Raw genomic sequence first — 72,089 nt, 5'->3', positions numbered from 1 at the left:
TCGACTTTGACCACTCTAACTTTAACGTGTTCAAAAAATTTACTTTGAAAATAATAGTATAGATAGAATCTAGCTTCTATGATTGTAGATTTAAATTCAGCGATTTGTACTTCTCTTTTGATAAATTAGAATTAGATATACATGATTTAAAATACTATCTTTTTTTTGTCGATTGTATTATTAAGTCTTTTAAGAAAAGAATTCTAAACAATGAGAACTAGCAAAACAAATATAGAAAAGGGATACACCAATAGTGATCCAAAGTAAACTAACACAATTCTATCTTGCGTGTGGATGACCAAAGATTTTCTATATAGAAACTCCATATTTGCTTTTGGAATAGTTGAATCTCAAAGGAGATAATCTTCATATTAATCCAAAAATACCACGTTTTAAACTGAATTGGGAAGGATATCCACACACTTTTTAATACTCCAGTAGTAGTCACCGAGACGAGACAACTCTTTATATTGCTCTATTGAAAATTATAAAATCAAATAGATTACCATTCCATAGAATTTCACGTTCCCTTTCGAAGTAACCATAGTTTGCAATAAGAACTCCATCACCATCAAATGAAGAACCATCAACGATTGAAGCCGGTAAGATCCGTCGCCACCATCCGCATTAGATATGTCAATTACCTTTTCTAAACAGTTCAATTGAACCGGAATTTTTGTCTTACCAAATCTATTGGAAAAAAACATACAAAAGAACAATAAAAAAACACTGCCAGATTTAAGATAAATTGACAATCAAACAAACCAAGTGTTAGAAAGTAAAGCAAATCAAGGAAAAAGAAGCAAAGGAAATCAAACAAGCCGATATCGGAGCTACTGAAGCCTCTGACCATCGGCTTGAAACTAAAAAAAATCTTTCTCTTTTTCTCTCGACGGCTAGGGTTTTTCCAAGGTTAGCTTATAAGTTTTTAACGACAGAGGAAGTTAAATATTTACTCAAAATACTATCCATACACACTTGTTTCATGTATATTAATTATTACTGGTTAGTTCAATCTCTTTTGTTAAAACAAAAACATTATGCCTTTTCTAGGTGGATTTAAGGTGGACCTCCTATTAGATTTGTTATATTTAGATTTGTTATATTTTCTAATCTTAATAAATTTTTATGTTATTAAATTAATTATGATAACAATTTATTAGATATGTTCATAATTTTAGAAAGAATCTCACCTTCATTTTGAGAAAACAAATAAAAAATATCTTATCATTTTTTTTGACGTCAATATCTTATCATTAAAATTGTATTTTTTTTGAAAAATATTAAATGTACCAGATTTTATAACAATATTTGGAGATGTACTTTATATTTAAACATAAAATACATTAACTTTAAAGGTATTTTCAGTTACTTAATCTTAATTATAGATATTCTATATTTTTGTAAACAGATTTATATAATTTTAGCATCTAAATATATACCGAGGACACTATAAAATATATGAACATAATTGCACTTAACTTACGTGATCTAAAATCCCCCAACTCAAAATTTTAAATTTTTCTTATAATCATCTGATAAAATTTAGAAATATTATATTCTGCGCAAATGCGCTGGTTCAAATATAGTGATATTTAATCAATACACACTTATTTCATATAGACGTCAAAGGCATTATATTTAATCAATACGCACTTATTTCATATATACGTCACAGGCATTGGCTTTAAGCCTTTAACCAATCGACGACGCCAATAATATCAAAATATTTATAACATAATTCTCCACAGTACCCATTATAACAATACAACCACATAACACAAATCTTACAAGAAGACATGATCTCCACAGTGAGAGATGTCAATCCAAGTCCCACATTGGATAATTAGACAAGGAGTGTCTAATATATAAAGAGATGTCCAACTCTAATAGTACGAGGCCTTTTGGGATGGAAACCAAAAGTAAATCCATGCGGGCCAGCTTCCTAAGGCCCAAAGTGGACAATATCGTACTAATAAGATAAGATAGAGTTGGACACGGGATTTCGCAATCCCAACAATTGGTATCAGAGCGGTTTGACGAATATCTGCAAGAAGACCAAAATACCCTTCGAGTAGGAATGGGACCCTTCAAGGTGGAAAGGGAGGTTCGGCAGAGATTAGTCAAGAAGATCCTGGAATTGTGGGAAGAGCATCCTCAAAGCAACTCAAAGTAACCTTGCGACTAAGGGTGTCGAATGTCGAAGATGCGACAAGGCACCGAGATGATTCGCTAGAGGAAAGGGCACAAGGTGTGTGGTCCTTAGCTTGAGGGGGAGAATGAGAGATGTCAATCCAAGTCCCACATTGGATAATTAGACAAGAAGTGTCTAATATATAAAGAGATGTCCAACTCTAATAGTACGAGGCCTTTTGGGATGGAAACCAAAAGTAAATCCATGCGGGCCAGCCTCCTAAGGCCCAAAGTGGACAATATCGTACTAATAAGATAAAATAGAATTGGACACGGGATTTCACAATCCCAACACACAGTACCCATTAATCTCTAGGCTTTATTTATTTGGAAATTTATAAATTATGTAGAACATAGCCAACATAAAATCCATTCAAGACAACGGAGCATCCCCAAGGTTTTTGTGAAGAATTTGGGTGTAATCTTCTACTCCCTTTCCTTGATGATTCTTATTTATTTCAATGATTTCTTTGATAGTCTCCATGAATTTCGGCATGTGTAGCTGTTTCCACTCCTACCAAAATGAATCAGACACATGAATGGGACCATATTTCTCATTTATTATGAGTTAACAAAATAAAAGCTATTCAGTACAAACCTCGAAGTCCCATTCTCCATACATATCAGGATCATTTTTGTTAATCCATATATATGTTTTCACTATCATCTTCGCAGAATTTTCCTGTACAAATAGAAAATATATATACTTTTTGGTCAAGTGCAAATAGAAAATATTAAGAATCTAATCTCACCATTAGCACCAAAATGTTCAAATAATCAAATCCTCAAACTTACCTTCCTTACAACTTCAACTGTCACTTTCTCGTATTCATTGCCCTCAACAGCATCTAAATTTGATAGTTCTTTATCCGTCAATCCCATTAGCACCTACATCACCAAAATTTATCAAAATCTAAACTCTAAAAATCTTCAGTTACGATCCAAAAACAGAAAAAGAGAATAAAGTAACTGAGATTTACAAAAATATCAAAAACCAAACCTTTCCATGGACTTCTCCTGCCTCAGACGGCACAATACATGGATACAAACGTCCTTTGAGCCTAAACCTCTTACTGAAAAAACCACCATCACCATCAACTCTTACATAGTTACATCTACAAAGAAAGACTAATAAATCGAGATATCGAGAGAACGTACAAGCCAGGGAGTGTTACAGAGATGATTTCCGGAGTACGTTCAAGCATTATGTTGACGATATCAGGCTCCTGAAAGCTACCATAGACGAAGACATCGTGAAGCTGAGCATCGGACCTACTCATTTTTCCTCACTTCTTTGTTTTAACTTTTTTTGCTTGTATGTTATCTCATTACGAGGGCTTGACTTTATAAAGTGAAAATGAGAATCCCGAAGGAACACAAACCGGTCTCTTTTTGAACACCGAACACGAACCGGTTATTGGTTAGCAGGTAAAACTGATTTTTTAGTTTATCCATAGTTTTGTTGTGCGAAAAATTAAAGGCCAGGAAAAATAGAAAAATATAAGATAATATAGGAAAAAAAGAAAGTATGTGTAATTAGCTCAACGGCCACGTGCCTTTGTGATTTTCGATAGGTCCAACCAAAATGTGCGTTTTTAATAATGGAGTTTAGGATTCTATGTATACATACGTATCTATATTGTTATCTATATTGTTATCTATACGTTAATACGTATCTAGGAGCTTATAAACATTACAACTTTTTTTTTGTATCCAGGTAGGTATTATCATTATGATGATTTTTAAAATTATTAGATAAATATGTTGGTCCATCTAATTATATAATATTTTTTTATTAAACTAACCATAAATTCATTATTAATGTTCTTTATTATTTTTTTTTCACAAAATTTATGGAATTGCTTAATGTGGCTAAAGTATACATGACTATTAATGATTTTGAATAATAAATATTTGATAAAAATTAGTGTATCTTCTATCATATTTGTTTAATTTTAAAATATTAAAATAAATTAAACAACCACACTAACCATATAATAAAACAATAATTTTTCACTATATCTTATATTTTGAATTTTAAAAACAGCTATAAATTACTAAAACTGTTAAAAGTCTCAAATTCAAATTTTATGATCCACAATTTAAATTTTTTGTTATAACAAAATACAAATGATTACAAAATCATATAAGTAAAAAATCTAATTTAATTAATTATTAAGATTAAAAGAATATATATATATATATATATATCATTTTAAATTAAAACATACCATATAAAATACATAAATATTTTAATTTCAAAATCTACTTCTTTTTTTTGATAAAAGCTTTGAACAAACATCGACAACTTTATTTTTTTTTAAAATATAAATTACCAAAATGATTAATTCCACAGTGAAAAATTTGTTATCAGCAATTTAAAGTTATTGTTATAAAAGATACAAATGATCAAAAAACCATATAAGTAGAAAAAATCATTTAATAGAAATTAATATTAAAAATATACTATGTATTTTAATATCATTTAAACTTAATTATATATCCTATCAAATAAAAAAATTATTGTTTGGATTAATAAAATTGATTTATATGTTCGCACCAACTTAATTATATATGTAATAGTTATTGACTTTTATTTATTATATATATTTCTTATTTCATAATATGCATAAACATATAATACAACAATAATTTTCATATATAATATTCATTCCGCGCAAGATGTGGATCTTAATTTAGTTAATATTAGATTTTCATCGTTATTATTTCGTAATTATTCCTCATATTAACATTCAAAGAAAGTAAACCAAGTCCAAAGTCCAAAATGTGTGTATTAATAAAGAGTTGTATACACTGATTCGTAACACTACGCAATCACATAATTAGAAAAAATTAATTAAACTAAAAAAAGTTAATTAACCTGATATTTTTTAAAGTTTTGTTAAATAGAAAATCAAGATTATAATAATTAAAAAATAGTAAATATAAAATTCAAAGTAATTAAAAGTTTATTTTTCTATTGTTTATTTTAATACACTAATAATAATAAATAAATATCTTATACTATTAGAAAATAAGTTATAGGTTAATTATTCATTCTGTAACTATTTATCATTTTTAAAGTAGTTAGGATTTATTTAATAAATTTTGTTATCATATAATTAAATAATATGGAAATTGATTCCATAAGTAGTCTAACAAAAAAGTTACTTTTTGCTTAATCAAAGTTTCTTTGTATTTTTGTCAGCAAAGGCGTTTTTCACAACTATCTTTGAAGAATCACATTTTAAATAAAAATACGCCATTCCACAATCAAGACCCTAATAAGAAATGTGTCCAAAATCTAAAATACATGTTTTTTATTTATATAACGGTATGGACTTGCACAATTCACTAGTTTTAGTACTGGCCTAGTTGACTGATCCGCATCTTCTACATCTGTAAAGAAATCCACAAAATATAATGCTGGTAGTTGGAGCATGATTTATCACATAAACCAGTCCATAAAAGCCATAGTCGAAACGAGCTAAATTGGCAATGGAGACATGAATCATCGGCAAAATCTAACTTTTCCGGCCCAAAAGGCTACCTCGTAGTTTGAGGTAGCGAGCTCCGAATCTACGTATAATAACCAAATCCAGTCATCTCGCGGTCAATCAGTTACGTAACATGCTGAGATATCTGGAGCAAGGCACGTCACTTGCGCTCTAAATACACAGTGGTTACAGCGAGCTGATCAGTATAACAGACAAGCCAAGACCATTATTTGATATACACATTTTGACTTACTCACTTAAAACTTAAAATACTCTATTCGAATATTATATTGTGTTTTGTTTTGTATTCATCATATTCATTGCCAATAATATTAGACCAGTTCCACCAATCTATATTAAGGATCCACTCACAAAGATCTTTTATCATCATTTCTCTAAACTTTATTCCATTCACATTAAAATTCTAATTAAAGGTTGATAGACCATATATTTTACCCATTTTTAATCATGGTCTATAAGTGTTTAAAATGTTTTAAGATACAATTATTATGTTTTGGAGTCTATTTAGAGTATTTACAGGTTCAGGGACGTTTAGGAGAAATACGGTGATTTTGGAGTCTTTTGGAGCCTTTGGAGGTGCAGAGTTGCACAGACGCGTCAGATGTTTAGCTATGGATGAAGACCTTCCGACCGTTATATTGATCCCATATTTCGACACAAAATAGAGCTTTGAGTTATCTTTCCAATGCCACCGGTCTCAGGTCAATCAGCATCTTGTAGCAGAAGTTATGCCCGTTTTACTGAAGAGTGGTCAGTCTGCCTCGCGAGAGGAAGCTGCCGAGAAGAGGAAGCCGCATCGATCGATGCAGCACTCTGCACGTCGATCGATGGAGATCCCAGATCGTGGGCCTTGTATATTTTATGACCAGAAGTGACCACAAATTACCAGAATACCCTTGGACGACCAGAAACCCTATTTATGTTATTTCTAAGCCATTGTTGACGGCTACGCTTTCTACACGCTTTCATTTCCATTGTTTTTCTTAGGAGAGAAGGGAGAAACTCCTATCAGAGTCCTCCTGGAACTCCATTGGTTTTATTGATCTGTTTCATTTCAGTTTATATCTATTCATCTATGATTTCTGTTTTCATTTCTGAGTAGATCCACCTGTTAGGTTTAGGGTTCAGATAGGTTTGTGGGATTAGCCCCAAACTATAGATCTGCCTTGTTGTGATATTCATGATAGATCTATATTCATTGCTTGTTTTAGAGTAATTAACTAGAACTTGATCATAGGATTGCATACTCAAGCACCCTTGTTATCCCATCCTGACATCTATCTATCATATTAGGACTGCTTGAGAGGGCTAACCGCCAATTTAATATCTTAATAGAGCATTTCATACTCGCGCATAGGCCTGGCTAGAACCCGTCGATCAATGTCCTCAACTGACTATCGGTCGACGTAGGCAAAGGTGTATCGGTCGATGTCCCAATAGGACCATCGATCGACACTCTTTCGTGGTCAACATACTAACCGTTGAGACACGAGATCTAGCTTGTTAACCAGTGAAACATGCGACAGCTGATCACTGAGTTAAGCGGTTGAGCTCTAACATATCTTGCATGCAACAAATAGGTACCTATAGGAATTATAATCTCCAACACCTGAATAGAAACCCTAGATCTATCAACCATCCCTCCATCAAACTACTCCTTGCCAAGCTGAACAATTACCTTGTTCATCTTGTTTATTACTTTATTTATTACTTGCTTTATTTACTGCTTTAAAACCTATTAGCCTAGCTTAATCATATAACTATTAGATCTAATCGGTTCCCTAGCTTCTTGTGGATTCGATCCCTAAGTACTATAACTCGACCTCTTTTGATAAGAGTAACATCTTTAGGGTAATTTGAGTGATATCAAAGGTGTAGCTCACACAATTTAGCGCCATCTGTGGGAAGACAATAAATTTTTATCTCTGATTCAAGAGCCAGATTAAAGATCAGCCTGATCGAAATGGATCACATAACCAGTGAAACTAACTGCAACAACGCACCAATCCAAGCCGATGAGTTTATTATGACTTAGAAGAGCACCATCGCCGGGGAACCTAGCAATGCCCCTATCAATGACGAAACCTAGACATCCGCTCTGGAGATCTCTACAGCCTTGAGTGAGAAGACTCCCCCTATGGAACCTATGGTAAGTGTTCCCACTGATCGACCTGACCCATGGGTATGGAAGCGGAGAAACAGTTCATCTATTGCCGGAGCTAGGTCCAGTCAGTGACCGAACTGTCCATTCATGCCAACGGTGAATGATTTAACAAAAATTCGAAGGATGCTCACCTCAAGAGGCATGAGCTCGTTTAAACGATTCCCAGCATGACACAGTCAACATAACTAGTCAAGTGGCAGATCTCAATCTGCCTTTCCGAAAACACCTTAGCTTCTCCTCTCCAACGTGACAACCGAGAGGTAGCATCACCACAGCTAATGCAGGATCATGAACTACACAGCTTGATGTCGCAGATCTCCCTCTATTTGTACCTGCACCTCGGACACATGGTGTTTGGAGTCACCAATCGCCATAACGAGCGATCTCCACCTCCACCGTCGGGCTGCAAGCTGACGAGACAACAACGGTTTTGAGCGACAAAATCCACGTCGAACTATTGCGTTCCAAGACAGACCCCTCGATAATTTGATAATCAAGATGATGAACCTTGAATAAATTTAGACGATCTGACTCATGGATTAAAACCCGAAACCGGTGATCCAATGAACCGGCCAAACCCGGGTTCGTATGAAAGCCAACATTTTATTGATAAAATAATGAAATTTTTTCCTTTTAAATTAAAAATAAATTTTGTAAAAATTAATAAAGCAAGGCCATAACTCGTTTTTTTTTCTTTGACGTCTTTTCTATTCACAAATCATGAGATTCACAATCATAAATATTCACAGCAGCGTATTGTTTATGTCTAGTTCTCACTTTGTTTAAATATTATTCCAGGATCACTTGTGTTGAAAACTTTAATTATTCAAACATTAACACTCATGAAATTCCCAAATTTGTATTTAAAAAAAACATCTATACTATTAAACCAGAATCTCCACTAGGATTATATCCTTGATTTTAAACTTATTTATAATGGCATACCATTGCCTTTTCTAATTTTTTATAAATAAATTCAGCCAGGTTATATACAACCAATCAAATTAAGTCGTTTTATAACAAACCAATCAAATTGCATCGCCAATTAAACTAAACCAGAGGCTATTTAAAAACGGCTCTGTATCGTAACAAACTTGCCCAACAATCCAAGTCATTCGGCTGTTTGTTTGTAATATTTTCAAGGATTTTTAATGTTAAAATCTCTCAACTAAGTTTGTTTTGGTAAAAACCTCTAAACTAAGCATTTAACGAAAAAACCTCCAAATTAACTTTATTTAATGAATTAAACTCTCGACGGTTTACTAACGGTAAATTTTTAGTTTAGGAGTTTTTACATTAAGTAAACATAGTTGAGGGGTTCTACCATTAGAAATTAAAAAAAGCCAAAAGATAATAACATTATCTAAAAATTAGTAGCTTTAATTTTTAAAAAATTAGCATTTTGAAAAATTTCTGTAAATATATGAGTCTGATTTGTTTTAAAATCAACATTCTATATGTATAAATTAAAAATGTAAAATTCATAACATATAGTAAAACTTATCTAAAGATTTAATAAAAAATATCTAAAAGTTAAAAATGTAAAAAAAACAAGAAAATATAATACAAAATTATATCTTATCTAATAAAAATGTAATAATAAATTTTTAGATAATTTTTATTATATAAAATTTTGTATTTTTTTATTTTTAATGGTAAAGCCGCTCAACTATGTTTACTTAAATTTTGACATTCAATGCCCAATTATTAACTTACTACCTTTTTATTTTAGGTCAAAATATTCAATAGGCTTTTTGTTTAAGATATAAGAATTGTGTTTATCAAAGAGAAACATATCTTGGTTGTTATTTAAATATAATATTAAAACACAAAGAGGAGAACATATTAATGTTTTTTCAAAAAATAATATTTAGTTAAATTTAATTTTTAAAGCTTTAAGCATTATGAAAAATTTTAATTTAAAAAATATAATAGGATAAATATGTAACATTTTAAATCATTTTCAACATCTATAAATATTTTTAAAACATAAACCATCAACAAAATTATAATTATAGTATTAGCTAGTAAAATATTTAAAACACATCTTATAACTAATAGATATTTTTCAGTTTAAAATAAGTTTTAAATTGAAGAAATTCCTCGCTTTGAATGCGCGGGTCAAAATCTAATTTTACTTATTCTTCCTTCTCATTATGCGAGTAAATAAGAACTTAGTTTACATGATTTGTTTTTATGACATAAAAAACTACTTTATTACTCAAACTAGAGGTGGTCTGGGATTTCAGACCAGAATAGAACAACCAACCAATGTTAACACGCGTTGAAAATTCCGAGCTATCCTAGCTAAACCATCTTCTGTTCAGTTATGCTCTCTTGGTAAATGAGAAATTTTGAAATCCGGTTATCGTGTCTTTAGTACTGCTTCCTACCCAAGCTCCATGGAGACACTTGGCCATGCTTTCGGGTTCTGAATCATCGCTAAAACATCTTTGCAGTCCGCCTCAAAGTGTTGGTAATTCGTGTGCTGAGGCATTACGTCCATTGCCCAAATTAACACCTCCAGTTCTGAGTGCAATGAAAACATACGATTTTATTTGTTCCTAAATCCCAACAGTTCTCGTTTCCTGATCTAACCATCCATACCCAATCATAACCACTGTACGATCCGTTGTTTGGTGACATGTTTGAGTATCCTACAGTATCTTTGAATTGCATTAAACTATGCATGGCATTCACTCTCAGTGTGTCGAATCAACTCAAGTGGGTCACATGTGATTCCTCTGAAAAGTTTATCGTTACGAGATTTTCATAAATACCACATAATTCAAGGATAATGGTCTTTATCTAGTTCCGGATCTTCAATTTCGTTCTTTATCCAGAACAAATAATCCATGTTGGTATATATGCTCATTGTTGGGAAAGAACCCGTACACGATGGTGTCAAAGCAAGGGCCCAAGTCTGCAAGGCAGGTGTTCATTCAAAAATTTCATTGTTGACTGATTCATTGGTTCTCCAAAAATCTAGGACAATGACTATCGCAACGCATATAACATCGCGTTAAATTCCCTGTAACTACTACATATCCAGACACCAACTGCCATATAAAATGATATATTTTATGTGGAGCATTGATTTTCCAGGCAAAGACTTTTAACTTAGAGGTTGATTGTTTGTAGTTTTTGAAGTGGTTTTTGGCCTTTTTTTCTAATGACCATTTCTTAGACAGTCAAGATTTTAGAGAAATAGATTCCTTATAATCTAGGGGAACTAGTTTTTTTCAAATAACTATCTTTTACAAAGAAAAACCAAAATTCAAATTTTAATGGTTTCTTTGAAATCCAATGCAGTTATTCAATTGTTTGCTCAACATCCCAAATATTTGGAGTCCCATGAATTATTTCGCTCACTGTCACCCGAGAATCTAGCACCAGGTGGATTGATTTAGCAGGTATAGCAGGGATAGAGAGAATCCAAGGATCTTCCCAAACATTTATCTGGTATTCTGAGTGCACTTTATGATTGATCCATAATCGTAATAGAGGTCTAGGAGCCATCAAACTTGTCCAAACATAAGATGGAGAATTTGTAACTACCTGTCGGAAAGACGAGCTTGGGCGATAATACATTCCTCACAAAACTCTCGCAAGGATAGAATACAGAAATTGGATTAATCTCCACGGTTATTTTGCCAATAATGCCCCCATTAAACTCGTGACTAAGTCTGAAAACCGATAGTTTCTTCATTTTTTGGACTACATAGTTTGGTGGATTGGAATTCCTGCGCTTGTCATTTTTTTTACAAATCTCCAAAGGGAAAAGAAAGGTAGACATTACATACGAAAGAATTGCTAATGCTATAGCTTTTATCATGATATTCCACCTTGTGACAGCCATTAGGCCGACCAACCATTGATTCTATGATCAAGTCTATCTTTATAGAGAATAAAGTTTAAATGTGTTTTTTTGTATAAATTTCAGATTTAAAGTATTAAATTATTTTATATATTAATTACATTTTCAGTTTGTTATTTTTAAGGTTGTATAAAATTTTGGTTATTGAAACATTTTATTTGTTGTTTTTTTTTGTAAAGAATACGTATATTATTTATAAAATATTTCGAAATTCAATTTGGTTAAACCTGGTGAAATCATATTGACCCATGACCTAAATTCTTTACAGTTTGGTTACCGGTCCGATTTTAAAAACATTGCAAATCTTCCATTGACTTGTCTGATTCAGTTGATTTTGAAGTTGTATAAAGATCTTGACTTGGCAAATCTTCCATCAACTTCTTCTCCACAATTCCGACGAAGAAAACAAAACTTTAATAATTATTTTTAGCGAACCAACAAAAGCGTTAGAGATACAAAAGCCATAGACCAGAATACTGACAAAGGAAGAAATAGACAAGGCTTAATACTGCCATGAGAACTGGGTCATGTCGTGAAGAAAAATTTCCAAACGCAATTGTAAGAACTGTTAAGGTATCAGACTAGGTTCGATTACGATCTTGATCCGGTTCACTTAGTCAATTATAAGCCTAATCTTGATCTTAACTAGTGATGGATCTTCAAAAAAAAGTAACGCGATCAACACAAGCTTTTGTTTACCCAATCTTCGTTTCCTACTGACTGGAGAGAGAACAAAACTCTCATGCACTTCACTATCGATCAATGTGATACGATAGCTCAAGATCTCACCCGATCTATCTTCTTTGTACAGGTATTACAAGGAGATTTACCGAGAACTGTTCGGAGAAGAGTACCAAAGTGACTGCGAAGAAGACGACTCACTATCAGCCTCCGATTTCTCTGATAACGAAGAGGACACGCAGAATGATCCGGAGAAAGCTCCTTGACCTCAAGAGCTGCGATCAGCTACCGGATCTCTCTATCTCGATCAAGCTTTCTCCTGCGCCTTGATACTTTCCCTCAATCTCTGTATCTCTTTCTCTCTGTAACTCTGTTGTACGATACTCTCTCTCTCTCTTCTCTGTTTCGAGGAAGAAGAGATAGACCGTTAGAGCATGGGTCCCGCTTTTTAACCGTAACCTTATCCTCTAGCTGGAGCTGGGCCTTTTATCTCCTTAGCTCGGCCCGCGTCTTCTATCATATCTCAGAAGCCCAACACACAGCCCAAACCCCTTAAACGACAACACCTCACAATTCTCCACCTTTGTCGAATTAGGTCAAAACCAAAAAACTTCTGCCGAAATCGTATCTCAGCTCCTCCGTCTCACCGTAATGCCTCAGTCTCCGCAAACCAGTCAATCCGGTTCAAACGGTTACCCCAAAGCCGATGAAGGCTCTTATCTCATTCCCGTGGAACCTGTAAACCGTCCTGACCCTCTGTTTTACAACCCTGAACTCGTAAGCTCTCCCACTCTTACTCTCCCAGCTGACTTCAAAATCCCAGACTCTGTTCCGGTTCCAGTACCACAAGACCCTGAGCCTGAACCAACCTCAAATCCAACTGAACCAACTGACGTTCAACCACGAAGACTGTCAAACCTTGAATACTGTAAGTATCTGACACTCCAAGTACACATCTCTTGTAGTCAACTCAGATTCACTAAAAAAAAAAATTTCTTCAGTTAACCAGCATCTGAACATCTTCGGCGATAAACCTGCAACTCCTGCGTAAGAACCTCAGTAGCTTTTTAAACTTTCCGTTAGTTAACTTCGTTGTTTGACCGAGAACAAATCACTAACTCAACTTGCTCTCTGTTGTAACATGTACCCCTTCTTATTGAGATGACCAAACAATAGTGCCATCTCAGAGTACATCTCAAGTCGCTCAGGCAATGACCCCCAGCGTTTCGAGGCACTTCTCGAACGCACTTCCAGGTAATGTCTTTGTCAACATATCTGCCGGATTTAGACTCGTATGAATCTTTAAGACCTTTACTAGACCCATTTCAATGATGTCTCTAATGAAATGAATCTTTTGAGCAATGTGTTTAGTACGGTCATGATGAACTGGATTCTTAGCTAGGCAAATAGCACTTTGAGAATCACAATGTAGCTTAAAGAACTCTGAGTCAAATCCTAATTCATTGCAGAATTCCCTTAACCACAAACCCTCCTTTGTAGCCTCTGACAAAGCCATATACTCAGCCTCTGTAGTTGACAAAGCCACTACATGCTGTAGTGTAGATCTCCAACTCACTGTATTACCATCCACTTTAAACACATATCCAGTGACTGATCTTCGCTTATCGAGGTCAGTAGAGTAATCCGAATCACAAAAGCCTTCAACATCAAAACTTTCTGACTTTGTGAACGTTAGACACACATCTTTAGCTCCTTGTAGATACCTTAGTATCCACTTCACAGCTTCCCAGTTTTCTCTACTTGGTTTAGACATGAACCTGCTAACTAACCCAACCGCGAAAGCAAGATCAGACCTCGAACCAACCATAGCAAACATTAGGCTCCCAACTGCACTCGCATACGGAACAGAGTCCATAACCTTCGACTCAAATAGCCACTCCTTATCTGTCAAGCTCTTTAGTTTAAACTGAGAATTTGTAGGAGTTATTACCGGTTTACAGATTTCCATTCCGAATGTCTTAAGCACTTGACCAATGTATCTATTTTGTGTCAGTTTCAACACTCCCTTCTCCCTGTCCCTCAAAATATCCATTCCAAGAATTCTAGAAGCTGCTCCAAGATCTTTCATTTCAAATTCAGTTCACAAACTCTTCTTCAAAACTTGAATGTATTTTTTACTTTTAGCAGCAATCAACATATCATCCACGTATAGTAGTAGATAAACACAATCTCCTGTCTTTATCTTCTTCATGTACACGCAGTGATCTTTAATACACCTTATAAACCCAAGCGTCTTGATGAATGAATCAAAACTCAAGTTCCACTGTCTAGGAGATTGTTTCAGCCCGTAAAGAGACTTCTTGAGAAGACAAACTTTCCCTTCATCTCCTTTCTTAACAAACCCTTCTGGTTGTTCCATGTAGATGGTCTCATCTAGGTTCCCATGTAGAAATGCTGTTTTCACATCCATTTGTTCTAGCTCAGCATCAACGTTTACAACATAGGACAAGATGATCCTTATAGACACATGCTTTACCACTGGCGCAAAAATCTCATTGTAGTCAACCCCTTCCACTTGAGTGAAACCTTTCGCAACCAATCTAGACTTGTATCTAGGATCTTCAACCCCTGGAATTCCTTCTTTAAGCTTATGAATCCACTTGCACCCAATGACTCTTTGTCTAAGAGGTCTGTCAACAATATCCCAAGTGTGATTCTTATCCAAAAAAGTCTTTTCTTCTTTCATAGAAGCATTCCACTTATCCCAGTCTTTGCTTCGTTTAGCTTCAGCTAATGACTTAGGCTCATTAGTTACTATATCATCAGCGCATGTTAAAGCATAAGCCACAAAGTCTCCACTCTCGAACATAGCCGAAGGCTTAGTCTGTCTCCTTACATGATCTCTGGCAAGTAGATAACCATCTAAGGATTCTTCCTGACCTTCAGATTCTTCTTCACTTTCTTCTGAATCAGAGTTTCTTCTCTGACTTGAAGTAACTCCACCTTCACTGGTGTTCCCTGATTCTGAAGATGAACCAACTTCAAAGATATAATTTTTCCGAGTAGGACCCTGAATTAAATCAGCTTTGAATGTCACCTTTTTAGCCTTGGCATCACTTGCCACTCCTTTTCCTTTATATTCCTTATACAACATTTTCTCGTTAAACACAACGTTCCTGCTGATTGTCGACTTTCCTTCCTCGATCAACCACACTCGATATCCTTTCGTGCCTTGAGGATAACCCATGAAAATGCCTTTCAACGCTCTTGGACTCATTTTATCTTGAACAGAATGAACGTAGGCCACACAACCAAACCTCTTAAGATGACTATACTCCACCTTAACTCCAGACCACACTTCTTCAGGAATCTTAAACTCGATAGAAGCACTAGGAGTACGATTTATCAAGTAAACTGCTGTAGCAGCTGCTTCTGCCCAAAACTTCTTCTCAAAGTCCTGACTCTGCTAGCATACAACGATTCTTATCTGCTATCGTCCTGTTCATTCTTTCTGCTACTCCATTTTGCTGTGGAGTATAAGCATGCGTTCAATGTCTCTTAATCCCAGCTTCCTTACACATAGTATCCATCAGGTTGTTACATAATTCAAGACCATTATCCGTGCGTAAGCACTTAATTTTCTTTCCTGTCTGAGTTTCAACCAGCTTCTTCCATTCGGAAATGTTCTCATACGTTTCATCCTTAGTCCTTAAGAACATGATCCAAACTTTCTTTGAGAAGTCATCTATCAACGTTAGGAAGTACTTGCAACCTGATAAGCTTTCTGTGTTCGACACTGAACCCCACAGATCACTATGAACATATGCAAGAGTTTCCGTTGTAGCGTGTTTAGCAGTAGGAAATGGCAACTTATGAGTTTTTCCAAGAACACAGTTCTCACAGAAGTCCAACGTGTGAACCTCCTTCTCTTTCAGATAACCATTCTTCACCAGAAAGTTCATATTCTTCAAACTCATATGTCCCAATCTTGAGTGCCAAAGATTTGTCAGATTTTCTACAATTCTTGCCACGTTCGCTTTTGCTTTATCCACTGTACCATCAAGATAATAGAGCTCATCTTTGTAGCTCCCTGAAAGAACTCTCTTTCCATCCTTAAAGAACACAACTTTGAAGCCTTCTCCTCTGTATGTACAGCCACACTTCTCAAGTTGACCATACGATATGAGGTTTCTTCCCATGGTAGGCATGTATCTCACTTCAGTTAGAATCATAGTAGACTTGTCTGGGTTAACAATCTTCAGTTTTCCATACCCATGAACTTCACTGAACGTATTGTTGCCCATTAATACTCTGCCTCCATTTTCTTCTACAAAATCAAATAACACTTCTCGATTTGGTGTGATGTGAAAAGTACATCCTGAGTCAAGAATCCACTCAGACTTAGTGTCATGAACACTTGCAGTTAGTATCATAGCATACTCTTTGTCCTGAGCCACATTTGCCGCATTATGAGGTCTCTGATCTTTTCTCTCAGGACATTCTCTTTTGAAATGTCCTTCTTTACCACAGATCCAACACTCCCTAGTCTTCAGTTGACATTTGCCTTTTGACTTCGACCGGAAATCTTTGCTTTTTGATCTAAACCTTCCACCTTTTCCTGGTCTCTTGTCACTTCTTCCTCTGGTAACGACAAGTCCCTCTGCATCAGACTTGGAGCGTTTTAACAGGCCTTTTTCCTTTAGTTCAGCTTCCTTTGCATACGCAGATGTGGTAACTTCTTTAATCGTTAACGTTTCTTTGTCATTCCCAAATTTTAGGGTGTGAACAAGAGAGTCATACTGTGGTGGTAGACTTGTTAGAATCTGTATAGCTTGGTCTTCATCCGAGACTTGAATGTTCAAGCTCGCAAAATCATCCACCAGTTTTAAGAAAACATTGAGATTCTCTTCAATGCTTTTACTTTCAACCATTCTGTAGCTTGCAAAACTTTGCTTCAGATAGATCGTATTAGGCAATGTCTTAGTCTGATAGTCTTCTTCAAGCGCTTTCCAAACTCCCATGGCGGTAGTTTCTCTCATTACTTTCCTTAGTACCATGTTGGTGAGGCATGAGCAGATAAGGTTTCTTGCTTGAGTATCCTTTTCTTTAGCCAATGGATCTATCTTAACTTCCTTATCAGTGACGTCGTCACTATCATCTGTCGCTTCTACTTTCGTAGAGCTAGCTGCTTCAGTCAAGATGTGTCCCAGCCCTTTGCAGATCCAGCTGCATTTGCATCTTGAACTTCCACAAATCACCAGATCCATCGAACTTCTCTATTTCAAACTTCCCGTGGACCGACTCCATCTTAGCCTCTGCAGTCAATCACACTTACTTCACACCAAATCACACAACAAACAAACTCCACTTGAACCACAGCTTCACCGCTGCGCGAACCTAGTTCTCTTAACCGAGAACCTGGCTCTGATACCACTTGTTAAGGTATCAGACTAGGTTCGATTACGATCTTGATCCGGTTCACTTAGTCAATTATAAGCCTAATCTTGATCTTAACTAGTGATGGATCTTCAAAACAAAGTAATGCGATCAACACAAGGTTTTGTTTACCCAGTCTTCGTTTTCTACTGACTGGGGAGAGAACAAAACTCTCTTGCACTTCACTATCGATCAATATGATACAATAGTTCAAGATCTCACCCGATCTATCTTCTTTGTACAGGTATTACAAGGAGATTTACCGAGAACTGTTCGGAGAAGAGTACCAAAGTGACTGCGAAGAAGACGACTCACTATCAGCCTCCGATTCCTCTGATAATGAAGAGGACACGCAGAATGATCCGTAGAAAGCTCCTTGACCTCAAGAGCTGCGATCAGCTACCGGATATCTCTATCTCGATCAAGCTTTCTCCTCCGCTTTGATACTTTCTCTCAATCTCTGTATCTCTTTCTCTTTGTAACTCTGTTGTATGATACTCTCTCTCTCTTCTCTGTTTCGAGAAAGAAGAGATAAACCGTTAGAACATGGATCCCGCTTTTTAACCGTAACCTTATCCTCTAGCTGGAGCTGGGCCTTTTATCTCTTTAGCTCGGCCTGCATCTTCTATCATATCCCAGAAGCCCAACACACAGTCCAAACCCCTAAAACGACAACACCTCACAAGAACCATCAAGCCGAATCATTTCCTTCTTGATGTTTTTCATTTCTTGAAACACAAAAAAAAAAAACAACATCAAGCCGAAATATTTTTTTTTCGTCACCAGTAGTCAAGAGTTATGGTTCTTAATGGGATGAGAGTAACAGTGAAAATGACGTCGAATCCTTCCGTCGCCCTTACTGTCATTCACATCCCTTCTCTGCAGTGAAAAGAACGAGTGAATCATTTCCTTCTTGATGTTTTTCTTAGAACACTTCTCTTGTGAACTCTTTTCTGCAGAGTTACTATGGAACTCGTAAGAGTCTTTAGAGAAGAATAAAAGCGAATTTTCACAACTGTGAATTTTCGTTGAATATTTGATATCCGAGTCTGGCCAATTTCCAGACTTTATACTGTATCACATGTGGGAAGACAACATATTCTAGTTTAGTTTTTACTGTTATTTGTTGTGATTTGTTTTACTCATGAAGCCACATGTAGATTCATGTATAGTTGTGGTTAGGTAAAGATGTGTAATATACTCATGAAGCCACATGTAGATTCATGTATAGTTGTTAAGATACCGTTCTTATGTTTAGGTAAAGATGTGTAATATACTCAAGAAAGGTCTTTCAAAAGCTTAACATAATGCTTGCTGAAAAAAAAATGAAAACCAACCTATCAGTACACATGACTTTTCAAATCTATCACTTGTGGACTGGACAGTGCTACTAATTCATATTTATTCTTTTATCAGATTCGTTCAATGATATACTACTCTCTTTAATTAGTTACTTATAAGAGAAGCCATAAGCATTAGCATCAACCAAACCATACACAAGATGAATGCCAAAATCTCTAGAAGAAATGTGATACATAGAACATACAAAATAACATATAGCATTACTATTAATTTAACTGATCGCCACAATACCTATCAGTTTTCTAGGTTTTATTATACTCGGAATCTGGAGAAAAATGAAACATAGAACATACTCTTAACACAGATTCAATTCAAGCCGATGGAGCATCGCGCAGGACATGGTTGAAGTCGTCCCTTCCCTTTCCATGAGGATTCCTCTTCCATTCCATGATTTCTTTGAACGTCTCTATGAATTTCTTCATGTGTAGTTGTTTCCATTCCTAAACCAAAATTACAAAAATCCAAAACTCACCATGATAACGTGATTTCTTACCGATTATGAGAAGAACAAAAAAAGGTTTCAAACCTCGAAATCCCATTCTCCATCGATATCAGGATCATCTTTATTGATCCATATATATGTTTTCACAGTCATCTTCTCAGAATTGTCCTGTACATGCAAACAAAACAAAACGTCAAGAATCAATCACATCGAAAATGTTGTTTCATGGAGATGATAATCTTCAGACTCACCTCTCTTACAACACCAACTGTCACTCTCTCATATTCATTACCCTCAACAGCATCTACATTCTCAAGTTCTTCATCCGTTAATCCCATTAGTAACTGCACCACAATATCACCAAGTAATTTCTCAAAATCTAAACCCTTAAACATCATCAATTACGATCTAAACAAACACAAAAAGAAAAATCCACAAGAATATAGCAGCTGAATTTCACAAAAATGATTTTTAAAAATCAAACCTTTCCATGAACTTCTCCATCTTCAGACGGTATAACACATGGATACAAACGTCCTTTAAGCCTAAACCTCTTACTGAATTTTAAAAAAATCCAAAATCACCATCAAGTCTTAGAACTATACAGAGAGAAAAATCAATCGAGAGATTAAGACAATACGTACAAGCCAGGGAGTGTTACAGAGATGATTTCAGGAGTGCGATCAAGCATGACCTTGGCGACCTCAGGCTCCTGAAAGCTACCATAGACGAAAACATTGTGAAGCTGCGTACCGGATCCACTCATTTTTTCCTTTTCCGCAGTTTTTTCTTCTTCTTTTTTTTGCTTCTGTTGTTTCTTTATCCGAGAGGTTTTAACGTTACATATAAAGAATCTTGACAAGGACCACACCTACCACGAAGCCCGGAAACACGTGTTAGGATTCTCTGCCGACAACCTAATCAGTTACCATTTATCAGTAGCCCTTTTTATTTGATTTTTTTCCTATTTTTTGTCGGCAATTATTTGATACGTATCTTAATTAATATTGTTATTCTATTTTTTTATCATTAATTTATACAGATTCATACCGATTCTGTAAACTAAACCAAAAAATTTTAATTTATGTGAACGATGAAAGATGGTTGCTTACTAACTGTTTGCTTTTGAATTATGCATCTTTGGTACATAGATGATCTCTGATTGGATGAAATTTTCTTTCAGAACGTTAATATCTTTCAAATAACTTGCAAAAATTGGTCATTCTTCTATTTTTGGAATCAGCTTCAACAATTGAGAATAATCCGTTGCAAATATAACTTGAAATTAACGTAGGTTTCTCATATATTTCATTGTCCATAATAGCGCTTCCATCTCCACATGAAGAAGAGAGAGACTAGCCTGAACATTCCTTACCCCTATCAGCCCATCAAATCTTTCTAAAGTGCTGAACCAATCCTGTCCGGAGAAAATATCATTGTCTTTCCAGGAAATAAGAAGAGAGAGACTAGCCTGAACATTCCTTACATTGTCTAACCATATCTTCCATGTCCACATTAGTATGAGGGGCATTTTTAAGTCCAAAAAATAACAACAATATAAGCTAAAGTACACCTCAAATTCAAAGTAACCCATTTTGTTAAAAGACTCGTCCAAAGTACTTAAATGTGCTAACCACTCTTTGTATATTGAATAAAACACAAATGTATATAAATTTTGTTGATATAATTTAATTTTGTGGTTAGTTTCAAGAAGGAAACAACATAATTGAAAAAAAAACTCAGCAATGGGAATTGATCAACGTATCGAAAGATCAAGACAACTGGTTACCCAGTAACGGATTCTAGAGAAACCAAATGGTGGTATTCGGTTTTTTATATGTCTTATCGATTGATCATGTCAATCCCGGTAAACATGTATTTAGTGCTATAAAGTGACTTCTTAATTCTGAAAGGCTACCACACTGATTACATCTGAGGGGATTGTCGAATCACCTTTAACCATACTACAAAGTAAACTAATTGGACCAAAATCTAAGTTGAAACTTCCCAAACTGATATTTGTTTAAACGGAGACTCGAATCACCTTTAGCACATTTCCAGGTTTTGGCAAAACTGTTTTGTTTATCAATTGACCATAGTCATACAAGCAATGGTGGTATTCTGCCTTCCTCGACTATGGCCATTGTGAAAGCTTCTGCTCTTGGTTTTCCCTTCGCCATTTCACAACTTAGATGGTACATATTTTAGTTACAAATCCCCGTTCTCCTATTTTTTGCATATTTCTTTCAATTGTTCCGGTGTTAGTATGTTATGTTTAAACTTTGGTATGAACACGTCCTTGTTAATAGGGGCAATGCTTTCATCATGGGTGATGACATTTTACACATTGTGGCAACTTGTGTAGATCCATGAGGCCGTGCTGGAAAGACAGTTTAAACGTTACTGGAGCTTGGTGTGTACGGATTTGGCCAAACCTAGGTTGTTGGTTGGTAGTGCCAGAAAATATATTATGTACTTGTAATGCTAATTTTAGATAGATTTTGTAGCGAGTGATCTCTTATAAGAACATCCCAATCCCTATGATTTCTCTTAATATTAATATTTCCATATTTTCTTAATCCTTATTATTTCTCGTAATGCTAATATTTTAATAATTTTTGTAGTTACGTAGAATTATATATATACATATATATATGTGTGTGTGTGTTCCCTTTGTATATTGAATTATAAGACATAAGAGTGTTTATATATACTTTAAATGTTTGTTTTTTTTTCTAAAAGAAAAACAAGATAACTCAACAATTAATGGAAACTGATCAACAAACGAAAGATCTAAACAATCAGTTACCGGTAATAGTTTCTCGAGAGGCCAAATAGTGTGCATTTGAAAATGTCTGCCATGGTCTGCGCTGGTGTTCTTGGTTTGCCCTTCGCCATTCCAGAATTTGTATGGTTAGTTACAGATCACTATACTATACTAATTTAAAGAGGCAGCTACAATGGCAGCCAAGCCAAATACTAATCCCGCAAGACCTTGTTTAGAACTTTCTCTCATGTTATCATATTCAGTTATCTTGTTTTTTTTTTGCTAAGAATGTGAATATCATTAATGATGATACTAATGATATTTACATTCTTAGCAACAAAAAAAACAAGATAATTGAATGTGTTAACATGAGAGAATGTTCAGTTATCTTGTTCATGAGAATGTTATTTAGGCTGCCACTGCAGCTGTCTCTTTCAAACTCTTTCAATAAAATCAACTGATTTTTAAGCTCTCGGTGACAACACATAGTTTTTTTTTCCTTTTTTCGTAAATGGACCAGGCCCAGTAAACGGCTGAAGCCCGATTATAGCAAAAAAACAGCTACAAGCCTAAAAGACTACGGGCAAAATGAAAAGGCTAAACGGGCCCTCGGCCCAAACTCAGAAGCCGCACGACCCAGTTAGATAGCGTGTCGAGGAGGCTGGCTCGACACGTGGAGAGATCTGCTCCATTAACGCGTCACACGTCATAACCGCCTCAACTTGACCGCCTCCACCTCTACGCCGCCGGAACAACACCATCGAAATCCTCATTCGTCGGAGCTCAGTAACCGACAAGCCTCCAACGAACCCATAGACGTTCTTCACCGCACTGTCATCACGCCAGAGAGTTCCGTCGAACCTCGAGATCTCCTCCGACTTTAAAACACTTCAAACCCTAGATACGCGAACCGAGAACCATCGCTTTCTTTTTTTGAAAGTCGTCACCTCGCCGTAGAGCTTCATCGTCTATCGAGATCTCATCCGCAATGACCCAACCCCACCTTGACGACAACCACACCGAACTTGACACACATCGAACCTAGTAACCTTACCCAACGAGCACCGGGTTCCTAAGCGGCAGCGCGGAGATTTGCTAGCCTCCGCTCTCAAAAGCCGGCGAAGGCGAATCTGAAGGAGATTCCCTTCCCGGAATCTAGAGCCGGCGACGGTGAATCTGAGCAAGCCTCCACCTCCCGGAAAACACCACATCTGAACATGCAAGCCGCTCCCTCTCCACCGGAGACCTCCAGACGAACGCGTCGTTACTCCAAAACCGAGCCACCGTTAGGGATGGTAGCGGTACCAGAGCTCGGACAAGGTGGTCGTTGACAAGACGGTGAAGAAGGAGCGAAGGGGAACCACTACGACGGACCAGAAAGGACTCCAGCGCTGGCACAGATGCTCACGCGCCGGCCGAACGGCGCTCCCCAAAGTAGATCTAACTTCTCTATCTTCTCTCTCTTCTCTCGTATAGATAGATAGATGGGTTTTATCATAGTTTCTTCTTTTCTTTTACTTTTTTTTGCGCGCACACATATATATATATATATATAAAGTTGTCATGAGCTATTTGGTTTTCTAGCTACTTTTATCTACACAAAGCTCTTTAGAGCATAATTTTTATTCTTATTGAATCTGCTACCATGATAAAGAATTTCAACTTCACTCCTTCAACATTTCTTCATATTGTGCACTTTCTCAGAAAAAAAATAAATACATTTCTTGGTATTGTATTGGGTAGATCATACGTCGGTATGTAACTAACTATTCACAATCCTTTTTTTATTATTTGAAGAGCATTGATAAAAAATAGCCTTTGCTTCATGTGTTTATTACATGTATGTCATTTCCTAGATGTCATCACCACATGCTTTCTCACCTCATTTTTTTAAAAGCCCTTTTTCAACTAGACTAATTACAAACAAATACCACTGGTCATTACATTATAATATAAGATTTTCGATCAACATTACATTACATTCGGATTTAAAAAAATAAAGATTTAAATAATGCAACATTTAATTACCATTCAAAGAGAGAGTTTATTGTTTGTTCGAAAACTTGAAATTGGTTCATTTAAATAAGGCAATAAAATATATGCGTGTTTATAATCCTTTACGCTTGAGTAAATAATTGGTTCTTTAAACTTCTTTATAATTTGTTCTTTACGGTTTGAATTGGTTCTTTTAGATTGATACGCCGATTTGTAAGAAAATATCATAACCAGTATTGCAGTTCATATCTAATCCTGCAACAAGTTAACCATGTTTATCATAATGTTTTGAAAAACTAATATGAGCTTCAAATCGTTTTATGATCTTTTAGATTCAAGTCAACGAAAATAATGGATTATTCCCAAAACTTAATGCTTCAAATTTTAAAGGAAACACAATTGATTTGATCACGAGATCGAATATATTATACAAAAAAAATTTGAGAATGTTAGTGTATTCAAGGAAACAAAATTCTTAGAATTGAAATATTTTTTATATCACGGATTTAACGAATTCCAAGTTGTCCATCTTTCATTTACACTTACCTTAATCGACCGGAGAATATTTGTGAAATTAAGTTTGCGTGACAAGAACTTCATTTTGTTACCTATTTGATCATATGTATATCTTGCTAATATTTTTCATCCTCCATAATAAGGCCGACTTAAGAAAGTTACTAACATTGATGGGTTTTTCAAAATTGTCTTCGACCCCACTGGTGTTCCAGAAATTGATGTTTTACGATTGAGGTAATACATGCATTCACATATTTTGTTAAATAATGTTTTTAATTTCTCAAGATGATCTCTTTGCTATTGCTCATAATAGGATTGCAAACGAAGACTTCTGAAGATATTATTGACAGCAGTTATTTTGTCTCTATTTTTCATTTTCTTTTGTTTTCTGATACATTGTTCCTTTATATTTTATTAGACTATTGCTTATGTTTCATTTAATCTTATATTTATAATTTACCTTTATGCAAACAAATATATAATTTAATTTTAAAGTCCATCGCATATAAATTTATATTGACATACTAAAATTCTTAGCTATAACCCGTACTTTCTTACATATATATTTTTTTACTATGACTTTAATTTTTATTATGTCTACATATTAAAAGTTATAATACTTTTAAATCTACTCGTCCCGCGCAGAGCGCAGATTATCACCTAGTTACAATTAATTAATCAAAAACGTTAATATACGATCATTCTACTTTTGTGACAATTTTCCTTTTTATACTTCAGCGTCGGTGGAATTTATAGCAATATGTGTTCCATTTTTTGGAGCGCTACAAGGGTTTATTGAAAGTCTATACCCAAAATGGATCTCTTCAATATTCTTAATTTCACATGTTATGCATTTTTATTGCTAAAAATCATGGATTTGATTGGTTATCCTTTGTTCCTTTTTTTTGCACTTGTCATCATTGTATGATTGGTCAAGCTGCCCCCCCAAGAATTTTATAAATTGGTGCATTTATGTACTGATTTTTTTCAATGTCCTTGTTGATAGATCAAAATTATAAAAGTATTACACCATATTGTATAATTCTGTCCCGGGTAAATATTATTTTTAGATCCTCCACTGGGTACAAAGACTACTTCTTCTTCCATACATATATACAATACTTTTATAAGGAAATGTAATCATAATGAATATATTAATTAGATATGGAGTTTGATTTATTTACTAATGTGTATAATTATATATGGAATGTTGATTTGCAGATATCAAGAATAGTTGGAGTCCTTATCAGAGATTATGTAACCATAATTGGCTTTGACTAGTATATGTCAAGTTCTAAAAATAATCATTTATTTGCCAAAACATTAAAAATATCTAAATGTACAGATAATTATAAATTAATTCTAAACTAGTGAAATATATATATATACATGCTAACATGGGTGTATACATAAAAATATAGGACTTTGACATAAAAGAAGAAAGGACGATGAAGAGAGGAAGCGAAGAGAAGAACCATGAAACCTCACTTTCACCCTTGCCACTTTGTCACCGAAATATCAACCTCCCTCTCGATCTAACGGTGGAAATACTAAAAAAACTACCCGCGAAATCTTTAGTGCGGTTCAAATGCGTCTCAAAGTGTTGGTCATCAATTATCAGCAGCCGTAAAGACTTCATAGAATCGATCGTGACTCGGTCCTTGACTCAGCCTCCGCGTGATGCCCATCTTATCGAGGATCTCTACAACAAGACTGATGAATGTTTGTTAGTCATCTCATCTCCTTGCCATCAAATGACTCACAAAGAATCGGTATCGATCCTTGGAACAGATCATGAATATGCCCGCGGTTTGTTCTTTTGTTGGTCATATGACCATCAAGAGGGAGCTATATATAACCCTACTACGAGGCAGTCCTTCAACTTACCAAAGATGAAACATTCACATCCTGGGATTTGCTTCTTCGGATATGAACCTCTCGAGAATCACTACAAAGTATTGTTCATACCGAACCCTGTCCACAGGGTGGAGCAGGCTTGTCAAGTTTTCACATTAGGAGATACCACGGCGGAGGAGCAGTGGAGAAATATCCAAAACATTGAATATCTCTACCCATTCTTAAGTTATCGCAGTATAGTTTCCATCAACGGGGCTATTTATTTCCTATCAAGGTTTAAAGTAAACGATACTACTACTGAATATAAAATTTTGAGGTTTGATATTCGGTCCGAAAAGTTTTATAATGTAGACCTTCCAAAAACTGTGACACTGATGGATCTGTGTTGGTATTATCTGATAAACTACCAAGGAAAGTTTGGACTTATATGTTGCCATCAGCGCATGGAAATTTGGATTATGGAAGAAGATGCTGAGAAGAAGACACAAAGATGGTCCAAGATTTTCTTTTATGAGATGGAGGGTTTCGGTAACTGGTTCATCTCGAATGTTACTCGTGCTGGTGAGATTGTTTTTATCAATACGCCTCTTGACACGTCACGTATATGTTATTATGATCCCAAGCGCAACAGTGTCAGATATGTTGACCTTAAAGACAGCTATCCTAAGGAAAGAGATTGGGATAAGGGTCTTCTAATCAGGACTTTTCCAGATTACGCCGAGAACACAATGAGTTTGTACTAGTAAGGATCTTTCAATGCAACATGTGCTTCTTTATTGATAGGTATAAATGTAATGATGGAAACATAGGTTACATATATAACCTATTACAACGAAGGTCTCGTTGGGTTTGTCTTTTCTTTTGTTTGATTATTGCTGTAGTCCTTAATTGTCAGAGATTATATAATATGTATGGAATGTTGTTTTACAGATATTGATAACAACTGTAGTTTTACCTGAGGTTTTTTTTTTTGATAAGTATGTGAATTTTCATTAGCAAGTAATGACACAAAGAGATACAATTTGATGAAATCAAATCCTAATGCATCTAAACACGCTGAACACAGCAAATTAGTCTGAGAGGACCACAAAAAAAGATCCTCACAAACACTAGAAGTTTAATCAATATCTGATGGATATGATTAAAGCTTAGCTATAACTATGGATTCATCAACAGCCATTTGAGTTTCAGTTGATCAGAGTAGAGACTTGATAACGGAACCTGCACCAAGAACAAAGATCAATAGAGATAACAGCCGGAGAAGGCACCGCAGACCATCCCACGAAGGCGCCTCCGAAAAGGGGACCTTAAAAGAAGCCAGCAATATAAGGAGTGGTGAACGTACAAACGGATGGAAGCAGAGGTTTATCGGCTCAGCTCTGGTCCCATTCACGCAAGCAGAGCACTCGAAGATGCGGTTTCAGAGCGTCGTGAAAGGCAATTCTGAAACTTTGAGCATAGAACTTCCCTTCTTGCACAGATTATACGCTTTGGTACATCTTCGCTTCTGCAATGACCATGGATTATCACGTTATACTTTTTTCTCAAGATTGGAGTCAAAGACTCTATCAGCTTCATTCATCATTTCTTTCACACAGAATCCTTTCAAAAGAGACACCACACTTTTGAAGTCCATATTGATATATATATTACCCAAGTTTTAAATGAGTGTTTGATACGTGACCTCCGTAGGGACGGATTCATCGTAAAACATCTTGAGCAAGAGTCTCTTCGCTTCTCTTGTGAACTGTGCGACTGTGAAGTAAACCTAGTTTAAAGCATTTATGTGTCTAGACAGTCCAACATAAGCTATATTAATACAACCCACACGAAAACCTTGATTCTAGGACTCTCAATATATTTTTCATTATCTATACTAAAAAAAATCAAAAGGATACACATTTTATCATTCAAACAATAGTACAAGAATAGAGAAGTGGGTAGTACTAGGTTTATTAAGAAGGGTGAAACCAGTAGGATTGATGAATTACGAAAGGGAAACATTAATAAAGTTCGGGTTGAAGTTTATTCAAATGTAACTGCACTTAGTGTAGTTGTTTCTATTCTTGTATTAGAGTCCAAAATTACAATAGACAACATAATAAGGAACCAATCACACTAGATTAAATACAGTTGATGAATCTGTCACCAATTCAATAAGAGAGGGTGAACCAGAAGTAGCATTAAATCGAGCAGAAAGGAAAAAAAGATCCTCCACTTTAAATGACTATATTGTTTACACTATAATCGAATGTGATTTAAGCATTGATAAAGACCCGATTTCATTCAAAAATATTTAAAATTCTAAATAATAGTTTGATGCCGCAAAAAAGAGACATTATGTGGGTGATAACAAAATATGGGACTTTGTATAGTTGTCTGATGGTTTCATAATCGTTTGTTTTAACTTTTAAAACATGAACATGACTGGAAACGTAATATTTAGAGATGCAAGGCTCACCTTGTTACTAAAGGGTTTTACCAAAAAGCATGAAATTGACTAGATTATGATTCGAGCGTACAAATATTTTTTGACAAAATCTAATTTACAATATCAATAGATTTTTTAAAAAAATTGATAAGTAATTTTTTTAAACATTTTTACTTTAGTTTATTTGAAAACTATATAATTATATTATTTTCTATTTATATCAAATAGGAAAATTATCTAAAATATATATTTTTTTAAATTATTTCAACCCGTTCATTACAAATTTTTAATAAAATATCTGTAATTTGTTTGATTAAATTTGTGATATATACTTATCTGATGAATGTTTAATTGTAAAACTTATTTGGTGTTAATTTATTGACTCTAACATTTTATTTGTATACAAACTATTTGATGTTAATTGATTTTATGATTTTTTTGTAGTATATAAACCCGCAAAATAGTTATACTTATTTTCAACTTTTTATAAATTATTTGAGTGGTTTTAAATCAAATAATTTAAAAGGAAGATAAATAAAAATTTATTAAAAAGGTATGATCTAATGTTTTATATTGTTGGACACAAGATTACCTATTATGTTTTTTGGAAACACTTAATAGTATGATGTTGTTTTCTATAATTATAAGATTGAATTTAACTATATAATAGAAAGTGTATTTAATTAAAAATCTTACAAAAAAAAATTAGGTCGATGAGAATGATCATATTTTAATAAGAGAGATTATGATTCGAAGTTTCACCAAATGGATGTGAAAACCATCTTCTAAATGGAGAGCAGGAGGAAGAAGTATATATGGACCAACCTTAGGGGGTTTGTAGCGAAATATGAAAAGAAAATAAGGTATACAAGCTGAGAAAATAATTTTATGGACAAAACAAGCTTGTAAATAGTGGTAATTAAAGTTTAATGATAGCATCATGTCATTTGGTTTTGTAGAAATGATCGTTCATCGATGTAACTACTACATTAAGGTTAGTGATAGCATAATTGTTATGTTAGTCTAATATGTTGACAGAGATACATCATAATGATTGTTGAGTTTGTCTTATAAATGATATATTAGTTAGATCTTAGAAAGATATGAATACCATGTAAAAATAGCTCCAATTCAAAAAGGGGACACATTCAGCAAAAAAACGGTGAAAAACTTTATGAATCACTGGTTGGGAATTTGAACTATGTTTAGGACATATATACTCGACCATAGGTCGTGTACAAATTAAGAAAACGGTGAAAAACTGTGTGCCCAAACTCCAAGAAGTTGAAAAACGTTTCATTAAACGTTTACAAATAAAAAGTCTTTGCCAAGATTGATAATCGTGCCACACTAGTCAAGCTCTGTCTCGTCAACTGCTGCAACTTGAATCAAGAAACTTTTCTTCAGCAAGAATCACATCATTTTGCCAGGTGTACAAGTGCCTTCCTATTTCATTCACCGGACCACTGGTAACTTTCAGGTTTAAGGCTTGTGCTGTTTTCGTTCAGGTAAGTTGTCGGTTGGGAGGTAGATTGGAGAACGACTTTGATTCAAGATGGGCGTCATATGGTTATATTTGACTATATTTTGCCTTTACACGACGAAAATTCTCCTCTCCTCATCCAAAACAAAACTACAATCATGTGGATATACAGTTTCATCTCATCACTGATGACAGCTCAAAGTTCAGTTTAGTAGGATGTGGCACGAGACTTCACAATGACAATACTCCATCTATGGATAGCAGAGCTAGAAATTTAAATATAGTTCAAGATAGCAACTATGAGACTGAAGAGAATGGAGACAGCGAGATAGTGACAAAGAGAAACAGGAAGCTGCCCACGGCCAGGTAATGAACTGAACATTCTCTGTCTCTTTTTCTTGACATCCCATATATATCTTTGATTTTTCATAGCCTTGCAAGACTAGCCTGTGCTTAATGAAGCCGTCCCTGAAAACAAGATGAAACTTAACTCTTCTGAAACAATTTGTTACCCCCTTGTGTGTAAACCAGAGCTTGTTTTGAAAAGTGTATGATCTATCAAGATATGTATGTACTTTGACCAAAAAAAAAAAAATCAAGATATGTATGTAGAACTTGTTATCGACTATGAATGCACATCCTCATTATTTTAACATGATAGAATCAAGAGAGCATCAGTTTCATCATACCTAAAACATCGTTTACATCAACAAAACTCACTATTGCCTTCTTGTATTGGGAAGAAAACCATCTTTAGCCATTTCAGCAAGCACATCAAGAACCACATCCATATTCCCTTCTCTATGATTGATTTCCACAAGCACTTTAGCTTGCTCTGCTTCACTCAACTCACAGCTTCTCAATACATTGTCAATAACACTACTCAATTCATCTACCATACCTTCCTTGTGAAACGCCTTAACAAGAGCAATAGCAGTCACAGTATGCACAAGAAATCCACAACTTACCATCTCCTTGTATAACCTATATGCTTTCCTTACATCTCCACCTCTGCAATGACCATGGATCATAACATTATACGCTGTTCCATCGGGTTTATGGTTTTTCTCAATCATAGAATCAAAGACTCTATCAGCTTCATTCATCATCCCTTTCATACAGAACCCTTTGATGAGAGACACCACGCTTTTGAACTCTATGTTACCACAGTTCTCGATGAGTGTCTGATACGTGACATCACTAGGAACTGATTCATCATAAAACAGCTTGAGAAGAAGTCTCTTCGCTTCTCTTGTCCTAGCTTGCTTGTTAAGCCCGTTGATAAGCACGCTATAAGTCACAACATCAGGCAACAAGCCTTTCTCGACCATTTCGTTGTGCAAGTTTAACGCTTTCTCCAAACCCCCTTCTGCGCAGTGAGCATTGATCAAGGCTGTGTAAGTAAACTCATCAGGTGTAAGGCCAACTCTCAGCATCTCATCGAAAAGATCACAAGCTTCCTTTGTCCTTCTCTGCTCACAAAACCCTTGAATTAGCGACGAGTAAGTGATCGTATCAGGCTGAATCCCTTTCCCAACCATTTCCTTCTTGACTCTCACCGCTTCATGTACATCGTAGCTCCTACAAAACCCGGACAACAATGTGCTGTAACTCACTACATCAGGAGCCAAACCTTTCTCCTTCATATCTTCAAGAACAGCTCTCGCGTCTTCCATCTTCCCAGCAACACAATGTCCGTTAATCAGAGCATTATAAGTCACGATCGAAGGCCTAAACCCGTGATCAACCATCTCTTTCAAGACTCGATAAGCTTCATTCATACACCCCTTTTGGGAGAACCCATCAACCAACGTGGTGTAAGTACGCTCATTAGGACAAAGCCCTCTCACACGCATCTGATCAAGAAACTCCACAGCACTGTTCATGTTCCCGGCCTTGCACATGCTATGTATCAGCGAAGTATAAGTGATGACACTAGGAGACAACCCATGCCTCAGCATCTCCGCGTGCATCACAAGAGCTTGGTGAAAGTTGCCTTCTTTACAGTACCCTTTAATAAGAGTATTGTAAGTGACTTCATCTAGAGAGAAGCCTCTCCTGTTCATCTCCGTAAGAACCAAGCTCGTCTCCTTCATCCTCCCCTCTCTACACAGCCCGTTAATAACCACATTGTAAGAAATCAAATTAGGCTCCAAACCCTTTAAAGCCATTGCTCTCAAAAGCTCAAACCCATCATCAATCCTATGCAACTTACAATACCCATCGATCAAAGTGTTGTAAGTAACAACATTAGGCAGACAACCTTTCTTCTCCATTTTATCGAAAAACTGAAGAGCAGCGTCTAGATTCCCAGCAGAGCAAAACCCTCTAATCAAGATGTTGTAAGTGAAGACATTCGGAGAGACCTGCGTCTCCAACATCTCCTTGAAGACATCCTCAGCGAAGCTAATGCCTCTCTTGGTTCTAATCGTAGCGTCTAAGACAGCGTTGTAAGACAACACTCCAGGCATAAAGCCATGGCCTTTAGCGAGGTGAATGATACTCAAAGCCTTATCGATGAGATTCAAACGGGAGTAAGACTTCACTACCAGATCGAAAACAGAGGAAGTTGAATCGCACGAAGCGTAGGTCTCTTGCAGCGAACGGAAGACGAGAGAAGCGTCTTGGGTTTTGGCGGCGACGTCCTCGGCGAGGGTCTGAGCGGTTTTGTAGAGCTTGAAGTTGGTGAGGATGTGGAGAGTGATGCATTTGCAACGGAGGGTGAAGAAGTGGTGTGGGTTGGCCCAGTTTAGGAACTTGAGGATGAGTGCTTGGTCGTTCTGGGATTTGAGGAGGAGGATAGAGGCTGCTTCTGGGGTGAAGTCTGCGGAGATGTGTTGGAGTTGGTAAGGGTGGCGTCTGAGAAAGGTTAAAGCTTTGTCGACGAGAAGGGAGTTTGGAGGAGGAGAAGCGAGGCTCGAGAGAGATCGTCGGATTAGGGTTTTGGAGATAAGCATTGGTTTTTGGGGTTTAGGGAAGAGAGAGAGAGAGGGATCAAAGAAATGAAGAAGACCATGGGGGATTTGATTTGATCTCAGCCGTCCGATTATTCATCTGTTTTCTACTTTTCTGCTTTAGATTCCCGTCAGCTACTAGAATCTTGACTGCACGGATATTTATTTTTGTTTTTAATTTTTTTTGGTCGACCATTCACTCATTGTAGTTACTGGAACAATTGGCAAATAATTCAAAAATAATTTTAACTAGGTGACCGGTCCGCACCCTGTGTAGGCATAAGAACATGACCGGTCCGCACTCTGTGTTTCTTCTCGATCCGCACTTCACGAGAGGGAACACAGTAACGTTAGTATGAAGAGGCATATATTGTGTGTATGTATAATTGCAACGTCACAAAATATTTTGTGTGTTTACGAAGATACTTTCATTCAAAAAATAGAATAAAGAGTGTATAATTTTAGAAATAACAGATTTTATATTATCATTAATTAAAATTGTATTGTATATGTGTCGTAATTCTTTATTTTCGGTGAATAATATTATTTTTCTATAAATAATAAACAAACATTTATGTAGATATATTAAAAGAAAATATAATAAAAATCAAAATATTATCCATAAATAATATAAATTATGAAGTACATTTCTCGATAAAGAAAGCAAATTCAATTAGAAACCTGCAAAAAAATATATCTACCAAGCTCTTCTGCTTACATGTATTTTGTCTACCACGTTCCTCAATCGAGGTATTTTTTTGGATGTTATTGTTACTAAAATTACATTTTAAATATAAAAAAGAGAATATCTCGGGAGTAGTTTACACTAATGATTTAATTAACAAATCTTGTCCTTAAAGTTTAAATATTAAAGCATGAGATTAGGAAATAAGATAGTATTTCAGTAGAGAAAATACCATCCTACTATAGATATTTTAAAAATATAATTGATTAAATTAATTTTGATGTACAGTAGAGAAAATACCATTCTAAGTGCACATCTTTTGCAGGATCGGAATGGTGAACTCTTAGAGGTCTGAAATATGACCACTTCTCTCAAATCATCTCTGAAAAAATATAAAACAAAATCACAATCAGCAAACCAAAAAACAAATATGTGTATATATAAGCTTATAATTCTAAACAATAATATAAATCTACAAATCAAAAAAAAATATATTCGCAGCACAAAAAGATGCTATTGAAATGATTTAGCTGAGAGATGTTATCAAATTGAGTAAAATTTTTTTACCAGATTGAGGAACAAAGATATTATCGAAATGATATATCAAAGAGGTATACAATCAAATCATATATAGCTTCAGTGGAGAAATCGTCATAATAGGGTATCTGCATATAAACCAAAAGAAAAATCAGCTCTCATGAAATATAAAAGCTTAATGTTCTAAAATAAGAAGAAAAAAAAGTTCAGAACATTATTAACATTAAAAGTTTAGAATACAAAGTTCAATTATTTCGTTTCTTATACTGTGAATGTCTTATTTATAGTAAATTGGTAGACGTTTCTCATTGATTTAGCTTGCATGATAAGCTAAGAAATAGAATATTCTTTAATAAATTCTCAATAAATCTTATACTTATAAAGTAATATTATTTTTGAAATATCTTGTTAATAAAGCTAAAGGAGAACATCTCGTGAATAGATTGCACCAGAATTTTGGTTGACAAGTCTCACCATAAATATTAAGTTTTAAATGCATGATTTTAGGAGAGAAAATATCTTGTCAATTAATTACGTTTCTCTAACATCTAAAATATTTAGTGAGTATTTAAAGAATTAAACAGAGAAATGATCGCAAAAAGATGTTCTTTGAATCGAGAAAACACAAAAGTTAAGTATTAAAGTGATTTCATTTTTAGTAGTGTCGATGATTAAAATAAATCGAAAAAGAAATTCTAAAAAATCAATCAACAAAATCAAGAGAATTCTTTCCATTTGTAATAAGGAAACTAATTATTACATGTATTAACTAATATTGTTGCGCAAGTAATGTTAATAGAGGGATTAAATTATTTTTTCCTTTTTAATCAGTATTCAATGTTACTTTCCTTTTATAGGGGATCGATGAATTAAAATAAATTATTTGATTTGATAAAATGACTTTATATTCTAATATATCTATAGACTACATAAAATAATAAACCAAAATATTTACTTGAATTGATAAAATGACTTTATATACCATACTTTCGACAATTAGTTACCATAAATAGTTATTAATAATATTATGTAAGCCATTTGGAATCCAAAATATTTATTTGAATTAATAAAATGGATTTATATACCATACTTTCGACAATTAGTTACCATTAATAGTTATTAATAATATTATGTAAGTCATTTGGAAAGTAATCTAAGATTTAGCTTGCATGATAAGCTAAGAAATAGAATATTATTTAATAAATTCTCAATAAATCTTATACTTATAAGGTAATATTATTTTTGGAATATCTTGTTAATAAAGCTAAAGGAGAACATCTCGTGAATAGATTGTACCAGAATTTTGGTTGACAAGTCTCACCATAAATATTAAGTTTTAAATGCATGATTTTAGGAGAGAAAATATCTTGTCAATTAATTTCGTTTCTCTAACATCTAAAATATTTAGTGAGTATTTAATGAATTAAACAGAGAAATGATCGCAAAAAGATGTTCTTTGAATCGAGAAAACACAAAAGTTAAGTATTAAAGTGATTTCATTTTTACTAGTGTCGATAATTAAAATAAATCGAAAAAGAAATTCTAAAAAATCAATCAACAAAATCAAGAGAATTCTTTCCATTTGTAATAAGGAAACTAATTATTACATGTATTCACTAATATTGTTGGGCAAGTAATGTTAATAGAGGGATTAAATTATTTTTACCTTTTCAATCAGTATTCAATGTTACTTTCCTTTTATAGGGGATCGATGAATTAAAATAAATTATTTGATTTGATAAAATGACTTTATAATATATCTATAGACTACATAAAATAATAAACCAAAATATTTACTTGAATTGATAAAATGACTTTATATACCATACTTTCGACAATTAGTTACCATAAATAGTTATTAATAATATTATGTAAGTCATTTGGAATCCAAAATATTTATTTGAATTAATAAAATGGATTTATATACCATACTTTCGACAATTAGTTACCATAAATAGTTATTAATAATATTATGTAAGTCATTTGGAAAGTGATGTTAATTGGTCATTAAATTATGTTTTCTCTTGCAATTAGTATTCAACGGTACTTTCCTATTATAGTGGGATCGATGAATTAAATGATATATCGCAATTACAAAATAAGGTAAGTATTTAGAGGACTTTCCTTTTTAGTAGTGTCGATGGAAAATATCAATCAAAAATAAATTCAAAAAAATATTTAACAATAAACAAATATTCAATATAAAGTAAATTTAATTTTATTAATAATTTATAACATTCTGTAAATTATTTTAAAATTATGATAAATTTATTCTTTAAACAACGATAAATAATTTAAAAATAATATTAATAAACATGTTTGAATTTTTTAATATTTAAAATATTCAAAAATACCTTCTTCACTGACTGAAAGTTATATTTTTAAATATAAGAAACTTGAGAAATGAAAATTTTAATTTTTTTTTTTTCAAAATCTAAATATCCGAACCAGATCCGAAATAACCGAATCTGAACTAAAAATACCCGAATCCGACCCGAAGTACAGAAATACCCGAACGGATTCTACACTTCTATACCGAAATACCCGAAAATCTGAAATACCCGACCCGAACCCGAACGGTTACCCAAGGCTAAACTAAATCGATAATTATTATCCTCTAGCTATATATGGGCTTAACGAAATCGACAATAGTTTTGGGCTTGTCTACATAAGTGATTGATTAAAATAAATGAAAAAGAAAAATTCAAAAAAACCAGCCAATAGAATTATAACGTTTTTCCTGAGAAGCTCTATATGAGTGCCACCTCAGCAGAAATCACTACAGTGACTTCTCTTTTAATGTATATGAGGATATTTTTACGAAGTGATTTTTTCGCTTCTCACGTTAAAGGTTAAAGCGTTTTAAATCTTTACTACCATTAATGAATCATTAGATTAGATTTGTTAATATATAATTACCCATATATGAAAAATGAATTTCATTGATTTGATAATCATCATTATATAAAAAAGATTCTATATTATGTTGTCAAAAAATATTTTATGTCATAATATTTTAAAAATAAATAAAAATCAATGTATATAATTTTATGTATATCAATGTTTCAAGTTTATTTCACATAATAAAATATATTTTATTAAAATATAAAATTTTATTGTATATACAATTTTCAATATTTAATTAATGATAAATATTTCCAAAGAATTACAATAACATATTTAACTGGTTTTTGAATTGATAATATATCTGTTTATAATTTTTGTAAAATTATTATGTCCGCAAGTGCGGACAAAACACCTAATATATATAATTACCCATAAATTTAAAATGAATTTCATTAATTTGATAATCATCATTACCTAAAAAGATTATATATTATATTATCCAAAAATATTTTAAAATATTTTAAAAAATAAATATAAATCCTTGTATGAATGTTTTCAAGTTTAATTTACGTAATAAAATATATTTTATTAAAATAAATAAATATCTTGTATAAAAATTTAATATTTTATTAATTATAAAATATTTCAAAATCAGGAAAATAATTTATTCTAATAGTTTTTAATTGGTAATATATCTATTTACAATTTTTGGAAAATTATTAAGCCCGCTAGTGCGGATAAAACACCTAGTACACAATTAAACACTGCACATTAGTATAAATCATTATATTAGAAGTCTAGTTTACTAATTTTTGGAATGTAGAAGATATATGGGAAAGTTTACTGATGTGGAGAAAATTATTGAAATACCGAAAATACAGCCAAAGAGTTTAATAAGATCCAAACTGAAAATGATGAATTTACTTGTTTATGGTTTAATAATCGGTCCTCTCTTTGGCAGATTGTATGACATAACGGGAACAAAATAATAATATAAATCTTGGAATAGCAGCTCGTAAAGTGTGGCAACAATAGTTTGCTACCACAAACCAACACATCGGCTCAACATCTTAAACCTAATCGAGGATGAAACAGATAGAATAAGAAGAGAACAATGCAGTTGATACACACCTATGGAGATCGGTCGAGAGTAAATAGAAAAAAATTACTACAAAAGGATTCGCATAACAAAGGAACAAATGAGTGGAAGAAGTGCACATAATTTAAAGCTGCAATGCCTAAATATTTTTTTTTAGAACACAACTTTCTTCATTAGAAATTTTAAGCTTTGTGATTACAAAAACAAGAGGAGTTATCAATCCTCTTGGACCAAGAACATAAACTGAAATAATGACGTGAATTCGAGCTAAAGCTTAGATGCATCGATGGAGTCTTTCGCGACAAAATCACACAGCTGAAACATAATCACCTAAAGATGTGGTCATGACCACCAGTTAAAGCTCTTATTGGGCCCTTGGACAAATTTTTTTTAATGAATTATAGATATATAAAAAAATTAAGAAGCCCCTATTAGAAAAAAAAAACAAAAATTAGGGTTTTTTTGTCATTAAATTTATTTGATTGTAAGGTGGACCTCAGACGAGTGTACTGTTCGCCCTTACCCTTGAGCCGGCGCTGGATGTGGTGCAGGATGTCAGTCCTCATCTACAAGAAGAACAAAGGTATTCTCAACTGCATTTTTAGATACCATAGAGACTGCTACGCAAGATGATAAAATAGTGAGTAAACTGAAACAAGAGTTTAGTATTGATACCGAGAGAATATCTTCTTTCATAAAAATTATGAATGGTGGTGATAAACTCTTCTCAATAGAAGAGGATGATGAAATCTAACTCGGTGAATCCATTTGTATATTCTTCTCAAAAGAGAAACAAGACTTCCCATTAAATATGGATTAAAGACTTCGTTGAACTTACCAAAAATCTATAATAGCCTAGCGAATCAAAACGAAAATCCAACTAAAATTTTAAATTTCTTTTTTGTAGCAGTGGGTTTTGAAATCCTAATTAGTGGACTTGACTTCAAAGCACATAATGGGCCCAACTCTAAATAGTGAAAAAGTTTGTTTGTCGCTCACGGGATTTTTGGTTCACTGTGTTGTGCTAAAATTCGGTCTTTTTTACAAGTTAGGAAGATTTATGACAAGATGTTGGTTCATGGGTCTTTTTTACAAGTTAGGAAGATTTATGACAAGTTAGGAAGGTTTTTGGTTCACCTGATTTTCCGCTTGGCTCCCATTTACTTCTGAAGACAAGTCCAATAAGTATGACTCCCGGTGTTTTTGGGACTAGCCAGATGGCGCCACAAAGGGTTTGTAAGGGCAAGTGCAATTGGATGCTCTTTGTGCTTTGTGTTTCTTCCTACCGGTGGTGGGACTGACACTTGAACTCCAATGACTAGGTTTGACGAAGCTGCGTGGGAATGAGTCCAATCATTTCGAGTAGCGTTGCAGGCAAGCCAATATATATCTACCAAAATGTGGTCTTATGGTTTATCAGATGTTTCTTTCTCAACCCAGCTTGCTCTTTGCTATAACAAGTGTCAGTGTCGCACTGTCGCTAGATCATTAGGAGTTGTTTTTTCTGTCTCATCTCCATTGTTGCATTGGATTTAAATTTCAGCTGTTGCTAGTTCTTTATGTATCTTTTGTCACAAAGAAAATTTGGTATAAAACTTAATATTTACACCTAAAAAACATTTATGCTTGTTTAAATTGATCTACATCATCTTGGGATCGACTCATTCTACTCTTCCAATACTAGTTTTTATCAACTTACAACTTCATATTTCGTTAATATTTCAACTTACTCTACGTCACATATGTCACAAGCACATTGGTAGAAGACATAGTAAAAGAACTCTGGCGCATGTGCACCTCATTAAACTCATCATCAAGAATACAAGTAATCTCCTCAACTCAATTTGATCAATAGTATACCAAGTAGGGGTGTTCAATCCGGATATCGGTTCGGTTTCGGTTTGGTTTTTTTCGGTTAGTAAAATATAACTACCATTCTAAATCCATATTTACATCGGTTCGGTTCGGTTTATATACCGTCGGTTTTCGGTTTATTCGGTTTTATACCAAAAACATAATTATTTTGTTTGAGATCATATTATATAAATTTTAGAGTCATATTGTCAATACAATCATTTATTAAAAATATATTACATGTTCAAATAGATGAACAAAAAAAATAAAAATGCTTCTACCATCAAATAAAATAATCAATTCTATAACTAAAATCAAAGCTTGAAATTTTGAAAATAAAAATATGAAACAAAACAGAAACATAAAAGAAAAGTTTTTCCACTCTTCCATATTTAGTGTTCATTAAAGTCATGCTTTTTCAATTGAAAATTTTCCATTAATTATTGTCCATCAAATTTATAATCTTCATATTAATTAAGTGAAGACTAAAATAAATCAAAAAGATCAAAAAAAAAACTTAGAAAATAAGATGTATGAATTGCGATTTATTGTTATTTAGTTATAGTTCAAGTGTTTTACAAATTAAAGTTTTTTATTACTATAAAATTATGGTAATAGTTATTAACACAAATTTAACTTATGTAACAAATAGATTTTCATGTATTGTTTTAAAATAGATACATATTTACATGTTTCTACTTTTAATCGGTTTTGTTCGGTTTATTCGGTTTAATCGGTTATATACCAAACCATATCCAAATCCTACGGTTTTTATAAAATTATATCCATTCGGTTTATATGGTATATACCAAAACCAAACCATATTGTCTATTTCGGTTCGGTACGGTTCGGTTTTACCATATTGAAGAGCCCTAATACCAAGCAATTGAATAACGTCCACATATGTGGTTTTACTTGAAAACTACTAAAACGCCAAGATAGCCTTTTTCACTCAAAACGCTCAAGTTTCTTATTCTTTTAAACATTCATATAAACTAGTATTTTAAAACAGTTTTATGTTTGAATATAGTTTAATATTCATTCAAAACTGTAATGCTAGTTCAAATTTTGTATTTTAGATAACTGATATTGTTTGTTTGCATTGCCGTTACATAGCATGATTAGGTTGATGATTTTCTCAAAGTTAAATACTAAAATAAATCATTAAATATTGTAAAAATAAAAATCATACATAATTAGAGGAAATAGCCATTAAAATCCTAAATTTTAAAATTAAAGCCAAAAAACCTCCAACTCATGTTTGAGCCAAAATAGTTCTCAATTTTTAGATATTTGCCGTTTTAAATTTCATTTTTTGTTGACTCGGCCATTTAAAAAACTCGAATAAGTCAAGACTTAAACTCGAGTAACATTCCTTATACCCAATACAACGCCATTTTTTGAAAAAAACATTTCATTTAAGAAAAATTCCAAATCGAGTTTATCTTCCTCACTCGAAACATAATTTCAAATCGAGTTTAACCTAAGCAAACTAAAAACATTAACAATAAATTATATTAAATAATAATTTAATACATGAGTATATACTGCATTTAACAAATATGGGATATATAAATAAAAATTATTAAAATAAAGAAGACATAAAACTTCAAAGAGAAAAATTGAAAATATATTGTAAGCAAAACACTTCATTTATAATGTCATGCATAACATCATACAATCAATTAATGGTAACAAAATTATATTGATGTTTCAACTAAAATGGTAGATAGAATGACAACTAGATGCTTAATTACTTATGAATTTTCATATATATATATTTTTATATATATATATATATATATAATTACTACAGTGAAAATAAATTTAGATAAATCTAATTTTATAAATAAAGATAAAATAGAAGATATTGCACAATAAATATTAATATATACATTATAATACAAAATTTTAAAGATTTTATTATAAGATATTCACATAAACTAAAATAGTAATATTTTTAACTTTACAATAAATCTACTTTACCATATAGATAAATTAACAAAAAAAAACAATCATGATCCATATGATAGTAACCAAGAATGACCATAATTAAAATATTACATTATTTATTAGTTTAAAATATTTTAAAAAACTATAGTGAAAATAGATTTTAATTTTGATCCATACTTTCAAAACGCAGAATATTTTGTGGTGAAAAATTGTATTAACAATTTTACAGATGTTTTATTAATTTGAAAGAATTTTTATGTTTAAAAAAATATTTGCATTTAAATCAGTGCTTTTATTTACTGGATCAGCGGTCGAACCGATAAACTCTGTGATCCAATATGTAATCCGGATGTGGTTTTTAAAGTATAATTTACCAAACGATTAGCCAAGTATCTAAAACCAAATATTTTGCCATTGGATTGAATGAAATGTCATTTACATATCTAAAGCTTGGGTCAAGTTGAGTTATCTTCGGCCATTGGTTTGAATGCAAACGACGATGGTAAAAGATAAATGCGTATTGGAATCAGAAACAGTAAAGTGGATGCATATTATGTTTTTTTCCGGAGCTAAGAGGTCATCTATTCTTTGTTTGTGTTTTTATTGCAGGACTATGGGGTCACCTAACCCTCAGCCATTTTAAATCTATTACAACGTCATGTGATCAACTCATTCAATCTCTCCACAACCATAACCAGTTTTTTTTATCAACCCACTACATTCATGATTCATATTCTGTTAGTATTCTAATTAACTCTGTATCAGATATGGCATGGGCTCAGTGGTAGAATCAAAATCCTCGGGCACCTTTGCCCCTTGCCAAACGCAACGATAAGAATACAAGTAATCGCCTCACATTAAGTTGATCAATGGGCGACCAAGCAAATGAATCAAGCCTATGGTTGCAGTTTAACGTCAAACTACTTAAAAGCCAAGACAACACCTCACTAGAAACGCTTTCTTTCTTATCTTCTTTAAGAGTCCATTTAGTAGTATTGTAAAACCGTTTTTTTTTGTTTGAATATAATTTAATTCCACTTCGAAAAAGTTATAACGCTAATTTGAATTTTGGATTGTAGTTGACGAAATGTTTAAATTTGCATTGCCGTTACATATAATAATTGGGTTCGTGAGTTTATGTAAAGACAAGTTAACTTTTCTACCAAAAAAAATGTAAAGTTAATTTTCTTAAAAAATCATAAATATTGTATAAAAAACAATTTTCTAAACTTAAATGAATTTGAGATTTTATAAACTAAAAAGGCATTTCTAGTTTCTTATAAAGATTTAGTTTTCATTCTTAGGATAGTGAGGACAAGTACACATATCTCTAAGACAATTACAATTCATATTTTCATTATACATTTTCTTTAGAAGTGTCTGTTTACATAGATTTCTCCTCTTTATCATTCAGACGACAAGGTTTAAGAAAAAAAATCGACATTGATTCGTAACAAAACTCATATATTCAAATGATTGGAAATTGGAAACTAATATTCGAAAAAACGATAGGCAATAACAAAAGATAAGAATGTTAAAAAAAAAAAAAGTGCACTACAAAAAATTCTCTTCATTGATCTATAACATTTTTTTTTCCTTTTTTTGTCCAACAATCTGTAAGATACTTAGGAGGTGTTTCTATTTACCAAATACTCAATCCAATAACACTAGATTTAGGTGTGAATTTAAATTCCACTCAATTCTATTAAATTACCCAATTCAATAACACCACCTTAGATTTCAATGTTCACTAGAAAATAAATCAGCCAAACACACAATGCACTACATTATCTATTATTTTTCTTCATGGTCAGCTTTTTCTTAGAAAACATGTAACAAGAAATATTAAAATATATATAACATGATTAAAAAGTTGAAAAAGAAAACAATATACAATATACATAGATGTGGTAAAGCGTGGGGGAATATATAGAGAATTAATGTTGGAACAAGTCAAAAAACTTTGTCAGAGAACTGAAACTGTTCTGAAGAGAGCAACCATGAAAGATGTGTGTGCGTGTGTGGCTTTTCTTCCTCTTCTTCTTCTCTCTCCTCAGGTTTCCATTTTTAGATATAGCCATCACCGAATAATACCACAACAAAACATATATGTATGTATTCATGTGTCTGTCTATGTATATTATGGTTTATGTACATGGTTTTAAGGAAAACAACTTGAAGAAGACTCGGATGGAATTCCCTAAATACCCTTGTGACGTCTCCCATTGCAGAGTACCATTTAATGGGCTTGGAGACAACAATGCATCATCATTAAGAGAGCTCTGTAATAAAAGAAAGATGATGCATCAAGAGAACAAGAAGAAGCAACTGTCTAAGGTTTGTACTAGAGGTCATTGGAAACCTTCTGAGGATTTCAAGCTCAAAGAGCTTGTGGGTGTGTTTGGTCCTAAGAAGTGGAACCACATTGCAAGGAAGATGCAAGGAAGAACAGGTAAACAAAAACCAGTTACATTCCTCTTCTCTCTTGTATACTCTTCAGGTTTCTGAAAGTTAAAACCTTCCTCTCTTTTTTTCTTTGGTCTGTGTGTATGAAGGAAAGAGTTGCAGACTGAGGTGGTTTAACCAGCTGGATCCAAGGATTATCAAGAGTGCCTTCAGTGAAGAGGAAGAAGAGAAGCTACTTGCAGTTCATAGAACATTTGGTAACAAATGGTCTTTGATTGCTAAGCTATTCCCTGGAAGAACAGACAATGCAGTGAAGAATCACTGGCACATTCTCATGGCAAGAAAGTTGAGGAAACAATCAATTTCTTACTCAAAGTCAAGGAAGAGACAGACTCCTTCTCCAGATGAAATCACTCCCCTGCATCTACTACCATCCTTCAACCTGTTTCCTGGTTTGTGTCTCCTAACAAATTTCTGATAATCTCATGCATTTCTTTATATCTTCAACAGTGAAGATTTTTTATCTCTGTTGATTGTGTGGATTTAGTTGTTGTGATGCATAAAATTCATGGGTTTGATTATGTGGTTTACAGGAAGTGTAGGTGATGAAAGTACAGAGTTCAATAACTACAGCTGGAAGATGCCAAAAGAGGAAAGTGCTAACCTCAGAGATCAGTTTCTACTAGAAGAGTATTGTTCTATGCGCATGTCAATGCAGTACTTGGGCCATCATCATCATCATCAACATGGCTTCTCTACCTTCCCTGCAGATTCAGTGGAACTACTCACACGGTATCTCTCCAACTCTCAACCATCATCATCACCACCAACCTCAGCACTGTCAACATCAGGAGCAGAAAATACAATGACCACTACACCCCCAAGGTTTATAGACTTTCTCGGGGTTGGAGCTTCTTGAAGAAACTAATTAAGAGCTTTCTAATTGTAACCTTAATCGATGTGATTATGACTCTATGAAGCATTAAACATAACAAGGTTGCATTTGTATAAGCAGTGAAAGACAATCTAATTTTCGTGTTTTAATCACCAGTCCACATTTATCCACACCCAAAAACTTGAATCTCAAACAGAAAGCTAAAGGATCAAGAGTATTAAAACACTTAAACAGCTTGAGCAATACTCTCATTCTGAGTTGTTTTTGCCAACGTTTCTTTGAGCTCATCCAGTGTGAGAAGTCTAGTGGTTTCTAAGTGCTCTCTGCAAGAATCATCGATCTCATCGAAGCTAAGTTCCTTCAACATGAATTGTGTTCCCACAGCCTTTATGGTTTTCTCTATAAACCCAGCTCTTTCAATATAGTCCTTCATTCTACATACAAAATCTGTGTGGTCTCTTTCCTGAAATACTCAGAACGAAGTAGGACTTTGATCAATAACTTAATTATTTTGAGTGAAAAGAAAATAGGAATCTTCTTACAAGCCGGTACTGAGGCACTCTTGAAGGAAGCTTAAGGTAAGCCATGTTACTCTCACTATAGTCCCATAGAAAGGACGTATGATGAATCCATCTATTCCTCGTTATCGACTGAGCATTCCCACCAAACTTACGATCACCAAAAACATAATCTGAAAATCAGAAAAAGTTTCAATGTGTCAACATAAAAAAAACACAACAAAAACTAAAGAAACATTCATCAGTCTCCAGCATACAAACCGTTCTCGCGTAGCTGAAAATCACCAATCCCGTTAAACACTTGACTATACAAGGAACCACTCCAAGCCATGACAGATCGTGGATAAGGCTGGACATCTGGAACATCATTTCTATTGCAAATCAAACTCACGAAAAGAGTGTTTTCGTCAACAACCACAGTTCCTCCTCCAGTAAACCGCTTAATCACCGGTACTCCATCTCTTATAACGGGTTCAAGCTCAACAAGCTCACAAGTCTTCCTGTGTTAAAAAAGATCAACACTTTCACATTCTCAAAAGTCATATCTTTAGCAATAGCTGTGAACTACAATGTGAGATTCTAACCAAAGCATACTACTGTGTAAAGGTTTTAGGAGAAGAAGCTTTGGTTACCCAGACAAACCCATGACAATGTTAGGGAGATTGGTTCCATCGTTAACGATACACCAATTAGCAGAGGAAGATCGAAGAAGCCTTTCTTCTAGAAGCAGCTGCTGCAGAATCGGTGTTCCTCTAAGCTTAACGACATTCATCAATGGAAGCCCTACTCTCTTCACACTCATCCTTTGAAGTGAAGATCAAAGATCCGACAGAGGTGAAAAAATATGGGAGAATCTTTGAAGATTTTCCAAATAAATGCGTTTGGTCTTCTTACAAATCTTTCCATACCGGAATCTGATTTCCAGTCTAACCAAATCGTAAAGTTTAAACCGAAAATAAACCGGAAATTTTATAGTGAAACTAGGCCTGGGCATTTTACCCGGACCCGAAGACCCGATCCGAAAAAACCCGGTTCAGATAGGAACCGACCTGCGGGTCTTGGACCCGACCCGACCCAAACCCGATGGGTACCTGAATTAATAATGTAAATTAATTTAAATGCATCAAGGCAAACTCGAACACAGGTTATTTGTCTAGAAAACTTAGGGGTCAACCATTAGGAGACAAAGAATTGATGTTGTATCTCGCATAGTTTAGTATATATACACATTTTAATATAATGAAAACACAAATTTTGAATAAAATTTTGAATATTTTCGGATATATAAATATTTTCAAATATTTTTTTTTGTATTTTTAGGTCTTTTTAGATCGGATCCGAACCGAACCCGACCCGAAACCGAACCGAATCCGAACCGATAAATTTTAATTACCCGAATGGGTCTAACTATCTAAGATCCGATCCGATCCGGATCCGGCACGATCCAAACCGACCCGGAACCGAGAATTTGAAATTACCCTATTGAATCATAAACTCTTAGACCCAAAAAATCCGAACCCGAAAGGATCCGATCCGAACTCGACCCGGCGACCCGAATGCCCAGGCCTGAGTGAAACAGAGCTTATTCTTCTTATCTGTGCTCGACAAGGACTGGTAAAGAGGAAACAGAACAGGCTTGCGTCTTTATTATCCAGACCAGTTGAAGCTCTTCCACGGTTTAATCAGCGTAACGATCTTTTGAAAGAATGAGCTGAATCAAGTTATCTGAGGACTGGAGAATCGATGCACGCTCGTTAGATCTCAGTTTCTATATAAAATGCGGGAAAATTGTTCGTGCAGGCAAGTTGTTCGATTAAATGTCTGAGAGAAATGTGGTTTCTTGGTGTGGATTATAGCCGAATGGGTAAGGCTTGGTTTCAACTGTGATGTTGATACAAGTGGTGCACTCATCAACATGTATGGCAAATGTGGTTATAGGCACGCTAAAAGTGGTAGCTTGGAGGATGCGTGGAAAGCGTTCTCACGCATGATATTTAGAAACATAGTTACTTGGAACAATATGATAAGTGGATTCTCACATCATGGATTAGGGAAGGAAGCGCATAAGTAGGACATTCTTATCTAATTTTCATTCCAAGTTCAAAAGAGTGGGGCATTGTGGCGAGAGTGCATTCTTTGATGAAGAAGAGGCTTGTTAAGGAGTCTGGAGTAAGCTGGATATGTATACTATGTAAAAGCCGGTAAACCGGACTGATGTAAACGATATAATAAAAGCGAAGTTAAGGAAATAGACGAATATAGAAAACGAATACGAGAACGATAAGAAATCGTATTCGCAACGAGACATGGAGGCGAGATATGATCTCTTTCCTTAACTCAAAATGTTCGCTCCGTTAGTGAGACGGGACTGTACGAATATAGAGTCCCAGGATACAACCATGGCAGACGAATCACGTCTCACTCGTGATCGCCCTATCGAACTATAAACTCTACGAAACACTCTCGTTTTTATGACTTACGCTAAGGGAATTTTGATGCTGGTTTCGATGTGAAAAAGTTGAGAAATGAAGGAAGAGGAGAGACGATATTTAAAGAGACGGAGACGACCCACTTCCCGCAACAGCTGCTGCACGTGGGCGAGAATCTCGCGGAGATCGAGGAAAATTGAGTTCCGAAACTTCTTCCTCAAGACTCTCTCTTATCTCGTTTTAAATTTTCGAGAAGATAACATGCATGACGTTTTTAATTTTTAGACAAACTATTTGTCGTTTTAAATAAAATTGTATGCTGTTTTTTCTCGAAATAAATGGCAAAACGTTGAGCTTAACTTGGTCCAAAAAGAATAGTTCTTATCGGGCCTAAGGCCCTCCACCCAAGCCCAAGCCCACGCCGAGCCGAGCCGGCCGGACGGCGGCGGCGGCGCGCGTGGGGAGCTCTCTCTTCCTCTGAGCTGTTTAACCTCTCATGTCATGAAGACATATATATACTCCTCAAAATCAACTCTCCCAACCGATGTGGGATGTTGTTAACTTCATTTCATTAAAGCCAGCAAGGCTTTTTATAAGAACCCGTAGGCCCATTTCGTTTTCACATTTTGCCATATATTATTTGATCCATTAGGCTTAATAATTAGGCCCAACAATCCCCCACATGAATAGAAATGACTCTAAACATATGTAGACTAAATGCAGACTCGATAGACTCTAAAAACTATACATATTCTAATCCTGACTAGACTAGACAGACTTATCGAGAGTGTTTGCGAAAAATTCACTGTGTTTGAGTTGGTGGCATTTTTAAGCCTTGAACCACTCATAGTTAATATATGTCGGGTTTACTTTACCAGAAGGTGAACATGATGTCTTGAACCAACCAGTGTTTTATGTAAACCGAGACAACATGCATAACGCAGCTTCATTTTCTCGTAGAACTTAGTTCTCTATTGTGTTCATTGTGGCCCTGAACTATTCCTGGTTTTCATGAGTGAACTTAGAGAATATAGCCTTGCATTCATTCTCCTAGAAACGGCCCCATTTCACACTCATTAGGTGATTGACCATGAGAAGTATTAAGTAATACTCCGCTCAGAAGCTATGGCATCATTAAAAGCTTATGCTTATCCTTTACACATTCGTCAGCACTTTTATCATCTTAGGAGCTGGGAAGAGACTTCTTTGTCTCAAGTGCTTTGATTAGATTCTGTTTGATTTTGTTTTCCCTTTGAACCTACATCTTGGGATCTCCAGTCATGATAGGTAGGGTTGCAGTTAAGCATCCTCATTCGTTATAGGCTTTAAACCCATTCCTTTTGATGATTTAACAACTACATCTCGTGGCAAACCTTTAGTAAATAGATCCGTTAGGTTGTCAGCCGATTTGATGTAGTCTATTGTGATTACACCAGTTGAGATAAGTTGTCTAATGGTTTTATGTCGTCTTCTGATGTGACGAGATTTACCATTGTAAAGATTATTCTCAGCCCGAGCTATAGCTGATTGACTATCACAATGTATGCGTATAGCTGGCACAGGTTTCTCCCACATAGGAATATCTTCCAAAAAATTTCTAAGCCATTCAGCTTCTTCTGCTGCTTTGTATAAGGCTATGAACTCAGATTCCATGGTTGATCTGACTAACACTGTTTGTTTGGTAGATTTTCATGATATTGCTGTTCCTCCTAGTGTAAAGACATATCCACTCGTGGATTTTGAGTTTTTAGAATCTGATATCCAGTTAGCATCACTGTATCCTTCTAAAACTGATGGTTCTTTACCATAGTGAAGCCCAAAATCTTTGGTGTAGCGCAAGTAATTGAGTACCCTCGTTATAGCTTTCCAGTGTGTATGACCTGGATTACTTGTATATCGACTAAGTACGTTTACTGCATGCGCTAGATCTGGTCTAGTACAATTTGTCAAGTACATGAGACTTCCGATCACACGTGCGTACTCGTTTTGTGAAACCGCTTCACCTGAATTCTTTGTCAAGTGCATTTGGGGATCTAATGGAGGTTTTGCCGTACTATTAGAGTAATTTTTAAATCTCTCTAATATTGTTTGAGCATAATGAGATTGGGTTAAGATAATTCTCTTTGAATTTCTTGTGACTTTAACCCTGAGAATTACATCTACTAATCCCAAGTCTTTCATCTCAAATCTCCCTTTGAGCATGTTCTTTGTTTGATTAATAATGTCTTTATTGCTTCCAATAATGAGCATATCATCTACATATAGACATAGCAAAACATACGCATTTTTGGTAGTTTTGTAGTATATGCATTTGTCACATTCATTTATTTTGAAACCATTTGACATCATTGTATTGTCAAATTTTTCGTGCCATTGTTTAGGAGCTTGTTTAAGCTCATAAAGTGACTTTACAAGTCGACATACTTTGTCTTCTTGTCCGGGAATGACAAAACCTTCAGGTTGTTTCATGTAAATTTCCTCTTATAAATCACCATTTAGAAAAGCAGTTTTTACATCCATTTGATGGATTTCTAGGTCTCTTAAGGCTGCGATTGCTATCATCAGTCTTATTGATGTTATTCTCGTCACTAGAGAATATGTATCAAAATAGTCAAGGCCTTCCTTTTGTCGGAATCCTTGAACTACAAGCCTAGACTTGAATTTTCCACCAGGCTTGCGTGTCATTATCCATTTATTCCCTAACTAGTATTGGTCCCATGCTGCGCATGGGAGTAGTTTTGGCTTACAAATAAAAGTAAAGTAAATGTTTAATTACATATAACTAAAAATGACATGTAACTTTGATTTATCAGGAGATAAGTATTAACACATTATAATTAATTAGATTTTCTTAAATTTTGTTAAATTTATTTTAATTAGCTTGTTGGATACAAATATTACTTTGATGCTTTCCTGCTTTACTTTTATGTCTTGTTCTTTTTCCATATTTTCCTAATTCTTAGCATGCAATCTATGCTTTTTAGTTTATTACATCTAGTCATTTATTTAGTATATCCATCTGTAAACAGTAAGAATCATATGTAACAGAGAACATCATATCGTGAAAGCAAATCAAACGGTAAAATAATCAAGTTATCAAAGTTGCTACTAACACGTAGCTGCTAATACAAACAAAGTTACTGCAAGAACTACAATAATACAAACACGTAGCTGCTACTACGTATCTATGTTAATTTTGTCTTAGAATTTAAGCAGCCTTCCAATGAAATATTGATTTTGCCATCTTAAACAGGTCATGTTTCTCTTGTCCTAATTGTACATAAACAAACTGTTTACTGAATATTTGAATAATTAAAACTCTAAGGCAGTAGCAAAGTACTCACATAGTCTGAAGGATGTTTTCAATCTATTGTACAGGAAAACAACAATATAATTAAGTCGATTCTTTAGTAATGAATTAGTGGAAGGGTATTCACCTTTTATCCAAAGCCTTTCTTCTAATCCCACCACGTCTTCTTTCTATCTTCCTCCTTTTTTATCCAAAATCTTTTTGTTTCTGGTTGAATATCTCCAGCAATGCAAATCTACCAAATTGACTCTAGAACCTTCCAAGCTTTAAACTGGTTTTGATAAATATATGTAGTGCTCTCCAAAAGTCAATGAAACCGTACAAATAGAGGGGATATAGGTTGGTGGCATCTGTTTTCTACGCCTCAAATTATGGATTAGAGTTTTGAAACTAAAAAGAGTATAGACCTTTTAATTTTGTTATGATCGATGAGAGTTTTTCAGATGTTTGTTTCCAGATCTGAGAAATATATAAGTATGGAAAAAAGATCATGGACAAAGGAGCAAGATCGTGGATTTGTGGAATTGTTATTTAGAAACCGTTAGCTAGTTATTTTTTTCCAACTATTATTTTTTCAATTGATTTTTTTATTTTGTAAATATTTTCCACATGTCAAATTTTGATTTGTTGAGTGACTTGTGCTTTAGTATATAAGGGATGCTTTGCTGCCAGGTGGTAAATCCGTTATGTAGTACGTATTAATTTTGCATAATCGAATCTAATTCACTCCTGACAGCTTCGTTCCAAAAAGGAACTTCTGGTGAAGTCATGGCTTCTGCCAAAGTTTTTGGAGCATTTTCTACTAAAAATGCCATTAGGAAGTCTTCTCCAAAAGATTTTTCCTTTCGAGCTCTTTTGCTTCTTCGAGGTTCATCTTTTCCTTCATTTTCTGAAATATCATTTATAGAAATCTCGACGTTTGTCTCAGTTTATGAGTTCTCACTACAAGAAAACAGCGGTATTCTGACGGACGTTCCGACGGAAAATGAATTCCTTGGAATATACGGAGGAATTTCCGAGGCAATTCCGAGGAAACACAAAATTTGGCTTCCTCGGAATTTCCTCGGAATATACCGACGGAATTCCGAGGAAAATTCATCTCGTCGGAATATTCCGACGGAATACCGAGGAAACTAGTATTCCTCGGAAAAAACCGATGAATTCCGAGGAAATATTATAGACGTTAGAGAGCCGTTGGAGAGCCGTTGGGGGATTTTAAAAATTCTGAGGAAATTCCGACGAACTAGCCGTTTGCATCGGAATTCCGTCGGAATTTCCTCGGTCCGTCGGCAGGATTTCAACTATAAATACAAGCACCCCTCTTCCTCTTCATTCACTCCATATCTTCATCCTCCCTCTCACTTTCTTTACACACGAATTTGATTCATAAAAAACATGTCTTCTTCAAATTATTTTCGTTCTTGGATCGATCGACCTCATTTGGATCCGAACACGAGATTGCTTACGGAAGAATACCAACAAGGTATAACCGAATTCATGGGGTTAGTTCAACGACAACCGGAAGCAAAAACAGGTATGTTAAGATGTTCTTGCTCTAATTGTAAAAATAAAAAAGTTATTAAACAATGGGATGTTTGGACTCATCTATATTTGAGTGGGTTTACACGAAGTTACAAAATTTGGTATCATCATGGAGAAACTGATTATGAACATGGTAGTACTAGCGAACCTCAGCCAGCGGTTAGATTAGAAGATCCAATTAGAACGGATGTAGATTACGGTGTAGGTACTGAGCAGATGGTAAATGATCATTTTAGAGGGGAAGATTTACCCAATGCCGAAGCTAGGAGATTTTATGATATGTTGGATGCTGGAAAGCAACCATTGTACGAAGGTTGCAGAGATGGTCATTCAGCTTTATCATCTGCTACAAGATTGATGGGCATTAAGACGGATTATAATTTGGCTGAAGACTGTGTGGATGCGATTGCTGATTATGTAAAAGGTATTCTACCCGAAGATAATGTAGCTCCTGGCTCATACTACGAGGTTCAGAAACTCGTAGCTGGTCTTGGTTTATCGTATCAGGTAATAGATGTATGCAGAGACAACTGCATGATTTATTGGAGGGCGGATGAACAGCGGGTTTCATGCAAATTTTGTGGGAAGCCTCGTTATAAAGATACGAGTGGAAGAGTTCCAGTACCATATAAAAGGATGTGGTATTTGCCTTTGACGGAAAGGTTGCAGAGGCTGTATCTGTCTGAACGCACAGCGCAACCAATGAGATGGCATGCGGAGCACTCAACAGATGGTGAGATCAGACATCCTTCAGATGCAAAAGCGTGGAAGCATTTCCAATCAAAGTATCCCGACTTTGCGTATGAGAGAAGAAATGTCTACCTTGGATTATGTACTGATGGTTTCAGCCCGTTTGGCAAGAGTGGAAGACAGTATTCTCTATGGCCAGTCATTCTTACACCATACAACCTACCCCCAAACTTGTGCTTGCGACGAGAGTTTTTGTTTCTCTCGATTCTCGTTCCCGGACCAGAGCATCCTAAGAGATCACTTGATGTGTTTCTTCAGCCACTAATATATGAGTTGCAACAACTATGGGCTCAAGGTGCTGAAACATACGATGTTTCGTGTAAAGAAAACTTTCAAATGCGGGCAGTACTAATGTGGACAATAAGTGATTTTCCAGCATATGGTATGTTATCTGGATGGACAACGCATGGAAGGCTATCATGTCCATATTGTCAAGATAACACTGATGCTTTCCAACTAAAACACGGAAGGAAAACGTGTTGGTTTGACTGTCACAGGAGATTTCTACCACCAGATCATCCATATCGTAGAAGTAGGAATTTGTTTACGAAGAACAAGAGGGTTTTTGACAGTCCACCTCCGGAAATTCGTGGGAAAGATTTGAAGACACAACTTAGAGATTTTGGTGCAGAAAGGACGCCAGACGTCGGTGGACATGAGCATTTTCCGGTAGATGGTGTTGGAAACCTACATAACTGGCACAAAAAAAGTATTTTTGGGATCTGCCATACTGGGAGGATCATCTACTAAGGCATAATTTAGATGTCATGCATATTGAGAAGAACTTTTTTGACAATCTCATGAACACGATCCTTAATGTTCAAGGTAAAACAAAGGATAATTTGAAGTCAAGACTGGATTTAGTCGATATATGTGCTCGTTCAGAACTTCATGTTGATGAGAGTGGTAGGGCTCCTTTTCCCATATACCGACTTGATGCAGCGGGAAAGGATGCGTTCTTTGATTGGATTTCAAACGATGTGGAATTTCCAGACGGTTACGCATCTAATTTGCGTAACTGTATCGACAGAAAGGAAGGAAAGTTTACTGGCTTGAAAAGCCATGATTGCCATGTAATGATGCAGCGCCTCCTTCCGTTTGCCTTCAAGGAACTATTACCACGAAATGTTCATGAAGCAATTGCAGGGATAAGTGGTTTCTTCCGCGATTTATGCACGAGATCAGTGACTCTTGAAGGTATTGAAAATTTGAAGACTAACATAGCCGTGATTCAGTGCAACCTTGAGAAGATATTTCCTCCCTCATTTTTTGATGTTATGGAGCATCTTGTTATTCACCTGGTAAGAGAATTGGAACTTGGTGGTCCTGTGCAGTATAGATGGATGTATCTGTATGAGCGGTATATGTTCCATTTGAAGAAGATGGTGAAAAATTTAAGTAGGGTGGAAGGTTCTATAGTCGCACAGATGATCAATGAAGAAACTTCAAACTTTGCCGAGTACTACTTTCCAGCAGAAGTTCAGACCAAAAACAGAAGACCTGCTCGGCATGATGATAGAGGCGAACGGGCAACATATCATTGGAAGGTTCCAGACATTTTCACAGACGTTGGACGACTTAGCGGAAAACCAAAGGACCGTCGACTTACTGATCAGGAGCGCAGTCATTTGCAAACATATTTACTCACCAACTGCGAAGATGTTCTTCAATATGAAAGGATTTTCATGGCAGAAAAGCGGTTCGAATATAGATACGCCACAGAGGACGAACTAGAAGAAATGAAGCAGAGAGAATTTGGTGGATGGATGTTTACTTATGTGAGTGATGGTTTGGCCAGAGGTGAAACATTTGACGATTGGATACGCGAGATGGTCGTTGGACCAAACTTTGTTGTGAAGTCATATCCGAGATTTTGTACTCGAGGATATGCATTCACAACTCAGAAGAGGAGACGTTCGAGTACGACTTACGATGCTGGTGTTTGTTCTGCATCAGGAGATGATGTATACTACGGACACATAAATGAGATTTTGGAAATCAAGTATTTGGGCATGGTTGGATTGCGCTGTACTGTTTTCTATTGTGATTGGCACGACAACACTCCAGATCGAGGTGTGAGAACAGATGCATTTGGTGTTACATCAGTAAATTCAAGACGGAAGCTGCAATATTATGATCCTTTCATTCTTGCTTCTCAGGCCGATCAGGTTTGTTATATCAAGTACCCCCGGGTAAGGAACAGAGATGATCCATGGGTTACTGTTACAAGACTCAACCCGAGAGGCCGAGTTCAGGGAAGTTCTGAGCTGGAAGACCCACTACAACCAAGCACATCCGGCAACTTAAGTGCAGCAGAAGATTTAGGTGGAGTTGGCCTTGTAGTCGATTTAACCGACTTCGGAGAGGAAGCCGCCGTTCACGTAGAGGATGAACCAGTGATTGGAGAGTTTCACCAAGATCCAGATTCAGATTCATCTGGTGATGACGACTCGGAAACAGACTAGCGTCGACCTTTTTTTTTTTTTTTTAAATATAAATACCGAGGAAATTCCGAGGACAGGTAGGTTTTCCTCGGAATTTCCTCGGAATAGATCTTCTCGATTTAGGGACTTGATTATAGATTCCTTTTCCTTGGAATCTCCTCGGAAATTTCCGAGGGAATTCCGACGAAGTAAGGTCTTCGTCGGAATTTCCTCGAAAAATTCCGAGGAAATCCCGAGGAACTTGGGGATTTGATTATAGATTCCATTTCCTCGGAATCTCCTCGGAATTTTCCGAGGAAATTCCGACGAAGATAATGATTTCCTCGGAATTCCCTCGAAAATTTCTGAGGAAATTCCGAGGAACTTGGGGTTTTAAACCGAAAACAACGTTTTACGGATTGAATAACATGTATATAACCTTCATTAAGTGTCTTAACCAGATTATGATGTTTGGAACTAGGAACTTTGGTGTTTTATCCAATAACAAACACTTTTACGATTGCTTGAACGAAAACCACACAACATAAGAGAAACACTTATACACTTTAATAAACGGTAAAGGGAATACTTACAATTATTTTTGAAATTGTGTTATTTCATGGTTTATGATCATCTATACAAAGAATCCTCAATGGTATGCATTATAATTGTATAAGAAATGAAATACGGCGAAAATAATCGATGTTTTAAAACCCCAAACCCTGGTTCCTCAGAATTTCCTCGGTAATTACCGAGGGTATTCCGAGGAACCAGGGTTCCTCGGAATATTTTTATTTAACCGGGTAAACCAAGCCGCCAAATATTTCGCGAAAATTGAATCAAAGAATTCCGAGGAAATTCCGACGGAAATATAAAATATTTCCGAGGAAATTCCGACGGATTGTTTCCGTCGGACGCCTCATAATATTTGGGCGAGCCCGATCTTCTTCCCCATTTCTCTCTTTCTCTCCGCGCCGCACAGTCCCTCCCTCTCGCGATTTCCGGCGCCTCCACCGTTCTCTCTCGCGATTTCCGGTGAATCTCCCCTAATCCTCCCCCATAATCATGTAAGAACCCTATCCCACTCTTTTAGGTTAGATTTGTATGGTTTTTAAGTAGATTTGATGATTTTGGAATGAGATTTATAGATTTTGTTAGAGTGAATGGTAGATTTGTGTAAAATCGAGTTTGATTATGTATTTCACTTGATTTGAATTTTTTTTTTAGTTTTTATTAATTTTGTGGTTATAAAAATCGAATTTGTAATTATATATATATATTGAAAACGTTTTTTGTATATAAAATCTATTTTTTGCATTTTAAATTCATTTATATATTTATTAAACATTTTTAAAATCTATAAAACTTTTTTTGTGGTTATAAATAGTTTTTTTTTAAATATAAATCATTTTTTGTGGTTATAAAAAGTTTTATGTATTTTATATATAAAATATAAATTTCTATATTTATTAAACATTTTTAATATTATGAAAACTATTTTTTGTAATTATTTAACATTTTAAATATTTTTTAAAACTATTTTTCGTAATTATTAAATGTTTTTGGGATTGATTTAAACTATTTTTTAAATTTTTAAACTATTTTTTATTTATTAAAACTTTTTTTCTTAATTATTAAACTATTTATATTTTTGTGATTAAAAACTATTTTTTTAACTATTTTTTATTTAAACTGTTTTTTTTTTAATTAAAATTATTAGAACTAATTTTTAAATTTGTTTTTTTTTAATTTACAGGTCTAATGATGATCAGATCCGGCCTCGCCAGCGTCGTAGCCGGAGTGGTATGGGGAGCCAGTCTCGGGGTTCGTCCAGCCATGTTCAGGATTCCGTTTCGCCCCACAGCTCCTACCATACATCTCCCTCTCCATTACTCGCTCCTGCTGCTCCCGCTCCCGCTGCTGCACCCGCACCTACTCCTCCGGGTCCTCCGGGAGTGATGAGTGTTGCGGAGTTGGTTCGACAGCCCGGTCGTGACCGTCTTCCCTATCTCACTGAGTATCCACATGGACATGGTCAAACATGGTAATTTAACTTTTATTTTTTTAACTATTTTTTATTTAAACTTTTTTTTATTAATAATTTGTTTTTTTTATTAGGTTCAACCGATCCGGGAACGGGATCAGTGCATGGATCAACCGTATGATGTACTCGGCCCTCGACAAGGGACATCCGACTTTCACTCACTTCCCTCTCGAGAAGCAGCATCTGTGGTTTCGTCAGTTTGCGGTAAGTATTCAAATTTTTAACTTATATTTTTTATTTATTAAAAATATTTTTTGTAATTATTAAACTATTTTCTATATTTATTAGACATTTTAAATATTATTAAAACTATTGTTTTAATTATTAAACTATTTTTTTAATTATTAAACTATTTTTTATTTATTAAAATTTATTTTTGTAATTATTAAACTATTTTCTATATTTATTAAACTATTTTTTATCTATTAAAACTTTTTTTGTAATTATTAAACTATTTATATTTTTGTGCTTAAAAACTATTTTTAAACTATTTCAGCAAGAATTCAACTGGAATTCCGATGATACGCTCTCTATCTATCACCATTTTGTCCATAAAGTTATGGACAACTATGGGAAGCAGATGTACGAGTGGAAGAAGAAGTGGGAAGTAACAAGGTAGTTTTTAATTTATTAACAATTTTTAATTTATTAAACTATTTTTTATATTATTAAACTTTTTTTTTTAAATTAAAAGGTCTCAAAGTCGATGAACGACACGGTCTAGAAGGAGTTGTGTGAGCATTGGGATAAAGAAGAGACGAAAGAAACTTCTTCCACCAACTCCAACAACCGCAGGAGCGACCGTAAAAGGAAGGGCATCTACAAGCATAACTTGGGTGCTCAATCTATTGCCACTCTGGCGGATCGCATGGTAAGTTCAACCGCTTTTTCTTCAATTATTTAAGTTTCAGAATTTTATTTTTTATGCATTTTTTCAAATTTCTAATGTTTGTTTAATTTATTATTTTTCAAGGCGGAAGAAAATGAGTGCGAGCCGGTTGATGATCTCGCCCTAATGAAAAGGGCGTATACCAACAAGAAGACCGGTCAGATTGATGATGGTCTTGTGAGGGACGTGGTCGACCTGGTCCAAACTCAGGTGTACGACGAAGTGTCTCAGCTTCAAACCGATGATGACGATTCGACGGCTTCGACCAACTTGTCCCGGGTTCGAATCAACGAAATCGTTGAATCAGTAAGTTTTTTTTTTTTTAAAGTTCAATTTATTTATTTCTTGATTTTTATTTTATCATCAATTTATATTATCTAAATTTGGTTATTTATATTTCAGTCGGTTCCAAAGAAGAAGGGACGTTTGGTCGGTTTGGGTCGTCGCTCCCGGTCGGCTGCTCCTTCTTCTGCACCACAGGCATATGTTGATCCAGAAGTTCTTACGGCTCAGCTGAAGGACAAGGATGATCGGATATCTGCGTTGGAGACCCATATGGCAGCTCAACAGGCGGGTTATGAGACCCAGAAGAGGCTGAACGAGCAGATGATGGAGATGATGAAGAGGATGTACCCGATCGAGGTGTTGCCGAACATTCAAGATCCGTAGTTTTTTTTTTTTACCAAAAACTCTGAATGTTTTATTTAACTTTGAATATTATCTACTATGTTTTAATGTTTTATGTTTTATTCAATTTTAATTTTAATTTTAAATTTTTGAATTTAAATTTAAAAAATTTTAATTTAAAAAAAAAATAATTTAAAAAAAATAATTTTTTTCGAAATTCCGAGGGAATGGAGTTCCTCGGAAAATTCCGAGGAACTTTCTTCCCTCGGAAAATTCCGAGGATCTTTCTTCCCTCGGAAAATTCCGAGGATCTTATGTCCCTCGGAATTTTCCGAGGGAAGAACGTTCGTCGGAATTTTCCGAGGGAAGAAAGTTCCTCGGAATTTTCCGAGGGATCGACGTTCCTCGGAATTTTCCGAGGGAAAGGCGTTCCTCGGAAAATTCCGAGGGAAGAAAGTTCCTCGGAATTTTCCGATAAACATTCCGAGGAATATTTCGTCGAAACTTCCGAGGATTGGACCATCGGAATTCCCTCGGTATATTCCGAGGAACCTTCCGATGAACATTGTGTCCTCGGAGTTTCCTCGGAATTTTGTTTCCTCGGAATTCCGTCGGAAATTTCCGACGGAATTCCGAGGAAATATGAATTTCCGAGGACTTTTTTCGTCGGTATGTCCTCGGAATAGCGTTATTCCGACGACATACCGACGATTTTTTCCCTCAGTATCCCGATGTTTTCTTGTAGTGTCTTGTCGTTGTCTCTTTCTTCTCGAGTTCGTTTTGAACCTTGTTTTTCCTTATATGGAAAAATATTTTCGAAGAAAGATGCATTTCTTGATTCTATGACTGTATTTTCATGAATGTCTGATATTTCAGATTTATGTACCAGAAAACGATAAGCATTACTGTTATGTGCATATCCGATGAAGATGCAATCCACTGTTTTAGGTCCAATAGTGACCTTCTTTGGTGGCGGTACCGCAACTTTTGCCAGACACCCCCTCACTTTGAGGTATTTATACGAAGGTAAATTACCTTTCCATAATTCATATGGAGTTTTGCCAGTTACTTTGTGTGGAATCTTGTTGAGGATATAATTAGTGGTAAGCAACGCTTCCCCCCACATGTTCTGGGGTAACCCAGATTCCTGCAACATAGCATTCATCATCTCCTTTAGAGTTCGATTTTTGCGTTCAGCAACTCCATTAGATTCTGGTGAGTAAGGAGCTGTAGTTTGATGGATTATTCCATGTTCTTTACAGAAAGCATTGAACGGACCATCATACTCGCCTCTTCTGTCGCTTCTAACTACTTTAATAGTTGTTTTAAGCTGATTTTCGACCTCGAGTTTAAATTCTTTAAATTTTTCTAAGGTTTCATCTTTGCTATGCAATAAATAAACATAACAATATTTTGTGCAGTCATCTATGAAGGTCACAAAGTACTTTGTACCACCTCTAGTTTGTAAGTATTTTAAATCACATAAATCGGTGTGAATTAAATCTAGAGGTTTATTAGTTCTTTCAACACGAGGTGATGGCGTTTTTGTGAGCTTAGCCTGTACGCATATTTCACATTTTTGTTTACTTGTTTTGCATTTAGGAATTAGATTTAAATTCATTAATCTTTGTATTGATTTGTAGTTTACATAGCCTAATCTTTTATGCCATATATTAAAAGACTCAACCAAATAAGCAACTGGCTCATTCTTATTCATTGAAACTTTTAGAGCTACAACTTTTGGAGTGACTGTCATTACATTCAACTTGACAAGTCCACCCTTAACATACCCTCTTCCCAAATACATCCCATTCTTCCTAATCACGAGCTTATCCGCCTCAAAACTTGTGGCGAATCCATTCTTGCTGAGCAAGGTTCCCGAGACTAGGTTCTTCCTCATGTCAGGCACATGCTTCACATTTGTCAAAGTGACCTCACGTCCAGATGTCATCTTCAAGATCACATTGCCGCGTCCTTCAATCTTGGAGACTGCAGTGTTTCCCATCTTGAGCTTCTCCTTAGTCTTGCTTTTCTGATAGGTGCTGAACATCGCCCTATCGGTGCAAATGTGGGTGGTTGCACCAGTGTCATACCACCATTCCTTGGGATTGTTGCTTTCAACCATATTTGCTTCAGTCACCACAGCAACGAGATCCTCCTCAGTGAGATTTGCCTGAGCCTTCTCATCTTTGATCTTTTTGCGACACTCAACAGTTTTGTGCCCCACTTTGTGGCAGTAGTGACATTTTCCCTTGAACTTCTCCACATTCGCATTGATCTCAATACCTTTGTTCTTGAAGTTTTTTCCAGAAGCTTTCAAGGCTGCAGCAGTTTTGGAAGGCTTGGCAGGAGAATAGGCGTGGGCCTTTCCTTTGTCTTTGTGCTCAGCCATGTTGACACTGTGCTCCTTTGTACCGATCTTTGCAGCAGTTCGGTTTCTGGATTCCATCTGAAGCCTCGTGATGAGCTCCTTGAGCCCCATCTTCTTCTTCTTGTGCTTCAATTAGTTCTTGAAATCCGCATAGCTTGGAGGAAGCTTTTCAATGAAGCTGAGAGTTGTGAATGTCTCGCAGATGGACATTCCTTCAGCAGCGATTTCATGGCAAATGAGCTGAAGCGTTTCCACCTGATCCATGATGGGTTTTGAATCCACCATTTTGAAGTCGTGGAATTTTGAGACCACATACTTCTGGCAGCCAGCGTCCTCACCTCTGTACTTCTTATCTAGTGATCTCCATAACTCTTTCGCCGTGGGAATCTCACAGTAGACACGGTACAATGGGTCAATGAGGCGACCCAAAATGTAGCATTTGCAGATAAAGTCGGAATGCACCCATATGTCAACAGTTGCGAGGCTGTGAACATCATCAATCCCGTAAGGCATAAGGGGCTTGTCCTCCTGGAGGAACTTCTCCAGCTTCATCGTTGCCAGGAAGAACAACATCTTCTTCTGCCACGTTTTGAAGCCTTTGCCATCAAATTGGTTTGGCATCAGTCCTTGAGTGAACACACTAGGGACAGTCGGAGGAGTTTGAACTGCCACCGGACCACTTGCAGTTGCTGAAATTGAATTCGTCTGATAAAGACCAGCACCGAATAGGGTACGGCGAGTGGTTTCATCAGCAGCATTCCCCGCAGGGAGGAAAGTGCTCGTTGTTGCTGCAGTGGTTGACGCTGTGATGTTTCCAGCGGTTGTCACTAAAGAAGTTTACTTGAAGAAGATGAAGTTTTAATTTACTGAGATTTCATTTCATTCTTTCTTAACTTTCAACGATTACAAGATAGAGATATTTATAGCTGTAAATGAAAACCCTAGTGTTCTAGACAGATGTATAGATCTCAATCGTCCAGAAGATCAAGGGCTGAAAACTTGTTTCTCAAACTCACGCCATTACCATCTCTGATTTCTTGCGTCATCTTCTGTACTTCACTTTTGTCTTCTTTCTTCTCTTTTAAATCAGACCGTTGCGCGGGTTCTTGATTGGGACGTGGGCTTCCCTTGTTGTTGGGCTTTTGTTTCTTCTGATCCATTGTCGAAACTGCAGCGTTTTGAGCACTCTGGTTAATATTCCCCCTCAAACTTGGCGTTGGTGGTGAAGAAATGCCAAGTTTGAAGCTCAAGTCATCGAATGCAGCATAAGGTAAGGACTTTGTAAATATGTCTGCTAGCTGTAGATAAGCCGGAACATGACGAACCACAAGTGCTCCAAGAGCAACTCTCTCTCGTACATAGTGATAATCGAGCTCAAAGTGTTTTGATCTCTTGTGATAAGTGGGATTTGCCGTGAGATGAACAGATGAGAGATTATCACAGTAAAGCTCTGGTGTAACCAACACCGGTACTCCGATCTCCCGCATGACAGAACATATCCAGCTCAGTTCTGATGCAGTCTCTGACAGTGATCTATATTCGGCTTCGGTTGAACTTCTCGACACTGTTGGTTGCTTTTTGGAGGACCATGAGATGATGTTGCTTCCAAGAAAGGTGCAGAACCCACCTGTTGATCTGCGTGTGTGAGGACAGCCTGCCCAGTCGCTGTCACTGTAAGCACGAAGTGTGAAGTCCGTGTCCTGAGCGAAGTTGATTCCGTAGGCAATTGTTCCCTTTACATAGCGCAGAACGCGCTTTAAGAGACGATAATCTGAGACTGATGGAGCATGCATCTTCTGACATATGTAGTTAACCGAGAACTGAAGGTCTGGTCTCGTTAGCGTGAGGTATTGTAGCTTCCCAGCTAGGCTCCTGAAGTAAATTGGACTTTTGAACAAAATATCTTGATCTGGTACCTTGTTCAGTCTGATAGGGAGCGGTGTGTTTATCTCTGAGCAATCACTCATACCCGCAGCTGCTAGTAAGTCAAGAGCATATCTCTCCTGTGAAAGAAAGAGGCCTGAGTCGTGGAACACTGCCTGAATGCCAAGAAAGTACTCCATTTGTCCAAGATCTTTCATTCTGAACCGATTACTAATGTCGCTGAGAAACTGTTGTTGAATCTCTGATGCATTTCCAGTGATTAGCATGTCATCGACGTACAGAAGCAGCATTATAACATCTTTGCCTTTAGAATAGATGAATAGAGATGGGTCTTTGACACTGCACTTGAATCCAAACTCCAAGAGATAGGAGCTAAATTTATCAAACCATGCGCGTGGACTCTGTTTCAGTCCATACAGTGATCTGTGTAGAAGGCAAACATGATCGGACTTGAGTGGATCTTCAAACCCTGCTGGTTGCTTCATGTACACTTTTTCTGTTAGATCACCATGCAGAAACGCATTTGCTACATCCATTTGCTTTATACTCCATTTCATTACAGTAGCCGTGTGAAGAATCAGTCGTACCGTTGCTGTTCTTACAACAGGACTGTAAGTTTCCCAATAATCGATACCTTCCTCCTGTCCACAGCCCTGAGCCACTAACCTTGATCTCAGCTTCTTCACTGTCCCATCAGATCCCAGCTTGATTCTGTATATCCACTTGTTTCCCAAAACATGCATATCTGGAGTTTTTGGTACAAGAGACCATGTCTTCGTTATGATGCAGTTGTCATACTCTTCGCTCATTGATTCATTCCAACCAGGATGTGCCAGCGCTTCTTTGACTGACTCTGGTTCTTTGAGGACTGTATTCTTTGTAAGTAGAGCATACTTTGGATTAGGTTTGACGATTCCTAACTGAGACCTTGTTACCATTCTGTGTTGCACTGGAACCTGTTCTCTTTCTGTGATGCTGACTGAAGCTTCTTGCCCACTTCTGTTCATTGACTGTTCTACTGTGACTGAGGTAGTTGGAGCAACTTGAACAGTTTCTTTTCGCTGATCTATCTTCTGTAATCTCGAGGCAACTTGCAGTAGAGGAGAATCCCTTTCAGAATCTCTAGCATCACCTGAAGACTGGTCTGATTCAGATGGCTTACTTGAACTTGCTGAGCTGTTTACTTCTGAGATGACAGGAGGTAGACTCTTGAACCAAGATGACATAAGAGTTGTGTTTGTAGGAGAATGAAGATGTCTGTACTCTGCTGAGAACGGGAAGTTTTGCTCATCAAAGGTTACGTGTCTACTGATGTAGACCCTTCCCGTTGACGGTAGCAAGCATCTATACCCTTTGAATTTCTCGCTGTACCCCATAAACACACACTTCAGCGATCTTGGATCAAACTTGTTTGCTGCATAATCTCTTAGAGTAGGGAAGCATGCGCATCCAAATACCTTCAGTAGCGAGTATTGTGGAGCTCTCTTTTGAAGTATCTCGTAAGGGCTCTTAGCTTCTTTCAAGGCACTGTGAGGTAGTAGATTGCTTAGGTAGTTGGCTGTGAAGAAGGCTTCGACCCAGTATTTGTGAGGAACACAGCTTTGAAACAGAAGTGAGAGACCGATCTCAGTAATCTGTCTGTGTTTTCTTTCTGCCAACCCATTTTGTTGTGGGGTATATGGGCAGGATATTAGTTGCCTGATGCCATCACATTGGAAAGAACTGATCTTAGTACAATATTGATTCTGAACAAGTTCTTGAAAGGCAACAAAAACAGACATGAAATCAGACTTCTTCTTTAGAGGAAACAACCAACTATGTCTAGAGAAATTGTCTACAAGGATTACATAGTAGTGAAATCCTTGAACTGAAGCTACTGGTGCTGGTCCCCATAGGTCACAGTGGATTCGTTCCAGAGGCCGTGTAGCAACAAATGAAGACGCCGTGAAAGGAAGCCTTGTACTCTTGCCAAGCTTGCACGCATTGCACTGAGACTTGGAGCCCTTATTTATCAAGATAGTCCTACTTGAAGATAGATGATGTAAGATAAGTGGGTTGGGATGTCCTAGCCTTTGATGCCACACCTCATCACTAGCAGCAACACGTCTGGTTGTGAAGAAGGCATGAACTGCTGGACTCCTTAGTTTGTATAACCCGTTAGTGTTTCTTCCCCGAAGAAGAACCCTCTTGGTTCCCTTATCATATACATGTACGTTGTCACAATCAAAATCAAAACCACACGGATAATCCTTGGTAAACTTTGACACAGACAATTAAGACTTGGCAATATTAGGACACACAAGAACATCTTTTAACGGTAGCTTACCTGAAGAAGAAGCTATGCTAGAAGATCCAGTGTGTGTTATCGGAAGAAACTTGCCGTTCCCAACCATAACAGAGTCTGAGCCATTGTATGGAGTCGCTTGCTGTAAGTGGTTGGGGGAGTTGGTGATGTGAGCCGACGCTCCTGTGTCTGGGAACCACTCATGTCCAGCTCCATCGGTGATCTCTGACATACGAAGAGCAGCAAGAGCATGATGCATCTCATCAATCTGGTAGGTATTGTCGAACCTGTGCCAGCATTTCATGGCCACATGACCTATTCTTCCACAGATCTGACACACTGGCCTTGAGTCACCATCGGATGATACAGAGGATCTTGATGATGACGATGATGCGATGTGCTGAGGGAATCCTCGTCCTCTGGTGGAAAAGAAGTCTCTTCCTCCACGACCTCTTCCTCTGTTTCTGTTGAAGAAGGGTCTTCCTCTGGTGGTATGAAACGCCAAGTGAGGAGTTACTCCAGTATCAACTTGATAGCTTTGTAGACGGTCATCAAACGCATTCAGTCGGGGAATGATGTCATCAAAGCTCGGATCTTGAGTTCCATCCATAGATCCCTCAATGCTAGTTTTGGTGGGCTCATATTCTTTCCCTAGACCAAATAGAGCTGCGAAGATCTTCATACGTTCAGGAACTGGGCTACCAATCGATGTGAGCTGATCACAGATAGTCTTTATCTCGCGTAGGTAGTCTTTCATGGTTTTGTTCTGCTTGGATATTGTCTGAAGTTTGCGTTGAAGCTCAAAGAGTCGAGACGAGGAGGCTCTGTTGAAGTGACTGGCCAAGGTAGACCAGATCTCTTGCGCAGTGCAGCAGTTGAGTACGACGCTTTGAATATCTTCAGTAAATGACCCAAGTAACCATGACTGTATGACTTGGTCAGTCTGAAACCATAGAGCGGAATCTGGGTTTGGTACAGGAGTAGTCGTACCGTTGATGTTTGGAACAGAGATGGTGGCTACGGGTTGAGGTGTAGATCCGGTGACAAACCCTAAAAGACCTTGGCCGTTAAGAAAGGCCTCGAACTGACGCTTCCATAAAATGTAGTTCTTGTCGGTGAGTTTGACAGTAACAGAGTTGACTATCTTCAGAGAAGGTGGCGTGTAAGGTTCCATCGCCATAGCTCTGATACCATAAAGAAGTTTACTTGAAGAAGATGAAGTTTTAATTTACTGAGATTTCATTTCATTCTTTCTTAACTTTCAACGATTACAAGATAGAGATATTTATAGCTGTAAATGAAAACCCTAGTGTTCTAGACAGATGTATAGATCTCAATCGTCCAGAAGATCAAGGGCTGAAAACTTGTTTCTCAAACTCACGCCATTACCATCTCTGATTTCTTGCGTCATCTTCTGTACTTCACTTTTGTCTTCTTTCTTCTCTTTTAAATCAGACCGTTGCGCGGGTTCTTGATTGGGACGTGGGCTTCCCTTGTTGTTGGGCTTTTGTTTCTTCTGAGTCACGCCAGTTGCTGCAGCGTTGAGTGGAGTCTGAATGACATCCGAGGTGTCCATGGGAGTGGGGGTGTCGTTCTCGTTTGTCATTTTCCTGTAGATAAAACATGAAAACGGATTAGTACTCCATTCAACAATTAACATATTATTTTAAAGAAAATAATAGTCTAAAATCGATGTTCATTTTTGGTGTTTGAACCAAATCATATCGATATAAGTCTTGAAAAACGTTTTGCAAACTCGCTTAAAAGCGTTCGCAGAAACCATTTTTATAGACTTAGAATGTTTCACAAACTCGCTTAAGAAAGCGATCTTGAAACGATTCATTTATAGAACGTTTTGAAGATGTATCAAAAACATTTTGCCAAAAAATGCTAAAAAGCAATCTGCAAATCGTAATGAAATAAAACAGAAACGTTTCGCGGAAGTACTATAAAGCAAATCGCAAACACGTTTTTAGCACAACGCTGAAACGTTTCGCGGATAAGCGTATAGCAAATCGCAAACATCGTTATGTGATAAGAGCAAAACGTTTCACGGAAGTGCTAGAAATCAAATCGCAAACACGGTTCCAAAACCCGTTTCTATTAATCGTTTTTCAACCCGATTCGAGCTTTAGACATAAAGCGATTTTGAGTTAAGATTGTAAAAGCCGGTAAACCGGACTGATGTAAACGATATAATAAAAGCGAAGTTAAGGAAATAGACGAATATAGAAAATGAATACGAGAACGATAAGAAATCGTATTCGCAACGAGACATGGAGGCGAGATATAATCTCTTTCCTTAACTCAAAATATTCGCTCCGTTAGTGAGACGGAACTGTACGAATATAGAGTCCCATGATACAACCATGGCAGACGAATCACGCCTCACTCGTGATCGCCCTATTGAACTATAAACTCTACGAAACACTCTCGTTTTTATGATTTACGCTAAGGGAATTTTGATGCTGGTTTCGATGTGAAAAAGTTGAGAAATGAAGGAAGAGGAGAGACGATATTTAAAGAGACGGAGACGACCCACTTCCCGCAACAGCTGCTGCACGTGGGCGAGAATCTCGCGGAAATCGAGGAAAGTTGAGTTCTGAAACTTCTTCCTCAAGACTCTCTCTTATCTCGTTTTAAATTTTCGAGAAGATAATATGCATGACGTTTTTAATTTTTAGACAAACTATTTGTCGTTTAAATAAAATTGTATGCTGTATTTTCCCGAAAAAAATGGCAATATCGGGCCAAAGGCCACCCAAGCCCAAACCCAAGCACACACCGAGCCGGCCGGACGGCGGCGCGCGTGTAGGGAGCTCCCTCTTTCTCTAAGCTGTTTAACCTCTCATGTCATGAAGACATATATATACTCCTCAAAATCAACTCTCCCAACCGATGTGGGATGTTGTTAACTTCATTTCATTAAAGCCATCAAGACTTTTTGTAAGAACCCGTAAGGCCATTTCGTTTTCACATTTTGCCATATATTATTTGAGCCATTAGGCTTAATAATTAGGCCCAACATACTAAACCAAATAAGACAATCAACATGCCGAGATTGTGCTGATTTACAAGCGAAGGTGAAGCAAGTCTTGTCAAAGATCAGGCCATTAAGGGTAGACGACAAGCAGAGAGAGAATAATCAAAGCTTGGTGTGGCTTATGGTCTTATGAAAACGCCAGAGTGACTAAAAACGCGAGGATATCTGCTGACTGACAGTAATCAAGCTTTATCTCGAAGTTATCAAATAACTCCATCTTTTTATGGTCAGTGTTCTTCTTATTGGTGAATATTTAAACCTAAACTTCTCTAGTTATTGTTTTCTAGGTTTTAATAGTGTGCACTACTTCAATTTTCTCTCTGTGATTTACTGGTGAGGCTTTTGTTTGTTACAGATTGTTCATGTTTGTGACAATGATTCCTCATCTCATTGTTTTTGTGCTCTATAGGAGCTTTTGATATTAAACTTCAATAATTTTTACAAGAAGGTGATGAGAAAACCATATTAACAGACGTTATCTTAAAAGCAAAAAGTTGAAAAAAAAAGAAAAAGTGTGCAGAAGTTGATAGATTATTACTTAAGAAACTATGACTTCAGCAGAAGTTATTCTCCATGAATTTCACAAATCCATAGAAATCGATTCTTCCATCTTTGTTTCCGTCGAACGATCTGATCATTCTCCTGCAGTTCTCAAGGTTAGATCCTTGCTCTAACCCAAGGACTGTCAAAACTCTCTTCAAATCTATTGGATCAAGAAACCCATCTCTGTTTTCATCAAAGACATCAAAAGCCTGCTTCACTTCCTCCAAGCTCGGCTCTTTCTCTTCAAACAGCTTCGAAAGCTCCTCCGAACTGTAACGTTTCTGAAGTCCCTCGCTTTCTGAGTCGGTGAGAAGTCCTAAGCTTCTCATCACCATCTCTGCATCTTCTCTGAAAAGACCATCATCTTGTTTGACGGAGCTCTGGACCTCGAGATCTTTGTTCTTCTTCTCGGAAACACATTGCTGGTGTGCAAGAAGAGGACAAGATCTGGAGAAAAAGATCTGAGCGAGAGAAACCCATTTTAAAAAACTGATGAGGAACAAATCGATCAGACCAAACAAAGGGAAACAAGAAGAAGAAGAAGAGTGTTTGCATTCGGACAAGGAACTCTTCTCCATGGTTATAAGACAATATAAGTGGCTTCCAGTCATGTTAGATTTAGACTATACTTAGAAAATGAATGAAATAAATGTTTTGGATGAGATGTGGGAGATATGAGGTTTCATAAGGTTTATATATATATACATGATGAATAAGTCAATTTGGACAGAGCTTTGGTGGAGAGGCAAAAGTGAGGAAGTTGCAGTTGGAATAAGAGGTGGGGAAGGAAAGGGAAAGAGGAAACTTACATAGAAACTTAAGTCTAAGAAAAGAATAAGTAAGTTGAGAGGAAATTTCTTCTGTACCATTTTTTTGGACTTATTTGAAGGAACGTTTGGTCAGTTTACTATTTTACAGTCATGTGTACCAACTAATTGAAACCATATTTTAAAAGTATGATTGTTAATACTTAAATATATTATAGGTGACCAAAATTCACGTCTCGTTTCATCGTGTTCCTACCGTGTCGTTCAGTTCGGGTTTTAAGATACTAGTTTTAGACATTATTTTACAATTTATTCTTTGTCTGAAATGAAAGAACGTCTGGAACATTTTTATGCAAGAATGCAAACTATACAAACTCCCTTTTGTGTTCTGAAATTTCCCATATTTCCTTTTGTTATGATAAAAAATGTTACAGCATATATGTGTAATGTGTACAACGCCATCCAGCGCATCTACAAAATATTCTTACATATATCAAGAGCAGTAAAGGAATGATCACAATCTGGTAAAAAAGATAAAAGCACAAGTAGAAGGATGTTCTAGTCTACATTTCCACAATGCTCAAGTAGATGTGACCCTCTTTGAAACTTTATGAGCCTGAGCTGCCAAGACGCTGGTAAAGTAGTATACTCCCTCACGCTCTTCATCCACTACAATCAAAGTGTTTGTAAAAATGATCCTGCAAAAACCATCACATTCAATAAAGATTGCTAAACATCCGGTTTGTTTCAAC

The 72,089-nt window shown here is 35.8% G+C and overlaps 7 protein-coding genes and 1 long non-coding RNA gene across 8 annotated transcripts; 3 read left to right on the top strand and 5 right to left on the bottom strand.

Moving 5' to 3' along the window:
- Nucleotides 1-1,620: 1,620 nt before the first annotated feature.
- On the bottom strand, nt 1,621-3,640 carry LOC106446033 (AIG2-like protein A). The gene is made up of 6 exons (XM_048777438.1): nt 3,352-3,640; nt 3,194-3,266; nt 2,989-3,081; nt 2,792-2,875; nt 2,494-2,707; nt 1,621-1,813 (listed from the first exon to the last, which is right to left on the bottom strand). The coding sequence occupies exons 1-5, from the start codon at nt 3,471-3,473 to the stop codon at nt 2,567-2,569; spliced, it is 513 nt and encodes a 170-aa protein (XP_048633395.1). The 5' UTR covers nt 3,474-3,640; the 3' UTR covers nt 1,621-1,813; nt 2,494-2,566.
- A 15,692-nt stretch (nt 3,641-19,332) lies between these two features.
- LOC106446035 (AIG2-like protein A) lies at nt 19,333-20,552 on the bottom strand. The gene is made up of 5 exons (XM_013887703.3): nt 20,279-20,552; nt 20,119-20,191; nt 19,886-19,978; nt 19,719-19,802; nt 19,333-19,632 (listed from the first exon to the last, which is right to left on the bottom strand). The coding sequence occupies exons 1-5, from the start codon at nt 20,398-20,400 to the stop codon at nt 19,504-19,506; spliced, it is 501 nt and encodes a 166-aa protein (XP_013743157.2). The 5' UTR covers nt 20,401-20,552; the 3' UTR covers nt 19,333-19,503.
- A 743-nt stretch (nt 20,553-21,295) lies between these two features.
- Nucleotides 21,296-22,213, top strand: LOC125607919. Its single transcript, XR_007338972.1, has 2 exons — nt 21,296-21,829; nt 21,944-22,213. It is a non-coding gene; the product is annotated as an uncharacterized LOC125607919 (long non-coding RNA).
- Nucleotides 22,214-25,703: 3,490 nt separating this feature from the next.
- Nucleotides 25,704-28,029, top strand: LOC106448273 (putative F-box protein At1g32420). Its single transcript, XM_048777437.1, has one exon. It carries the CDS (start codon nt 26,361-26,363, stop codon nt 27,510-27,512), a length of 1,152 nt encoding a protein of 383 aa, XP_048633394.1. The 5' UTR covers nt 25,704-26,360; the 3' UTR covers nt 27,513-28,029.
- Nucleotides 28,030-30,792: 2,763 nt separating this feature from the next.
- LOC106446037 (pentatricopeptide repeat-containing protein At5g39710) lies at nt 30,793-33,820 on the bottom strand. The gene is made up of 2 exons (XM_013887704.3): nt 31,373-33,820; nt 30,793-31,151 (listed from the first exon to the last, which is right to left on the bottom strand). Exon 1 carries the CDS (start codon nt 33,638-33,640, stop codon nt 31,403-31,405), a length of 2,238 nt encoding a protein of 745 aa, XP_013743158.3. The 5' UTR covers nt 33,641-33,820; the 3' UTR covers nt 30,793-31,151; nt 31,373-31,402.
- A 10,813-nt stretch (nt 33,821-44,633) lies between these two features.
- On the top strand, nt 44,634-46,062 carry LOC106449565 (transcription factor MYB54-like). Its single transcript, XM_013891304.3, has 3 exons — nt 44,634-45,064; nt 45,168-45,470; nt 45,612-46,062. Exons 1-3 carry the CDS (start codon nt 44,722-44,724, stop codon nt 45,935-45,937), a joined length of 972 nt encoding a protein of 323 aa, XP_013746758.3. The 5' UTR covers nt 44,634-44,721; the 3' UTR covers nt 45,938-46,062.
- BNAA04G09520D lies at nt 46,001-47,341 on the bottom strand. The gene is made up of 4 exons (XM_013891303.3): nt 47,064-47,341; nt 46,693-46,931; nt 46,456-46,604; nt 46,001-46,376 (listed from the first exon to the last, which is right to left on the bottom strand). The coding sequence occupies exons 1-4, from the start codon at nt 47,231-47,233 to the stop codon at nt 46,140-46,142; spliced, it is 795 nt and encodes a 264-aa protein (XP_013746757.1). The 5' UTR covers nt 47,234-47,341; the 3' UTR covers nt 46,001-46,139.
- Nucleotides 47,342-70,417: 23,076 nt separating this feature from the next.
- LOC106449566 (probable calcium-binding protein CML46) lies at nt 70,418-71,328 on the bottom strand. Its single transcript, XM_013891306.3, has one exon. It carries the CDS (start codon nt 71,179-71,181, stop codon nt 70,582-70,584), a length of 600 nt encoding a protein of 199 aa, XP_013746760.1. The 5' UTR covers nt 71,182-71,328; the 3' UTR covers nt 70,418-70,581.
- Nucleotides 71,329-72,089: the final 761 nt, after the last annotated feature.

The sequence above is a fragment of the Brassica napus genome, chromosome A4, assembly GCF_020379485.1.
Source record: "Brassica napus cultivar Da-Ae chromosome A4, Da-Ae, whole genome shotgun sequence".
In the NCBI taxonomy this organism is placed as follows: domain Eukaryota; kingdom Viridiplantae; phylum Streptophyta; class Magnoliopsida; order Brassicales; family Brassicaceae; genus Brassica; species Brassica napus.
This window is presented reverse-complemented; position numbering and strand designations above follow the sequence as displayed.

Coding starts and splice junctions, on each gene's coding strand:
- LOC106449565 (XM_013891304.3), top strand. CDS start 44,722: ATGTATGTATTCATGTGTCTGTCTATGTATATTATGGTTTATGTACAT. Junction 45,065..45,167: donor GAAGATGCAAGGAAGAACAG/GTAAACAAAAAC, acceptor GTGTGTATGAAG/GAAAGAGTTGCAGACTGAGG. Junction 45,471..45,611: donor ATCCTTCAACCTGTTTCCTG/GTTTGTGTCTCC, acceptor TGTGGTTTACAG/GAAGTGTAGGTGATGAAAGT.
- LOC106449566 (XM_013891306.3), bottom strand. CDS start 71,181: ATGACTGGAAGCCACTTATATTGTCTTATAACCATGGAGAAGAGTTCC.
- LOC106446037 (XM_013887704.3), bottom strand. CDS start 33,640: ATGCTTATCTCCAAAACCCTAATCCGACGATCTCTCTCGAGCCTCGCT.
- LOC106448273 (XM_048777437.1), top strand. CDS start 26,361: ATGAAGAGAGGAAGCGAAGAGAAGAACCATGAAACCTCACTTTCACCC.
- BNAA04G09520D (XM_013891303.3), bottom strand. CDS start 47,233: ATGAGTGTGAAGAGAGTAGGGCTTCCATTGATGAATGTCGTTAAGCTT. Junction 46,605..46,692: donor TTTTCAGCTACGCGAGAACG/GTTTGTATGCTG, acceptor TCTGATTTTCAG/ATTATGTTTTTGGTGATCGT. Junction 46,377..46,455: donor GAGTGCCTCAGTACCGGCTT/GTAAGAAGATTC, acceptor TGAGTATTTCAG/GAAAGAGACCACACAGATTT.
- LOC106446035 (XM_013887703.3), bottom strand. CDS start 20,400: ATGAGTGGATCCGGTACGCAGCTTCACAATGTTTTCGTCTATGGTAGC. Junction 19,979..20,118: donor ATGGAGAAGTTCATGGAAAG/GTTTGATTTTTA, acceptor ATTGTGGTGCAG/TTACTAATGGGATTAACGGA. Junction 19,633..19,718: donor ATGGAGAATGGGATTTCGAG/GTTTGAAACCTT, acceptor ATTTTGGTTTAG/GAATGGAAACAACTACACAT.
- LOC106446033 (XM_048777438.1), bottom strand. CDS start 3,473: ATGAGTAGGTCCGATGCTCAGCTTCACGATGTCTTCGTCTATGGTAGC. Junction 3,267..3,351: donor TCTGTAACACTCCCTGGCTT/GTACGTTCTCTC, acceptor TGGTTTTTTCAG/TAAGAGGTTTAGGCTCAAAG. Junction 2,708..2,791: donor ATGGAGAATGGGACTTCGAG/GTTTGTACTGAA, acceptor TCATTTTGGTAG/GAGTGGAAACAGCTACACAT.